The 71,114-nt window shown below is 37.3% G+C and overlaps 6 protein-coding genes and 1 non-coding gene across 12 annotated transcripts in view; 1 reads left to right on the top strand and 6 right to left on the bottom strand.

Moving 5' to 3' along the window:
- Positions 1-38,688: 38,688 nt before the first annotated feature.
- LOC147538653 (chaperone protein dnaJ 11, chloroplastic-like) lies at positions 38,689-39,210 on the bottom strand. The gene has a single exon (XM_086642988.1). It carries the CDS (start codon positions 39,208-39,210, stop codon positions 38,689-38,691), a length of 522 nt encoding a protein of 173 aa, XP_086499114.1.
- A 7,955-nt stretch (positions 39,211-47,165) lies between these two features.
- On the top strand, positions 47,166-51,328 carry FIO1 (methyltransferase). Of its 3 annotated transcripts, none has more exons than XR_015225541.1 (9): positions 47,166-47,475; positions 47,800-48,011; positions 48,142-48,598; positions 48,711-48,918; positions 49,070-49,177; positions 49,265-49,405; positions 49,509-49,578; positions 49,763-49,945; positions 50,976-51,328. XR_015225541.1 is itself a non-coding variant. In XM_086641522.1 (8 exons), exons 1-8 carry the CDS (start codon positions 47,246-47,248, stop codon positions 49,846-49,848), a joined length of 1,512 nt encoding a protein of 503 aa, XP_086497648.1. In that variant the 5' UTR covers positions 47,166-47,245; the 3' UTR covers positions 49,849-51,328. The 3 variants fall into 3 exon arrangements, 1 of the variants encoding a protein (XP_086497648.1); XR_015225542.1 differs by having other exon boundaries at positions 47,202-47,475; positions 50,931-51,328; XM_086641522.1 differs by having other exon boundaries at positions 49,763-51,328.
- Positions 49,915-51,117, bottom strand: LOC147538652 (uncharacterized). The gene has a single exon (XM_086641523.1). The coding sequence runs from the start codon at positions 51,115-51,117 to the stop codon at positions 50,161-50,163; it is 957 nt and encodes a 318-aa protein (XP_086497649.1). The 3' UTR covers positions 49,915-50,160.
- Positions 51,329-52,402: 1,074 nt separating the features above from the next.
- On the bottom strand, positions 52,403-53,254 carry LOC147538650 (dirigent protein 23-like). Its single transcript, XM_086641521.1, has one exon. It carries the CDS (start codon positions 53,114-53,116, stop codon positions 52,514-52,516), a length of 603 nt encoding a protein of 200 aa, XP_086497647.1. The 5' UTR covers positions 53,117-53,254; the 3' UTR covers positions 52,403-52,513.
- Positions 53,255-53,812: 558 nt separating this feature from the next.
- On the bottom strand, positions 53,813-59,583 carry LOC147538649 (DUF21 domain-containing protein At4g14240-like). 2 transcript variants are annotated; one of them, XM_086641517.1, is made up of 13 exons: positions 59,170-59,583; positions 58,741-58,817; positions 58,349-58,432; positions 58,136-58,249; positions 57,660-57,743; positions 57,438-57,509; positions 56,363-56,430; positions 55,577-55,664; positions 55,379-55,452; positions 54,902-55,274; positions 54,718-54,764; positions 54,550-54,637; positions 53,813-54,165 (listed from the first exon to the last, which is right to left on the bottom strand). In XM_086641517.1, the coding sequence occupies exons 1-13, from the start codon at positions 59,402-59,404 to the stop codon at positions 54,058-54,060; spliced, it is 1,512 nt and encodes a 503-aa protein (XP_086497643.1). In that variant the 5' UTR covers positions 59,405-59,583; the 3' UTR covers positions 53,813-54,057. The 2 variants fall into 2 exon arrangements, with proteins under 2 accessions (XP_086497643.1, XP_086497644.1); XM_086641518.1 differs by having other exon boundaries at positions 53,813-54,156.
- A 6,188-nt stretch (positions 59,584-65,771) lies between these two features.
- On the bottom strand, positions 65,772-65,853 carry TRNAS-CGA (transfer RNA serine (anticodon CGA)). Its single transcript has one exon. It is a non-coding gene; the product is annotated as a tRNA-Ser (tRNA).
- A 717-nt stretch (positions 65,854-66,570) lies between these two features.
- The window catches only part of LOC147538647 (protein PSK SIMULATOR 2-like), a 5,231-nt gene continuing 687 nt past the window's right edge, over positions 66,571-71,114 (bottom strand). The window contains exons 2-13 of one of the 3 annotated variants that reach the window (XM_086641514.1): positions 70,952-71,114; positions 69,787-70,109; positions 69,625-69,717; positions 69,443-69,536; positions 69,215-69,308; positions 69,022-69,119; positions 68,766-68,835; positions 68,479-68,591; positions 68,259-68,372; positions 67,644-67,720; positions 67,482-67,526; positions 66,571-67,395 (exon numbers count right to left, since the gene is read on the bottom strand). The exon at positions 70,952-71,114 is cut by the window's right edge and continues 91 nt beyond it. In XM_086641514.1, the coding sequence (XP_086497640.1) occupies positions 66,885-67,395; positions 67,482-67,526; positions 67,644-67,720; positions 68,259-68,372; positions 68,479-68,591; positions 68,766-68,835; positions 69,022-69,119; positions 69,215-69,308; positions 69,443-69,536; positions 69,625-69,717; positions 69,787-70,109; positions 70,952-71,114 (1,795 nt within the window). In that variant the 3' untranslated portion in view covers positions 66,571-66,884. The remainder of the gene's footprint in view (positions 67,396-67,481; positions 67,527-67,643; positions 67,721-68,258; positions 68,373-68,478; positions 68,592-68,765; positions 68,836-69,021; positions 69,120-69,214; positions 69,309-69,442; positions 69,537-69,624; positions 69,718-69,786; positions 70,110-70,951) is intronic. The other 2 variants (XM_086641516.1, XM_086641515.1) reach the window with 2 other exon arrangements.

Below are 71,114 nucleotides of genomic sequence, written 5' to 3'. Positions count from 1 at the left end.
AGCTCCTCGGATTACTACCGAGGCTAGAAGCTTTTCTACTTGCTTTTCCATTGCAAAAGTTCTCTTCTTTTGGTTAACAACCTTATAATGTTCTTTGTGACTTAGCTTATGCGAAAGAATGTCGAGATCTATCCCGGGCATTTCGTTAGTACCAAAGGAAAATATATGTCTATGATTTCTTTTGAACATGGTTAGTTTCTGCTTTTCGGTTTCAGATAAGGTGTTCCCCACATACGTGACCTCTGAAGACGAATTTGCAATTTGAACTGGTAAAGTTATATTGCCAGTTATGCTTGCTCCCTATAAGGAATCCTGTTCCGCTTCCTCCATGACTACATCGTTTTTCTGATCTGCTCCCTTGACTGGCTGGACTTGCTTCCTTTGCATGCTCTTCACCCTCTTCCTCCATCATGTGACCCTGCGGTTCTGGGATTGCTGCTTCTTCTATCGAGTAAGTCCCTAATGAGTCTTTGTTTCCCGCTTAGAGGACGATTTCCATGATATCTGAGACCTTTTTTCAGAATATACGGATTCCGCCTTTGAATCTTCTTTGAAAGACATTGATAGTTTTGAAGCAGTTTTCGAATGTTTAAGTAAAAGTAGCTTCTGTTTGAAATCGAGTTTGTGATTCCGGTTACTGAATGACTATTTTTTTTTTTTGGAGTCTACCTTCCTTATACCGCAAACCTGATGATGTCTAAAATTGTTGTAGATTATGATTCAGGATAAATAGACTGCTTCGTTGAATCTCAAACTGTTCCTTCCAAACAGGGGGTGAAACCTGCATTGAACTCAGAACCCTCTCTGACGCTTAAATCACTAATTGTGTTCTTGCAGTTAAATTATTAAGTATGAATTTCCATATTTGGGAATTGAACTTTTGATTCTTTGAGCTGGTGATTGTGATTCTGCGTTTTTCAAGACGAGTTTGTTGCTTCAAATATGCTTGTTTCACTGACTCTTAATAGGTGGTTGCGATGAGGCGACTTAGATACACCGTCATACAACTGCTAGTTCTCAGTCGAAAGATATTGAGATTCCTCTCTAGTCTTATCCCAAATATTGATAGATGTAAGCTCCCCCATCAAGATATTCAATATTTTGGGTAGCTCGTATTGCCGATCTTGTTCATTTTGTCGGGAAATTTTCCTCCCACGGAACTCTTGTATCTCAAGTTATTTAAATACTTAAAATCTTTGCCGCCAAGGATTTGGTTCAGATTCAGGCATAAGTCGAGAAAGCATTAGGCACGCTTCCACTCCCCTATCCCGCCCTCATATTTCGGGATTAAGGTATCGACCCCACTTGCGCAAACTCCAATCTCTTTACGAAAGTCTAGGGCAGACATGATTGAATTTAGAGCCAGATGACTTAGGCGCCTACACTCGTACCGACCTCCCATTTTTTGGGTTGAGTGGCAAAGTTCTTTCGGATTCACCTCCATGGTAACTTAACCCGGGTTGACCCATTGGGCTCTTACTCTTTCTTGACTTATTGACCTTAATCAACTTATGATCTAAAAACTCTTAATTTTTTATTGACTTATTGACCGCAATAACATGATGACCAATTTTTGGATCATCAGTCATTATTATTGTTAAAAAAAATGGTATTAGTATTATTAATTTTTTTATTAATTTATTATTAATTTATTATTAATATTATTATTTATTTATTTTTAATATTATTATTAATTTATTATTATTATTATTATTATTATTATTATTATTATTATTATTATTATTATTAAATTTAATACATTTTTATAATAATTATCATAAATTAATATGATATTATTAATATTAACACTAATATTATTATTATTGTTATTAAAACAATATATAATACTATTATTATATTTCTAAACAAAAAAATATATTTACGAATATTCAAAAATATATTTACGAATATTCAAAAATATATTTTAGATTTTCGTGGCCATTTGTTATCAATGGACAGTTAGTGGATATTTATTATTATAATATTTATAATAATTATTATTAAAATATTTATTATTAAAATTATTATTATCTTATTGTATGAAACAATATATTTTTGTGATATTTTAAAAAGTATGTTTTTGGATGGTTGTGGACATCTGCATCGGTGATGCATAAAATGTTCAGACGTTGATTGATGTCAAGAAGTCAAGATCAAACCTGAAGTCTAACGGGTAAACCCGGCTTAAGGTAGCAGGACAGCTGAATCATCGACAATCCATCGCACACTCCCCTAACTGGGAGGTCGGCTAGAGGAACCAGCCATGTTTCGCCGTCGGCAGAGACATATCAGCCTGGATCTTCAAAGGAATGAGGGAGGTCAGCGTAAGTGAGGCTGATGCCTTACGCCCTAAACTGGGAAGGAAGAAGCGCGTCAAACTTACGACTCAATCCCGGAATCTCTTTTGAGATCTTAGTCGGTTACGGATCTTAAGTGTTTAAGCAACTGGCTTCAAGAGTCCCACAGGAGGAAACAGCTCCCTCAAGATCTATCACCTCGGTAAGATATCTACGAAGGATCCTTAAAACTATGAACTTCTATTTATCTTGGATACGAGATAACTATAAGGGAAACCTTAACCACAAATAGTGGAAAACTTCCCTAAACGGTAGATCATCACCGCCCAATCTAGACCGTCCAAGCACAGACGGTCAAATTAAGCCTATAAAAGGGCCCCCATCGTCCTCTACAGGACAAGAGCTTTCTCCCAACAAAAGAAGCTTCTCAACTCACGCTCTCTCAAACAAAGAGATTTCCATTACGGAGTTCCCATAACTCGCCCTCAAAAGGATCAATCGATATTCATTATTTTATTACAAAGAGCACCCTGCCTGTCTTGAGCGTCGGAGCGTCTTCGAATCCTTTGCAACTCCCTTCCCCCAAGAATCGAGGAGCAGGAGCAAAGAACCAGAGCAGGAGCGAGGAGCCGGAGTAGGAGCCGAAGCTAAGCAAGGAGTCAAAACAGGAATCCAGAACCCTAATCAATCTAACATAACTTTTAACCTTAACGGCCGTTGTCAGGCATTCAAGTCCCTTATTTTCATGTTGATAACAGAAAGGTCATTTTTTGACTCAGCATGCGTATCTTGATGGACATTTATTATTGTTATATTATTATTAATATTGTTATCTTATCATATGAAATAAAAATTTTTACATATTTTAAATACGTGTCTTGGACTTCCGTGGCCTTTTATATATCGTTGGGTATTGGCCTTAAACGGATTGATATTTATTATTATAATACTAATATTACTTCCTCACGATACGAAAGCGGTCACACATTTAAAGTATCCCACATAAATAATAGAGATATTGGTGGACATTTGAAATATTCCAAATGAGTAGTAGATACATCTGTGGACATTTGAAATATTCTAAATGAATAACGTAAACATTTGAAATGTCTCTAACTAATAACACAACCACTGATGGACAATATGCTCACCGTGTCCAGAAGACCACAACCACGACACCTGTAACTCAGTCAAATTTGACTTCTCTTAATCTAACCCATATTTCGATCTAAATCAGTTCTGACCGGTCACTTAACGTGTCCGCTACACAAAAATCAAATAAAAAATAAACATCTTGGGTTGTAACTTATTTGAGTTCACTATGTGGTCTAATGGGGTTATAAGTTCCATATTAAGAGTAAGAATCTCCAGTATGGAAAGAGTGGTTATGAGATAATTATTGTAGCTATCCATTGAAAATGGAGAGAACCACGGATACAGGTACGTGGTATCCTACCAGAGGTACTTCTTTTATAGAGATGTCTGGATTAAAAACTCTTATATATGCATTTTAATTACCTTCTCTTGTCTTATAGTTTGGGGCGGTTCGGATCCAAAGCAATCAAAGCGGCCGCTTTAGACCCCAACTTAATAAAAAGTTTCTTGATTTAGATTTTTTATTTGACTTTTGTATGTGAGTTTTAAAATAATAATTATGTTTTAACTAAATTTTCAATATGATTTAAGTTGTAGCTCAGTGAATAAGAGTCTAGATCACATCCAAGACGTCAAAGATTCAATTTTAACTCCACGAATCTCCCAAATACTTGGGTCAGGCCTGCTTATATGCTAGTCTTCCACTCCCCCATTAGCCTATAATCATTTTCATCTATATTTCATTGTTTTTACAGGATAAGTGACATAATATATATTCTTATACATTTTTTCCGTGAATATCTCTCTAGCCTTTTCATTTTCATGTGAAACTTTTAGAAATTTCACTAAGACCACGTCTGATAGAGAGAGTCCAACCTACGGGTCCTAATGTTTTTGCTATCTTTATAAATTTTAGAGTTGCACATGATGCACATGGACCTACTTCGTGATTAACTTTAGATGTATCTATCAACAACACGATATTTGTTGAATAAAATTTTAGTGATAAGCTAGAAAATTTGTTTTCATATTTGTCCAATATTTCAATTTAGTTTCCAAAATAATATTCTTGATTATTCATTTTAACCATCAGATTTTTTTTTTGTTTTGTTACTCAATGTCAAAAGTATTTCTCTATCTAATTTACTCGTCAAATTTGACTAAGAGAGACTAACGAAAATATATTTTTAGGGCCCAAACAGTAATGTTGCACTAATTGGAGAGCCACATTTCTCAATCATCATAAATCGGGAGCCAAGTTGAAATTAACCAAAATTCGATAATGGAATTAAATTTTTTATGTGAAAATATCTTGATTTCAAATTAAATTCTCTCTCACTGCAACAGAAATTAGATTTTTGAGTGTGGAATTCAAATTTTGATGTTTTATAAGGTTGAAATGAAATTTGATTCTAACATTCTCATATTCTAATGATGTAGTCCTTAGCAAAAGCTTCACATGTCCGCTTCCCCATCTCCCTTTTTTTCACATTAAAACAATATTCGAATATGAGAGAGGGAGAGATAAAGGGCGGTTAGTGAGAGGTGGGATCTGAGAGGAAGGAAAATCTCGAGAGAAAGATTTACAGTGTTTTTGTTTCGATTTAAATGGGGATTCAGTTTAGGATTTTCTAGAGATCTAGGGTTTTTTTTCTTGTTCGATTTCAAGGGGGTTTGGTTGATGGGGATCTAGTGATTTTTTGTTCGATTTAAAGGGGTGTCTGATTTCAAAGGGGATTTAGGATTTCAGCCCCCAAATTAGAGTGTTCTTCTTGTCTGAGCTAATATTTGGTCAGCTTCGACCAAGTCAAGATGTCAAGTATTGACCAGAGTGACACGCGCCAGCTTCACCCGCACGTACAAGAAAATAGCTTGTGATAGAGCTAATAGGGAGGTGGCCTCAACCAACTCTGCCCCCTGAAACTTACTATACGAGCCCAATTGACACCTAGAACTTTGCTAAGCATAAAGGCAAGTAGAGACGTGAATATGAGCAAGCTCTGAACCAAAATCATTCTCTGATCAAAGAGACAAAGCATTGAGACTTGGAAAAATAAGCTCGACGCACCACACGCTAAAGTGCCCATTACTGCAGCTATTTTCGTCACTATCGCTGAAACTTCATCATCTCTTAAGCTTCTTGGGGTTGATCATTTTGTTCATCGTCATCATCGTGCGAGAAATCGGAATACGAGAGAAGATTCAGAGAGAAGGCGGAAATTGGAGATATATAATGTGATGAGAGATGAGCATGAGAATTTGTAATAACAGGGGAGAAGGTGAGTCCTATTCGGTCGTCACTGCAGGGGCGAGCCCACATAGGGGCCCGCGGGGGCGCGTGCCCCCACGACCCTAATGTGACTCGTATGTGTTAAATCGCACTTGTCACTATATTATCTATCTCTAGTTCTACATTTTAAACAAAATTCTTCTCTAGCTCAAGTGGTGAGACGCTTGGATTACATTGTAGAGGTCTTGGGATCGATTGACCCACGCACAACACCTTTTTTTTCTTGAATTTTCACTACTTATACTTTTTTCTTAGAATGTCTAATATTTACATTAGTTGAAAGTATTGTTTGGTTTAAGATGACTACTTATTGAAAATACTTTATAAAGTGCATGTTTGGTCTAAAATTGGTTCTTATTAATTGAACTAGTTCAAATTTAGCCTCCTCAAAAGTGACCAACTTAATAAAACGACTTCGTAGAAATGATGAATTTTCTAAATAACTCCCTTAGTTTTTATTCTGTCTGATTTTTTAGTGACTTGTATTTTGGACTTCAAGATTTTGTTTTACACGTTTGTTATATTAAACATGTTATTAGAAAGAAAAGTTTATCTTTATTTTCTTTCTATTACGATCACTTGCTCTTCATCATCTCCACCGTCGTTTTCTTAATCTTCACCACTATCTCTTCATCCCTTCCTTTGTTTTTTATTTTAATATTTTTTGGGAATGCAGTTGGGGGAAAAATCCCCAAACCATATTGATTAGAAAATTATTACTTGTTGTACATCAAAATTACCAAGGAATATCTAAACTATAAATAAAATTTTGTTGAAATTTTGTTTTTTGATTCTAGCCTGATCGTGTACTATGTAATTCTTTCACTAACTATGACAAAAAAGTGCCCCCACTCATAAAATTTTCTGGCCTCGTCACTGTGTTAGATTAGGATCTCAAAAGTCTATAGCACCCCAGCAATCGGCTCAACCTAGGGCAAAGATTTTCACAGAATTTTGCCAAATACCACGTAGCAAACATAGCCTAAGTTTGAGTCCCTTTACAAAAAGTTGAAAGTTGAGGCTTATTTGTTTGTAGAAATATGGACATCACGTTAAAAAGCTATGCTTTGTTTGTTTTCATTCGCATGAAGAGTACCAGCTCACATTAGATTCATATATGTATAAGAAGAATAAAATATAAATTCAACGGTTGGCTTTATCTACTGATACATTTGGCCGACATCCTAAAAGAATATCATCTTTATTTGTTCGGGTTGATATTTGTTCTCGATTACACTTAGAAACTGAAATGAATATGATTCACCCTAATAGCCTAATTCCATTGGTGGTACACTATGCTTAAAGAAAGAAAAAAATAATTAGGGTATCCAATATTGAATTACTTTATTAGTAACAACCTGGCTGTTTCCTTGAAGAAAGGGCCAATGTATTTGGGGTGCCTCTAATGAGGCGCGGTCTTTTTACTCTTAGCCCACCCGACACCCCTCTCTTAGCACTCGAATTGGGCCTAATCCGAGTTGTTAAAGCCCAAAACAGATTAAACCCAGGGCGAGTGACCTCAGACTATCTCAATTGTGTGGTGTAAAGAGAGGGAGGTCCAAGAATTAAAAAAAAAAAAAGGCGCCTATATATGCACCCATGTCTTTGTCGTAACCTGGGTTTACCAAGCCATTGACAAAACCATTGCCAATGCATTACAGGAAAGATTCCCCCATATCGAAATTTGAGTTGGAACTGTTGTAAATTGTCGGTCTATTTGCTTCAATGTGTATCGATATTTGCATGCAACTTAATGAAATTAAGAGAAGGGGAAGAGATAGAGGGAATGAGCTAAAATAAAAGAGATAAACTTGAACCAAACTTTATTAGATGAATTCTTTCCAAACCTTTTCCATCTCTTACCAATTCATCTCTTACAAACTCATACAAACAATACACCAAGTACATCTATTTATAGGATGGGAGAAGTAAATAGGAAGTTGACACATAACCCATGTGTTGTCACTTGCATGGTGTGTTGTCACCACCAAGATGACACTTTGCATATGGAGTTGTAGAATGGTGACACATAACCTCATGTGTTTTCACTTGCATGATGTGTTGTCACTACCAAGATGACACATTGCGTATGGAGCTCCCATGCAATGACACTTCTCATATGGAACTACCACAAGATGACACCACATCAAGGTGGCATTATAGGAATGGTGGGCTGCAATAGATATGAATTTGGCAAGAGAAAGATAATCTTAAAGGCACCCAAAATATATACTAAACCAATAATCTTATGGGCATCCACATCCCTTTGCATAGCCAATGATTATATGGGCAACCACATACCATATAACACTCCCACTTGGATGACCATCACTTGGAATAATTGTCTCGTTAAAAACCTTGTCAGAAAAACCCAGTGGGACAAAATCTGATGAAGGAAAAGAGTACAAACAATAGATCCCGAGTGACGTTGGATACGCTAAATACTGCCTCGTTAAAACCTTGCCAGAAAAATCCATTGGAACAAAAACTGGACGAAGGAAAAAGAGTACAGAGCGTAGATAGCGATACATGAACCTGCACATGATAATAGACTCCCCCTGATGAATATCATATCTTGGAACGATGTAGTCTTACATCATCAGGTTATCCAAGCGGCTCATTCCGATGCCTTCTGCTAGTTTTCTGAACGTTTTAGTAGGCAGAGACTTGGTGAACAAGTCAGCATAATTCTCACATGATTGTATCTTATGGATATCAATCTCATTATTCTTCTGGAGGTGATGTGAGTAAAACAATTTAGGGGATATGTGCTTAGTCCTATCGCCTTTGATGTATCCTTCTCTGATCTGAGTGATGCAAGCTGAATTATCTTCGTGAATGACTGTGGGAGAATTTGTGATTGAATCAAGACCACTTGAGCTTCTAATGTGTTCAATAATGGATCTAAGCCATACGCACTCTCTTATTGCTTCATCGAGGGCAATAATTTCTGCATGGTTAGATAAGGTAGCGGACATACTTTGTTTACTAGATCGCCATGAGAAAGCTGTACCCCTGCTTGTGAATACATAACCTGTCTGAGAAATCCCTTTATCCGGATCAGAAATATAACCGGCATCTGTGTACCCTTTTACTTGAAAATCACCGGATAAGTTTTTTGAATAAAACAATCCCATGTCAATTGTTCCTCTCAGATATCTTAGAATTTGCTTTACTCCAACCCAATGCCTCTTAGTTGGTGCAGAGCTATATCTGGCCAATAGATTTACTGCAAAAGCAATGTCCGGTCTAGTGCATTGAGCTAAGTATGACAATGCACCAATAGCACTCATATATGGTACTTCTGGACCAAGGAGTGTTTCGTCTTCTTCTTTAGGTCGAAATGGATCTTTAAGAGCATCGAGAGACCTAACAACCATGGAAGTACTAAGCGAATAAGAATTCTGCATGTTAAAGCGCTTCAAGACTTTTTCAGTGTATAATGTTTGATGAACAAGTATGCCACTTGTGCTTCTTTCAATTTGTAAGCCAAGACAGAATTTTGTTTTTCCGAGATCTTTCATCTCGAATTCTTTCTTCAAATATTCTGCTTCTTTAGAGAGCTCTTCTGGAGTTCCTGTAAGGTTGATATCATCAACATATACTGCAAGAATAGCGAATCCAACATCTCCTTTCTTGATAAATAAACATGGGCAAACGAGATCATTAACATAACCTTCTTTGATCAGATATTCACTAAGACGATTGTACCACATTCGTCCAGCTTGTTTCAATCCGTATAAAGCCCGATTAAGCTTTAATGAATACATGGTACGTGGGTTACCTCCAGGCAATTTAAATTCTTCAGGGACTTTCATATAAATGTCGGTATCGAACTTTCCATATAGATACGCAGTGACCACGTCCATTAAGTTCATTTCGAGTTCTTCCAGAACTGCTAAACTGATCAAGTCTTGCTTTATAGCGAATGACTTCATTATTCTCATTCCTTTTTCTAACGAATACCCATTTGAAACCTATAGGGTTTACATCATTAGGTGTCAGGACTACAGGTCCAAAAACGTTACGTTTTGACAGTGAATTCAGCTCTGTCTGGATTGCTTCTTTCCATTTTATCCAATCAGCCCTTTTCCGACATTCCTTAATAGAATGTGGTTCATACTCATCATTTTCAGTGATAATATCAATGGCTACTGAAAGCGCAAATATATCATCGATGATTATGTTATCTCGATTCATCACTTTACCATTACAAGCATAATTTATAGATATCTCTTCGTTTGGAGATAACTCATGTTCTTCAAGAGCTTTTGCCTCTTTTGGGGCTTCACCTACTTCTAGGGGTGTATTTGTCGTCTCTTCTGGAACATTACTTGCTTGTGGTAGGTTTATCCTCTTCCGGGGAACTATATCTTTAGAACCCATTGGTCGTCCACGTTTCAGACGTGTTTTGGACGAGCTGCAATATTTTTATCTTGTCCTTCAGGGACATCTATCCTTGCTGCAACATTTGCAGTAGGTATATGTGACTTTGTCACTCTCGCTGCGTCATTAAATGCGTCAGGCATTTTATTAGCAATCTCTTGTAGATGTATTATCCTTTGTACTTCAACTTCAGATTGATTAGTACGAGGATCAAAATGAGACAAATTTGGTGTAACCCAAGAAAGTTCCCTTTTGGTAACATTTGCTTCAGGCAAATTTACTCCCCCTAATGGCGGGAAAACTGTCTCATCAAAGTGACAATCGACGAAGCGTGTAGTGAAAGTCTCACCCGTCAGGGGTTCAAGATATCGAATAATAGATGGTGTATTAAAACCAATATATATTCCTAGTCGGCGCTGAGGCCCAAACTTTGTGCGTTGTGGGGCTGTAATAGGAACATATACAGCACATCCAAAAATACGCAAATGAGATATGTTTGGTTGCTGGCCTTGAACATATTGCAAAGGTGAGAATTGATTATTTGAAGTAGGACGTAACCTTATCAAAGTTGCAGCATGAAGGACTGCAGGTCCCCATGCAGTAACCGGTAATTTAGTCCTCATCAACATTGGTCTCGCAATCAGTTGGATATGTTTTATGAATGATTCAGCTAGACCATTCTGAGTATGAACATGAGCTACAGGATGTTCAACATTAATTCCAACTGAGAGACAATAGGAATCAAAAGTACTTGATATAAATTCTCTTGCTCCATCTAGACGAATAGACTTAATCGGATAATCAGGAAAGTGAGCTCGTAAACGAATTATCTGAGCTAATAACTTTGCAAACGCCTGATTCCGCGTCGAGAGCAGATTTACATGAGACCATCTAGTTGATGCATCTATTAATACCATAAAATATTTAAATGGTCCACACTGCGGGTGTATAGGACCACATATATCACCTTGAATCCTTTTCAAAAATTTGGGAGATTCGGTATGTACTTTCGTCAGGGATGGGCGAGTAATAAACTTCCTCAGTAAGCAACCGGTGCAAGTAAAATCCCTATCTATCAGAAACTTCTGGTTCTGAAGAGGGTGTCCCTGAGAGTTTTGTATTATTCTACTCATCTTGGAGATCCTGGGTGTCCTGGTCGATCATGCCAAATTTTATAAGTATTTGGGTCGTGCAACTTCGGTTGACAACGACATATGATTCAAATGTTTTAATCTCTGTAAGATATAACCCAGAAGAAAGAGCTTCAAGTCTTTCCAAAACACGCTTCTGGCATGATATACTCGAGGTGATATATAAATATTTTTTATCATTCTCAGACCCAGTCTCGACGTGATACCCATTCAGACGAATGTCTTTGAAACTCAGTAGATTCTTCAGGGATCTAGTCGAGTACAAAGCATCCTCAATAATTATTTTCGTACCACGGGGCAATATTATAGTAGCTCCTCCGGAGCCTTCTATAATGTTTGATGAGCCAGCGATAGTAATCGCATTTGCCTCACATAATTTGAAGGTCGAGAAATATTTTGTATTTCGAAGTATCGAATTTGTGGTCCCACTGTCTGCTAGACAGCTATCTTCATCACCTTTAGATATGTTTCTTCTGGAATCCATACCTTTCATAATATAATATAAGATTCAAACCATAACAATTTATATTTATAACATAAACAAAACTCTTACAGGTACATATAATATACTATCTAATATCTAATAGATAAAAGTTATTTTACATTATTGAAGGAGTTGAAGGAGATGTCCTTCGACCAAGATGGCAATGCGAGCAATATGTCGGATAGGATAATTGATGTGGAAGATCATCAAGTCCGATTGATTTAGGGATCGTAGAGTTGTAGCTAGAGACCAACTACGATCGTCGAATTACGAAGTAATTCGCGGCTAACTTCGATCGGATCCTACAACGGGTTACACATAAGAGTGACAAATTGATCTAGGATATGATTAGTGGGAGTGAGATATAATCATGGGAGTGTCCCATAAACATATCTCATAGGCCTAAAAAGGAATTAGGCAAAGATAGTACAAAAAGGCCAAAAACAGGGTTTTTGGGCCTTAGCCGATTCGGGCACTTTTAGGGCTCGGATTGGGATGATTTTTGGAGGGACGTTTCCTTATGTTATGAACATTAAATCTGCCAATTTTGGCTGGGTTTGGACGTCAGCTCCTTAGGGAATTGAGAAAATACCAATAGTTGCTATTTTCGTCTATTTCCCTAAATCTTATTCTAAAGGGTGTTTTGGGAAACCTAAAAGGAGGTGGATTCTTATTAGGGTTCTATATAAACACTCTTAGGGCAGAGAATAAGGTGTGGAATTTCTCTCTAAGCTTTCTTACTCTACCACATCAAGTAGAGAGGAGAAAGTGAGCTAATTCCCATTAACTATCTATCTAGTCAAAGAAGAAGGTGTTCTTCTATCCAACCACCATTGGTGTGCTAGCTATACAACAAGGTGGGAGATCAAGTTGATTGCTCGTGTCCCAAGTAGAGGAGCTACACTTGAAGCTCTTGGTCTTCTTCAATCAATTCAACTAGTTCGAGGGAAAAGCGATTAAGGTAATCTACTATCTCCATTAGATTAATTACTAGTTTTGCATGTGATCCTGGGAATACTAGTGTAGACATTAGATGTCTTATTTCCGCTATAAACACTAGTAGAAGGGTGTAAATCCCTACAATTATAATATAGCAGTATAATAGTTAGAAGAGTTAATACACTAAATATTAAACATATCATCAGTTTGATTTTCTCCTTTAGGGAGATAATCTCCAACACACAATGGTGGATCAAGTTCCATGTGGTTCATCTCTGGTGCAGCTTTAGATTTCAGAGATGCTTGGTATAGGTCCACCAAATGTCTCGCCGTAGGACAGGTACGGGACCAATGACCTTCCATACCACAACGGTAACAAGTGTAGACGGTGAGAAGTCTACGGGTCGGAAGTCAGAAGGTCGGTAGCGGAAACGTCTTCTGGAATTCCAAACGTCGAGTTCTTGATTGATGGGCACCAGCAACGTGTGAAGGAAACCTGCAAAAGAAGGTGAACAGACACAAACAAACCCGTGAAGGCTTGGGGGGACACCGGGATGGTGCCTGCCAAGGGCCCTCCGACGGTCAAGTCAGCAAAGTATCACAATGAATAATAAAGGAATAGCCGAGGGTATAACCGTTGATGCGTAATCGGAGAGTGGCTAGGCTCGTAGAATGACCGGAGTTCGAATCTACGGGAGTGAAATGATCAGAAGTATGAGAGTAGATGTTACCAGTAGCGTCGAGCAAGAAGAAGGTTGTGATCTCCTCGAAGACGTCTGGAAGCGTCGAGCAGGAAGCGTCGAGCCGGAAGCGTCGAGCAGGAAGCGTCGAGCAGGAAGCGTCGAGCAGGAAGCGTCGAGCCGGAAGCGTCGAGCAGGAAGCGTCGAGCAAAGATAAGTTTTAACACCTTTGAGGAGTCTAGTAGTGTCCACGACCAGAACCAGGTGAACTTGTATGCAAACGTCTCGAGAATAATCGAAGAACAGAGGGCGAGTGGAGGAGAAGAAGTAGTATGGGTTGCTTTTCTCTGTATTCGATGTCTCCTCTTCTCCCCTTTGAAGTGGAAGAGCTCCTCTTTATATATGCGTGAGGAATGATCCGTTGGGAGGAGTAAAGGCTAACCGTTACGGAGTAAGTGCATGGCAAGATACCTGGGATATGGTGACGTGTACACTAGCTGCACATGCACAACGGTTGTGCATGTTCTCTGGCAACTACTCTAATTGTGCATGCGCATGGTCTTACATTTATGTGAGACGTTACCATGTTATGCATGTCATTGATGGGGGATAATTGTCTCTGGAGTTACGTTGACCAAGTTTGAGATCTATGTCATTATGGGCATATGTGACATGTCGAGGATCTCATCGTCAAATGATCTTTAACACGTGGTGCATGGAGATCTAGACGTGTCAAGCGCCAGGCGTGTGGAGACTCAGGCGTGTGGAGACTCATGTGTGTGGAGTTCTGTGCACGTGGAGACTCTTTGCACGTGGTTGGGCTCGACACGAGTTTTAGGGTCTAGGCGACGATGGCCCATTAAGAGACTTCTGGGCTGGGCCCGAGAGTGTTGCGCTGGGCTTGACGTCTTAATGGGCGCTTTTAGTGCCGAGGGCCCTGGTGTGGATTTTGGTCAACACAGTTTGTCCCCCACTCTCTAAGTAATTATTTTATTTTCTTAGAGAGTAGATGCGTATCCGAAGAGGTGGCCTCGTAAGTCGAATAGATCCCGTGTTAGTCGCATGGGCTCAGATAACAATATGGAACTGCTTTGTGCGGGTCAGTCAGGAACTTTGCCCGGAGTTAGCGAACGCGGTGTGGGTCCTCTGTGCGACGAACTGGGATTGAAGACTTCTCCATACTGTTGGGTAGTGTGGAGGGTATTTTTGCGCTGCCGGACAGCGTGGGGGACGTCTCCACGCTGCATGGCGGCGTGGAGGATACGCCCACGCTTTCTGGCAGCATGGAGGACTTTACTTCGTCGGTGGCACGGGGCCGAACCTCGTTGTCTCATGGCGCGGCGTCGTCCGCGCCGAGTGGCATCGTCTGCGCCGAGTGGCATCTGAGCCGATCGCGTCCGGATGCATGGGAGATTGTTTTCTGCTATGGCGTAGAAATTGTAATTGTTATAGCACGCAGGGTGTCTCCGCTGTTATCCCTTGGCGCAGAAAGTTCTTTGAATTTGGCGAATTGTAAAGTTGCGACATGTGGATGCCCATGAACCTGTTATTTCGTGTTTGTCTTTCCGCTTAATATGTTTGTTGATACTAAGACTTGTAGATCTTAACATGTATACTACTTTTCTTATGCATGTGAACATGTAAACTTGTAGTACACGTAGGTGCACACGTGAACTTAGAGTACGTGTAGGTGTACAAGTAGACTGGTAATGCGCGTACATGTACACGTAGACTTGGAGTACACGTAGGTGTACGCGTAAACTTGGAGTACACGTAAGTGTACGCATATACTTGTAATGCGCGTAGATGTACACGTAGACTTGAAGTACACGTAAGTGTATGTGTAGACTTTGTAATGCGCATAGAGGTGTACACGTACTCGTAAGGAGGATGCGTGTATGATGCCTGGCGTATATCTGTTCATAAATGAGAAAAAATTATTCAACCTTTAAGTAGTATAGAAAATACCTCAAGTTAATGTGGTTCGTCTGTACGTGCTCATGTTTTGTAAAGAGGGATGGTGTGTTTACTCCACGCGAGTACGGGAATGTTTCGTTCAAATGGCGGGATGCTAGTGAGTGTTGTTTGTATGATCAGTTCGTCTTCACATGTTTCACATGTTTGTATGATCAGTTCGTCTTCACATGTTTGTATGATCAGTTCGTCTTCACATGTTTCATATGTTTGTATGATCAGTTCGTCTCCACATGTTTCACATGTTCGTCTCCACATGTTTCACATGTTCGTCTCCACATGTTTTGTTCCACATGTTCGTCTCCACATGTTTCACACGTTCGTCTCCACATGTTTCGTCTCCACATGTTTCGTCTCCACGTGTTTCGTCTCCACGTGTTTTGTTTCACGTGTTTTGTTCCACGTGTTTTGTTTCACGTGTTCACATGTTTTGCTCCACGTGTTTTGTTTCACATGTTTTGCTCTACGTGTTTTGCTCCACGTGTTTTGTTTCACGTGTTTTGTTCCACGTGTTTTGCTCCACGTGTTTTGTTTCACATGTTTTGTTTCACCTGTTTTGCTCCACGTGTTTTGTTTCACCTGTTTTGCTCCACGTGTTTTGTTTCACCTGTTTTGCTCCACGTGTTTTGTTTCACGTGTTTTGCTCCACATGTTTTGTTTCACGTGTTTTGTTTCACATGTTTTGCTCCACGTGTTTTGTTTCACATGTTTAGTTTCACGTGTTTTGTTTCACATGTTTTGCTCCACGTGTTTTGTTTCACGTGTTTTGTTCCACGTGTTTTATTCTGACATCTGCTCTGTGTAATGTAGAATTAGCAGACGGGAATTTGCACGGATTTTCTCGTGACGATCAGATAGTCAGGCTCCAGAAATTCTGGGAGGAGCCCGCATTGAGGAGGAGTTGGAAAAGGTTGGTTTTCGGAGAGACTGAGTCTGCAGCTCCTAGACGTGCACAGGGTACGTGTTCTGCTTTTTGCGTTCATCAGCTTTCTCCATGCGTTTTACTTTTACCTGTTTCCTCCGTGTGTGTAGATGTTTTCTTCAGCTGTTTCCTTTGTTTCTTACAGGTGGAAACATGGCTCCAAGACAGAGTTTTAAGGTACCATCAGCTAAGGAGGTGGCCTCCAAGAAGAAAATTCCAACGAAGAAGCCGAGAGTCGAAACGTCTCCCGAGTGTGTGTTCGTTCATCCCCCTACTTCCGGTATTGGGCCCTCTTCCTCGAGAGTCAATACGCATGAGCCAGACTCTGGAGCGATGCATGTGGATTTTTCCCCCTCGATGTCGGTGTTCGAAGACCCATCCTCCCTCCAACGTGTTTCTAGCTCCTTAACTTCTGAGAGTGATAGAGCTTATCTTAAGAAGATAGGTGTTCAGAAGGCGTTGGAGCAGACTGCGCTTAGTGGTTACCAGGTTTGTAGTTCAGAAAATGTTAGAGCAGACGTCTGTTACATCATCGGTTTCCCGACTTGTATGTGTTAACGTCCATATTCTTTGTTGTAGGCGATGATGAGTGCGAACTACGCCCAGGAACATATTAGTTCTTTGAACGCGCAGATCGAAGCGGAGAGTAGTCGCCGCGCAGAGTCGGAGAGATCCATGCAAGGGCGCTATGAGGAGTTAGAGGCCAAGTACTCCAAGCTGAAGATCTCGCATAAGAAGTGTGCGGGAGTGCTTAAAGAGATGACTTACAATACTGTGGCAGTAGCTCGAGGCGAGATGATGAAGCAGTACGTCGCAAACGAGCATGCAGGATGGGACCTCGAAGGAGAGATTGAGCGTTATGAGGCCCTGAAGGATATTGATTACAGCTTGGATCCTTGCTCTGATTAGAGATGTCTTTCGAGTCGTGGACTCTATTTCCTTCTTTGCTTGTTTGTTTTTGTTTCAGTACTAGTTTGATAAACGTCGTGAATGGGCGCGTTTTTGCCCCATTCTTTTTAAGTATTTCAACTCGAACTTGGTGAGGCGTTGATTCTCACTTGTTATGTTATGAATGAAGTATTTTGTTTACGTTTATACTGTGCACACAAGGTGTGAACGTTCTTTGTATGGGCAAACGGGTTGCCTTTTATGAGTCATATTGACTTATGTTTTATAGATGTGGAGCATGCCGAATCTTGTGCAAGTATTTTGTGCATGTAAAAAGACAAGCAGAAGTAAGAGACTTAGATTTTAAGTGAATAATACCTCAGGAAATTCTTTATTGATACATGTGAAAATTTCGTGCGTTAGTACGAGTACAAGACAATCGGGTTGTCGTATGTAACCCTTTTATAGGAAGGGTGGCAATCGGGTTGCCGAGTACATGTAAAACAGATGAGCAATCGGGTTGCTAAGTACATGTAAAGAAAATGAGCAATCGGGTTGCCACTTTGTCGATGCTTGCGAATGTAGACAAACGGATTGTCTTGAGTTTGTTGTACATTCACACCTGGTTTGTGTCGTCTTTTCATGCGTTTTATTGGTTCTTCATCTGTTGCTTCTTCATATGTCTTTACGTGCAATGTTGCTTCTTCACATGTCTGTGTGTGAATTTTATTGCTTCTTCAACTGTTGCTTCTTCATACGTCTTTACGTGCAATGTTGCTTCTTCTCATGTCTGTATGTGTATTTTATTGCTTCTTCGTTCATGCTTGTTTTTTCCTACATTACATCATGAGCGTGCTCCCCCAGCCTAAGTGTAGTACTGAACTTTGTGCTGGACTTAGGCTGTGTTAACCTTCGGCGAGAGGTGTCTTCGATTTCCTGTGGGGGAAGAAACAAGTAGTCAATGGCATAGCCATTGACCCTCCGACGCTTAAGTTAGTCAAGTACTAAAAGAGAAGCGAAAGATGGAATATTTGAGTTTAGAGTGCGAAAACTACTTCCCATTTCCTCTCGACATGTTCTTGTGAGCGTGAAAACGTGTACTGGTGTGAAGATGTTTTTACCTGCACAATTTCCGTTGAGGGGCTATAGTCGGTGGAAATCCCACCGACTCTCCGATGCCTAAGTCAGTACATGTACAAGTAGGAGAGAAAACAAAGAAGTAACAATAGAGTTTAGAAATGATACAGTTTGAGATGCACGGCATTCCAACTGTTGTTTATGTCACGTCCATCTTGTGCTTGAATTTTATACGCGCCTTGTCCTACCACTTTAGTGATCTGATACGGGCCTTCCCAAGTAGGTGCAAGTTTTCCAGCGCCGCTTTCTTTGGTGTTCTGGAACACCTTTCGAAGTACCCAATCTCCTACCTTAAATGTTCGAGCTCGTATGTTTCTGTTGTAATGACGTGCCACTTTCTGTTGGTAAGCTGCATTTCTAATGGCTGCCATATCACGAATTTCATCGAGCGTGTCGAGATTGTGATTGAGTTGTTGCCAGTTACTTTCTTCTTCTGTCCATTGGTAACGGGTAGAAGGAAGTCCTGCTTCTGCTGGTATGACGGCTTCTGAGCCATAAGCGAGTGAGAAAGGAGTTTCTCCTGTCGGAGTTCGAATAGTGGTTCTGTACGCCCATAAGACTCCTGGTAGTTCATCTGCCCAGGCGCCTTTGGCTTTCTTCAATCGTTTCTTTATTGTGTTCATGATTGTTTTGTTGGAGGATTCAGCTTGTCCATTTGCTTGGGGGTATCTCGGAGTTGAGAAGTTTAGTTTGATCCCCCATTCTTTGCAAAAATCTTGAAAGTCGAAACTAATGAATTGCGAACCGTTGTCGGTCACAATTTCTTTTGGAACGCCAAACCTGCAAATGACATTCTTCCAAATAAAACTTTTTACCTCTCTATCACGGACTTGGTGGAATGCTTCTGCTTCAATCCATTTGGTGAAGTAGTCCGTCACAGCTAACATGTACACCCGTTGTCCAGGTGCTGTAGGAAGTTTTCCTACTATGTCCATCCCCCATTTCATGAATGTCCAGGGAGATAGTATTGAGTTGAGGCGTTCTGGGGGGAGATGAGATGTGGGTGCGAAGCGCTGACAACTATCACATTTTTTTACGAAGTCAATGCAATCTGACCTCATAGTTGGCCAATAGTACCCGGCAGTGAGTACTCTAGCTGTTAGACTGCGTCCTCCGGAATGATTCCCACATTCTCCTGCATGTAATTCAGTGAGGACGTACCTGGCTTCTTGTGGGGTGATACACTTGAGATAAGGTCCTGAGTATGACCTCTTGAGTAGTTGTCCATCTAGGATGGTGTATCGGGCAGCTTTAGCACGAATCTTTCTTGCTTCTCCTTTGTCTTCTGGTAACTCGTCATTCTCCAAGTATCGAATCAAAGGATTCATCCAGCTGTCGGTTTGATCCGTAGCGGCTACCTCGGAAGTAGGATTTTTCCATATTGCTGGCCACTCAAGCAAAACTAGAGGAATATTTTGAGTTACCTTTGTTTGAATTGAAGAACCGAGGTTAGCGAGCGCATCAGCGTGTCCATTCTCTAGACGAGGTATCTGTGTTATGTTCATTTCTTTGAAGGAAGTTTGTAATTCTTTTACATGAGCAAGGTATGCAGTCATTTTGGCATCACGTGCTTGATATGTTCCCTGTAATTGGTTGACAATGAGTTGGGAGTCTGACTTAACGTCTACTCTCTGGACTCCCATTTCTTTTGCAAGTGTAAGTCCAGCTATAAGTGCCTCGTACTCAGCTTCATTGTTTGTTGCTTTGAACGCACAACGGATAGCTCGTTGTATTAGATCTCCTTCGGGAGAAGTCAGAGCTATGCCCAACCCTACACCATTCATGTTGCTTGAACCATCTACTGAGAGGTTCCACTTCTGTTCGCTTTTGTCGGTTAAACACAACAACTCTTTCTCTGCCTGCATTAGCATGTTAGGTGAAAAATCAACAAGGAAATCCGCTAATACCTGTGATTTGATGGCGGTCCTTGGTTGGTATGAAATGTCATACTCACTCAGCTCCACTGCCCATTTGGTAAGGCGTCCAGAGAGTTCTGGTTTATGGAGAATGTTCTTCAGCGGGAATTCTGTAACCACTACCATCGAGTGACATTGGAAGTAAGGTCTGAGTTTACGAGCAGCGTGGACCAGTGCAAGTGCAAGCTTCTCCAACTGGCTATAACGCGTCTCTGCGTCTAGAAGTGACTTGCTCACATAGTAAACTGGAAGTTGTTTTTTATCTTCCTCTCGTACTAGCACGGCGCTTACTGCCGTTTCTGCAACAGCCAAGTAAATATAAAGTTTCTCACCTTCTTTGGGTTTTGAGAGTAGAGGTGGAGAGGTCAGGTACGCTTTGAGTTGTTGAAGTGCGTCTTCGCATGCTGGCGTCCACTCAAAGTTTTTTGACTTGCGTAGGGTGGCGAAGAAAAGGTAGCATTTTTCAGAAGATTTTGATATGAAGCGACTAAGTGCGGCGACTCTCCCTGCTAACTTCTGTACGTCCTTTATGCAAGTGGGAGATGGAATGTTCATGACTGCTTGTATCTGTTCTGGATTGGCTTCGATTCCTCTTTGTGTCACCATGTAACCTAAGAATTTTCCAGAGGAAACACCAAATGAACATTTAGCAGGATTTAGTTTCATGTTATACCTTTTAAGGACGTCGAAGGCCTGGCGGAGATGATCCAAATGTTGTTCAGCCTCCAAAGATTTGACTAACATGTCGTCAATATATACTTCCATGGTATCACCTAGCATTTCGGCAAACATTCTGTTGACGAGTCTTTGATAAGTGGCTCCTGCATTCTTTAACCCAAAGGGCATCACCTTATAACAGAAGATACCTCGTTCCGTCACAAAAGCCGTCTTCTCTTGATCTTCAGGATGCATCAAGATTTGGTTGTATCCGGAGAAGGCGTCCATAAAACTCAAAAGTTCATGGCCAGAGGTAGCGTCGACCAGCATGTCAATATGTGGCAATGGAAAAGAATCTTTCGGACATGCTTTGTTGAGGTCGGTGAAATCGATGCAGACTCTCCACTTACCATTCTTCTTTCTTACCACTACTACATTAGCGAGCCAGTCAGGATAGTTGACTTCGCGTACTGATCCGATATCGATCAATTTCTGAACTTCTTCATTGATAACTCTATTTCTCTCTGGAGCAAACTTCCTCCTTTTTTGCCTGACAGGAGAAAAACTTGGGTCGACCAGCAATTTGTGAACTATGATTTGAGGATCAATACCTGTCATGTCAGCGTGTGACCATGCGAAGCAGTCATGGTGAAGCGTGAGGAATTCTACTAGCTTTTCTCTGAGCGTAGGATTTAGTCTTGAACCGATCTGTATTTTATGATCCGGTAGCTCTGGGTGAATCTGTACTTCATCCAACTCCTCCATAGTTGGCTTGTCTGGGTCACTATGGAGTAGTTGTTCTGTCTGTAATTGCTATAAAGGAGCTTTGGGCGTCTTCAAGGTGTTTTTGTAGCAGTTTCGAGACGTGCTCTGTTCGCCTTTAACTTCACGCACCCCCCACGGAGTAGGGAACCTTATAACTTGGTGGAAGGTTGATGGGACTGCCCTCATGTTGTGGATCCAAGGACGTCCAAGTATGATGTTGTAGGCAGAGGGACTGTCGAGTACTACGAAAGTTGTACTCATATCGATTCCACCTGCAAAAACAGGTAAAGAAATTTCGCCGAGCGTGTACTTTTGCTCGCCGCTGAAACCGATGAGAATGGTGGGTCGGCGACATATACTCGTTTCTTCCAGTCCCATTCCTCGCAATGCATGTAAAAACAACACGTTAGTAGACGAACCATTATCGACAAGTATTCTTTTAACAAGAACATTAGAAATAGTAAGTGAGATAACGAGAGCGTCATGATGAGGGTTGACGAGCCCTGATGCTTCATTGTCTGGGAAGCTGAGAACTTGGTCTGTGAAGACAGGTGAAGATGTTTTAGATGAGTGAGCGTCTGGGTTGGCTGCTACACGTGCACTTCTTTTGGCGGCTGAATGACTGACTCCGCTTACTTCTGATCCTCCTGTGATAACCAAACATGTTTTTGTTGGAGTTGGTTCCTCTGGTTCCTTTGGATGAACATCTCTTTGGGCTATAGTATTTTTCCCTTTATTTGTCAATAGGTCAGTGAGGTGACCTCTCTTCAAGAGTTCAGCTACTTCTAGTCGAAGGGCTATGCAATCAGCGGTCATGTGCCCGTGGTCAGCGTGGAACTCACACCACTTGGTATTGTCTCTCTTATCACTAGGAGTTTTTGTCTTGGCGGGCCATCTTACTACATTGCCCATTCCTTTCATTACAGCGACTACTTCGACAGGTTCAATGTTGAGATTGTATTCCGGAAGTTTGGAGCGAACAGGCGCTTGATTCTTATCACTTGGACGTCCAGAGGGGGTGTTGAATGGTTTCCTGTTCTCTCGGGACAAGGGTCCTCTGGATGTTGGATATGGTTCTGCATGTCGACGATCGGTCCTTCTGTCGGACTGTCTAGCGCGTCGATCACTGCTTCTTCCTTCATACGAGTACGACCTGTTTCGGTGAGCTTCGTCTTCTTCCCAACGAATCTCTACCCACGCCCTTGCTAACACGTCTTCCATTGTAGTGCAGTTGAACTTTGTGAGTTCTTTGTAAAGCTCTCCATCTGGTAAAAGACCTTTTCTGAAGGCGTCTACAGCAGTTTCCTGGTTACAATAAGGGATAGATACTTTCTCCCTGTTAAATCTTCCCACGTAGTCACGTAATGGTTCTCCTCTTCTTTGGTGGACTCGGTACAAGTCACCAGAAAGTTTTTCCAACTTTTTGCTGCTGGCGAATTGTTCGACAAAGGTGTCCGTCAACTGGGCAAATGATGCAATTGAGTTATTTGGGAGGTTTGTGTACCACTATAATGCTGGTCCGATGAGACTAGACCCAAAACTTTTGCACATGCATGCCTCACGCAGGTCTCTTGGAATAGCTGCTGTGAACATCCTCTGCTTATAAGAGGCAATGTGGTCATCTGGGTCAGACGTACCATCATACATCTTCATGTTTGGGAAAGAAAACTTCTTTGGCATCTCCACCAACGCGATAGCATCGACAAAGGGCGAGTCAGCGTAACTGTGAGGAAGACTCTTTTTGAAAGGAGTGGGCATTCCTGGAATACGTGTAATCAACGCTTCCATCTCTGCCAATTTCTTTGCCATTGCCTGTTCTAAAGGAGTACAAGGGGGTAGTAGTTGGAAGAGTTTGATGCGTGTGCTGGGTGACACGTAATGGTGTGACAGGAGTAGCGGTAGGGACTGGAGTCGATCCTCCAGCTGTTACAGGAACTTCTTGACTCGAGGGGCCTGCTTCTTCTGTACTTATAGGAACTGGTCGGGCATTTCTCGAGGTATGAATTCTGGAACCTCCTGGAGTCATCATAGAAATTTCCGTAATTTTTTCTTGGAGTAACTGGTTCTCTGCTCTGACCAGTTGGTTTTCTTCCTCTAACGCCTTGACACGTTCAGCGTTCTCTCGCATTTGGGCGTTAAGTAGAGCAAGTTGAGCAGAAACGTCAAGAGGAGCAGATGTCATGTTCTCTTCCATTTGGCTGATTGTCTTCGTTGTTAGTTGCTGAGGCCCCACGGTGGGCGCCAAAATGTAGACGGTGAGAAGTCTACGGGTCGGAAGTCAGAAGGTCGGTAGCGGAAACGTCTTCTGGAATTCCAAACGTCGAGTTCTTGATTGATGGGCACCAGCAACGTGTGAAGGAAACCTGCAAAAGAAGGTGAACAGACACAAACAAACCCGTGAAGGCTTGGGGGGACACCGGGATGGTGCCTGCCAAGGGCCCTCCGACGGTCAAGTCAGCAAAGTATCACAATGAATAATAAAGGAATAGCCGAGGGTATAACCGTTGATGCGTAATCGGAGAGTGGCTAGGCTCGTAGAATGACCGGAGTTCGAATCTACGGGAGTGAAATGATCAGAAGTATGAGAGTAGATGTTACCAGTAGCGTCGAGCAAGAAGAAGGTTGTGATCTCCTCGAAGACGTCTGGAAGCGTCGAGCAGGAAGCGTCGAGCCGGAAGCGTCGAGCAGGAAGCGTCGAGCAGGAAGCGTCGAGCAGGAAGCGTCGACCCGGAAGCGTCGAGCAGGAAGCGTCGAGCAGGAAGCGTCGAGCCGGAAGCGTCGAGCAGGAAGCGTCGAGCAAAGATAAGTTTTAACACCTTTGAGGAGTCTAGTAGTGTCCACGACCAGAACCAGGTGAACTTGTATGCAAACGTCTCGAGAATAATCGAAGAACAGAGGGCGAGTGGAGGAGAAGAAGTAGTATGGGTTGCTTTTCTCTGTATTCGATGTCTCCTCTTCTCCCCTTTGAAGTGGAAGAGCTCCTCTTTATATATGCGTGAGGAATGATCCGTTGGGAGGAGTAAAGGCTAACCGTTACGGAGTAAGTGCATGGCAAGATACCTGGGATATGGTGACGTGTACACTAGCTGCACATGCACAACGGTTGTGCATGTTCTCTGGCAACTACTCTAATTGTGCATGCGCATGGTCTTACATTTATGTGAGACGTTACCATGTTATGCATGTCATTGATGGGGGACAATTGTCTCTGGAGTTACGTTGACCAAGTTTGAGATCTATGTCATTATGGGCATATGTGACATGTCGAGGATCTCATCGTCAAATGATCTTTAACACGTGGTGCATGGAGATCTAGACGTGTCAAGCGCCAGGCGTGTGGAGACTCAGGCGTGTGGAGACTCATGCGTGTGGAGTTCTGTGCACGTGGAGACTCTTTGCATGTGGTTGGGCTCGACACGAGTTTTAGGGTCTAGGCGACGATGGCCCATTAAGAGACTTCTGGGCTGGGCCCGAGAGTGTTGCGCTGGGCTTGACGTCTTAATGGCGCTTTTAGTGCCGAGGGCCCTGGTGTGGATTTTGGTCAACACAACAAGCTTCTTCACGAGCTTTGGGAGGGGTATTATTTTTATTCTTTACCTTATCAGGCTTTCTCGCTGCATAATTCTTTGAATTTTCTCCCTTTTCCCATTTCCGGTGGTAAGGGGTTTTCTTGTTTCTCTCCCATTTGTTCGTGCGGGATCCACGTTGGTGGTTTCTTCCGGAACCACGTTTCCCTTTGTAATTTTATTTCCTACCATGATCATTTGACAATATCGCATGTGCTTCAGGCACAGGTACGGACCCAGTGGGTCGAGATTCATGGTTATGCAATAACAACTGGTTATTCTGTTCATTGACCAAAAGACAACTCAGTAAGTGGGAGAATTTAGAGAAACGTCGCTCTCGGTATTGTGACTGCAGGACAATATCCAAGGCATGGAACGTACTCAATGTTTTATCTATCATCTGTTCATCAGTGATAATATCTCCTCCCACTTTTAGTCTGGAAACAATTTTACAAAGGCTAGAATTATAAGCAGAAATGGAAGAAAAATCTTGTAGTCGAAGATTTATAAAATCATTTCGAGCTTCTGGAAGGATGACCATCTTCAGGTGATCATATCTATCTTTTAAGATATTCCATAAAGCCAAGGGATCTTCCACATACAAATACTCTGACTTCAGGTCATCATGTATGTGACGTCTCAAAAAGCTTAAAGCATGAGCCCGTAATATTTCATCTGCATTATTCCCTTCTTCAATAGTGTTCAGGAGATTTTTGTATTTTAGATTCAGTCTAGTTTCGACTGCCCACTCCATGTAATTCTTACCTGTTATATCTAAAGCTGCAAATTCAAGTTTAGCAAGGTTAGACATTATGAAAATATGAATGAAAATATTATACCTTTCACCAGACGGAGTAGCGGCTTAGTTTGTTCGATATTTCACCGATGTTGACTTCGGCAAATGAGCAGAGTAACGGTTTCTTTCAGCTGGCTAGAGACTCATGCTGATAACGTGTTGTAAATTGTCGGTCTATTTGCTTCAATGTGTATCGATATTTGCATGTAACTTAATGGAATTAAGAGAAGGGGAAGAGATAGAGGGAATGAGCTAAAATAAAAGAGATAAACTTGAACCAAACTTTATTAGATGAATTCTTTCCAAACCTTTTCCATCTCTTACCAATTCATCTCTTACAAACTCATACAAACAATACACCTAGTACATCTATTTATAGAATGGGAGAAGTAATAGGAAGTTGACACATAACCCATGTGTTGTCACTTGCATAGTGTGTTGTCACCACCAAGATGACACTTTGCATATGGAGTTGTAGAATGGTGACACATAACCTCATGTGTTGTCACTTGCACGATGTGTTGTCACTACCAAGATGACACATTGCGTATGGAGCTCCCATGCAATGACACTTCTCATATGGAACTACCAAAAGATGACACCACATCAAGGTGGCATTATAGGAATGGTGGGCTGCAATAGATATGAATTTGGCAAGAGGAAGATAATCTTAAAGGCACCCCAAACATATACTAAACCAATAATCTTATGGGCATCCACATCCCTTTGCATAGCAAATGATTATATGGGCAACCACATACCATATAACAGGAACTTATTTTTCGTCTATTTTCATGAAGAATATGATAGAAGTTTTTCATGTACAACATGTTTTATGTGCAAAGCTATATAAAAATGAAGTACCACAGGTGGTTTATAGTTTCTCCAAAGATATACGTATGACAACGGGTTCAATGAGGTTGTTCTCTAACATTGGTCCAGATTCGAATTCCGACTAGTCTTCCATAAATTTTCATAGGAAATATAATTGAATGTGAATCACCACTGGAGTTGTTTTCAGGGTCTCAATTATTAGGTAGAGGGTGGACATGGGTTGATCCATATTTTTATACTAGTCGGATAAAAATTAAACTAATTTCACTCTAATATTAATATAGGATTTTAATCCAAAAAAAAATCTAGTCCTCTGAGTGAAATCCCTATGCAAATTCCTACATTACTTATTTCATTTTAATATCTAAACGAACTTTTTATATAAAGATTTCAAAAGAAAGGTCGAATGCAAAACCCAAAAGGTGGGACCAATTAGGAAAAACACACTCAGGAAAATATATAAATATTAATGTAAAAAAGGACTCAATTTTTAACCCTTTTTTAACGGTTGACAACATACATAATTGTGTCGTCAACAAGACAGCCTTATTTTTCTATAATTCCCTTTTTACCCTTCTATGCTGACAACATATATAAATATGGTGTTATAAGTTGTTGACAGCATATGTGTTGTGTTGTTGTTGACAACATATACCATAATGTCATGACTTGTTGTAAAACGTTGACAACATATACAATTGTGGTGACTTGTTATAAAATGTTTACGACATATATATATATATATTATGTTCTTAACAACATATATAATGTCTTAGCCAAAATATTATTTTTCCGTTAACGCGGTTGTCAAATAAAATGGATAATTTGCATAATATTTTAATTTTCGCAAAAGACAAATTAAAAAATGAATTAGTCTAAGAGCTTATGTCGAAAGCATAACAAAAAGAAGTACGGAACCATTTCTTTCTTCACAAAACAAATCGAGAAATGTTTTAGCCAAAATGTTAATGTCAGTTAATGTGTTTGTCAAATAAAAAAGAAGGCAAAACATTTTTGCAAAACAATTTTTGAGTAAAACTAAATTTGAAATTTACAAAATCGTTGAGAGCAATGTGAGATTTGTTTAGAAATTTTCGAAAATGTCTTTCACATTGATTTGGGCGGGAAATTTCATTTCAGATGCAAAGTTGTACTTTTACGAAATGAGTTTTTTTATAATATTATTCAGGCTTGGGCCTAATTTCCTATTATCCTCCAAATTTTACGTTGTATAATTATCCTCTCATTTTAAAAGAAAAACCAATTTTCACTCTTAGTCCCCATAACTATGTTTTTAGACAATTTCTCTCCTACCTTCATCATCTTCAACTTAAAAACTTTTGGTTAGACTACACTTTCATCATCTTCCATTACTTTTTGGGTTTCATATTCGTTTGTTTGATTATCATCTTAATCCATTTTGTTTGTTTGTTTTGTACATCATTGTTCCAGTAATTTTGGTCGGTTTCTTTTTTATTTTGGCCATGTTTTAGTTTTGATTGTTAATAGATCTAGTTTTAATGGGTCTCAAAAAAATTTCAGAAAAGAAAAAAGTACAAGTTTGATCTATTTTTTCGTTTTCTCTCTCATCAACTATTGGTTTTGCAGCAGTCATTATTGTTTACAAATCAAATTGTATTCTGATGAGAGCAATATGTATTTTGTTTGTTCTAATTGATATTTTGCTTTTAGAAAAATGTTGTTTACTTTTGTAACAAATACAATTCCAAATTTCAAAATTCAAAATGGCGTCATGTCTTTATCACACAATTGATTGAATTTTGGAGCAAAATACATTTTGTAACGCAAATTCACTATTATGGCCCGTCATAAGTTAGTTTTGTTCATTGCAAAATGTGTTTTGTTTGGATTACAATTGATGAGACATGAAAATGTCCCATCTGAATCTCTTAACTCGGGTTAGTTAGTCCAATTCGAGCGGTTACTCCGATGATTTGTTTGATTTTCTTTCTCAGGTCTCATTTACGGAGTTCGATGCGAAAACATCGTGATAAAGACATACTTGAGGGGCATTTTGGTCATTTTAATGACAAGGGTATTCTGGTCAATACTAATGCTCATGTGAAGGTAGGGTCCAAGACGAGTCCAACGGCAAAAACGGGAGTCGAATCGGAGTTCGAAAGAGAAAGTTAGCTCAGGTCAAACTTGTGGTAAGAAATAGTTGACCAGAACTCGAGGATGACACGTGGTGAGTAACAGCACATCAGATGGACGATGGTAGGAGCGTGCAATACTATTTCGAGACACACGGGTGTGTACCGAGGTTTGCTCGGTCGACCAAAACAGATTTAACGGTTATTGCTGCTTCCATGCACGTGGCGTCCTCCGAGTGTGTGTTGCTGCTTCTCAAACTACTCCGAGATACACTGAATCGCCCCCAATAACTGCCAGCAAACCAACCCGAGAGCTGCCTTCCTCTTTCTCTCCTATCCTCTCAAATCTTTCCAAGATTTGGGAAAGAGTTGAACGTTTAAAAACCGAAAGAAAACACAATATGGAGAGAGTTATAGAAAGTTTTAGAAATCGAGAGAGAGAAGGAAAGAATGAGAAGAGATGGCAAAAAATTTTAGAACCGAATGGAAGAGATTATATGTAAGCTGGAGTTTCCTTTTTGTAGAGAGATCCCGAAAGACAGAGATGGTAAGAGAAGATTTGGCTGAAGATGAAAGTTAGAGAGAGAGGAGATTTCGAATTCTCTATATAACAGTAACAATAAAGGAGAAAAGGTATCTTCCCACGGCTAGAAAAAGATAAGAGCACGGTTTAGAGAGAGAGAAGGAGATCACGGGTTAGAGAGAGAAAGAAATAGACAGAAACCATTTCATCATCATCACCTGTTTTTCTTATTTTTCTTTTTTGTAATCTTTGTTCTTAGTGAGAGAGAGAGAGATTACAGAGAGAGATAGAAACAGGGAGTTGTAGAGAGATTGTGTAGAGAGAGAAATTACAAAAGAAAGAAAAAAATGAAGTTTTCGGATTTGCTTATTGTTTGTTATTTGATTTACTGTGTTCTTAATAAGAAAGAGAATACAGAGAGTTCTAATAGAAAGAGAGAGAGAAACAGAAATAGTAGAGTGAGGAAGGTTAAAGAAATTAATTGGAGAAGACGAGAAAATAGGTGAGAAAATAATTTCCCCACAGGGAATCCATTTCCGGGAAGACGAGAAAATCGTTTTCCCTGAGGGTGCGTTTGGCAGAATTCTGAGAAAACAGAAGGAAATCATTTCCCTAAGGTCCTGTTTGGTATGGAAATAGCGAAAAAAAGTTCTTCATAAATTTAAATGTTTATCTCTTCGAGCATGATTAACTAATCTTTTATCTAGGGTTTTAGATGAAGTTCTTCATAATTAATTTTATCGATATGATTTGTTAATAATTTTTATTGTTTTTCATGATAAAATCTTCCGGATTTTTAGACCATTCATGGACCAAAAATCTGAGTTATATAAAGAATTTGCCAATTAAATCATAATAAATCGTTGTTAGAATTGTTAGAAGGACGGATTCGACAACCCTAGGTTCCTCCATCTCTTGAATTTTATATCATTTAAGTTTATTTGTTATCTTTATCTGAATTATATCATCAAAACCAAGTTAGATTCCAAGTTAGAATTTTAAGTTTGACTAAGTCTCTGAGGAACGAACCGGACTTACCGGAATTTATTACAACTTGACACCCGTGCACTTGCGGGTGTAGATCTATTTAAGAAATTTTTTAGGTCCAAATTTCAAACTTTAAAACGGCGCCATGTCTTTATCACACACTTGATATGTAACACCAATTCGTTGTTATTGTCTGTCATGAGTTGGTTTTCATCATCGCAAAATGTGTTTTTTACGCCAATAAACTCATCAACACGGGGACTCCTAACTTTCTTCAAGGGAACATAAATACGTCGTTTGTAAACGAAAATCCGAAATCTGTGAAAGTGAATGTGTCGTCTTTAAGCGAAAAGAATCCATTTCTAATTTTTAAAGGTTTACACTTTTTTACCTACACTTTTGTTTTGTTTTGTTTTGTTTTGATTTGTTTTTCACATTGCTATCGGTTTTCCATCGACATGATTAGAGCATCTCCAATGGGACACTCTAACAAACACTCTAAAAGTCCTAGTTGTCAAGGGCCAATAGAGATTCTCATTCCAAAATTTCAATATAGAGACACTCTAATTTTTGTTGGTCTCCAATGGAGATCTCTAAAGTGTCTATACTTAATACACATGTCCTTCTTCAATTCAATTGATAAAAAGTAGTTGAAAAGCAAGATTTTTTATTGGTTGAAATTTAAAAGTAACACTTAGAGTGTCTCAAGTAGACACTCTCATTTTAGAGTTTCTCTCTCTAGACACTCTACAATAAATGTGTCCACCTCATATTAGAGTGTCTAATAAAGTGTTCCATTGGAGATGATTTTTTAACAAAAACTCCAAAAAGTCTATGTGGCACTCTAAGTGCTAGAGATTGAGTGTCCCATTGGAGATGCTCTTAGTACCATCCAAGAAAAAGAGAACTTCCTTCAACAAAAAAAAAGAAAAAAAAAAAAAAAAAAAAGAGTGGAGGCATCTTTTCAATTTAATTCTTATAGAGCAGGTAACCGTCTTATCAAGAGCAACTCAAAACTGCATATTACTGTCATTTTTCGACCGTAGGATGAGTTTTGATGTCCAAACATCACACCATATGCATCCTTTTGATTTAGTATAAATGACGTCGGTAATTATCTTATTGATGGAAAACCGAGATCTACCATTAGAAAATATTATTTTCTTGCCAACAGCCCTTAGTTGGAGTGGTAAGAGGTATAATCTTCCACCTAAAGATCAACGGTTCGAGACACACGCTGAACAATTTAAAAAAAAATATTTTTCTTTGTTTTTAATTGGCAGGATGACTACTGACATCAAACATCTAAGTCAAAAGTATCTTTCCCATTTAGTTCAAATGAGTGCAAAAAGGAGTTTGGGTGGTTAGAAGGAGTAATTGTGGGCATAGTAGGTAGAAACAATAAGTGTACATAAAATTTCCCATATAACTTCCCTCGTAGGACTCCTTTTTCTTCATTACATACTTTTGGTATAAAGGCACCTCCAACGGAACTACAGAGTTTTGAAAAAAGCAAGAGATACCTATGAAACTAAATCAACCATCATTTTAAGAAGTTAAAAATAGGACGATGACATCAATCTCGATGAAATATAAATGTATCGTCATTATATATTTAACACCATAGAAGACGTTTCCGCTTAGGTGGGAGGAAAATAAAAGAAAATTCTTGGAAATTATCCTATTGAAAAATAAATAAGATTGCATTGTAGCTTAGTCATGTATTGTTTCAACAAAAAAAAAAAGCTTAGTCATGTATTACTCTTTCTTATGTAAATGCTCAATCCACTGATCCACTGCTCCACCACTCTTTCCTGGCAACTTGGAAACTAGTTTTATTAGCACCAACAAATTCACCAATGTTCTAGAAGCTTAATATAGTATGGTGACTCACACACCCATGGATTATTAACCTAGTGGATTTCTTCATCCCCAAGTTTGTAGCTTTAATCTATGTCAACTTTAAAAAGTCTTGTTCTTATCTCCTTAGTTGAATTTTGACCATAAAAGGTCCATCAATATAAGAATTAAGAACTGAGAAGTAAACCTTTACAATTATAATGGTAATGGTAATATAAACAGACTGATGATCTTTACTTATGATGTCGTGGTTGATGACCACTTCTATAAAATCAGACCTTGGACCCAAATTTGAATAGTTTTCATTCAACCCCTCTTGAGATAACCTTTAAGTATGGAAGATTGAATATCTCACGATTTTTTGGGTGGATTAGTTTAATCCTTGCTAATGTAATATTACATCAACATTACCCCACAAAATGTTGATTTGTTGACCAATAAACTTATTTAGTTTAATTCCTTGCTTTTCAACCAATTAAAAAAATTTGTTGTGTTTAAGTTTCCCAACTTTGTATTTTGTACACCGTTACGATTTATGAGTGTTTTGGAACTGATAAGTTGTTATAATAATTATATCAGTTTCTATGACCTTTAGGATTTATGAGTGTTTTTAAGACGATTTTTTGACTAGTCATGTATTCCTTTAACAAAAATTTGTGGTTGATCAAGTTCACCGGACACCCTATGACCTAAGTAGTTGAAATTTGAACTAAGTGTTGGAATCGGTACCTAGCTCAAAAGTAGCTGGACCGGTTTTTGGTTAATTTGATGTACCTATATTCGTTATAATCTCGAGCAAGACGTCTTGTTGGATTCGTCTCGTCGAGCTCTTGAATTTAGACTCAAATTTTGTCCAAATCCGATTCCGTATGAGTGAGTTATTACAAAATTCGTTTGGTATGGGTACCATTAACTCAAAACCGGGATTTTGAGTTATTTCCACATTTATGAAAAAGGAAATGGTTTATTTCCTTTTATAGAACCTTCCATATATTTATGGTATGTTCTTTAGAATAGAAAGGTGACTCACGTGGTTTGCACGTACGCATCGTCGCGAGGAGCCTTGGATTTTACGATCATAGATATGATCTGACGGTCAGGATATTTGGCGCTCTTAAGATAGATCCGTTGATGATCTAACGGGTGGGCGTTCAATGCGCGAGATCTTAATAGATCCGTTAAGATCTGACGGTCAATATGGCACCCGAAAACCAACAGACAAATATGACTGTTGGGAAGCATCCATTCGTCTATAGGCACCTGTCTGAAGTGTCACCAATACTTCTATAAATACCAAACAAAATACGAAAAATTTTAGCATTCAAAGTTAAGAGCATTTAGAGTTTAAGAAGTCAATTCATCTGTCGCTCTTACTGCTTGTTCTAAGTTCGCACGCTTTTAGAGAAACGAAGTACTCTCGTCGTCATACTGAAAGGTACATCCGCTGTATCCTGGGAGACAAACATCTTACTGGTTTTAGTACTAATACCAGGGTGTTCACTGTCTTAAGGAAAGAGACAACTCGACTCGGCTTTCTCTCTCTAATCTTTTATTTAATCCTTGTTTTTTAAAAAAAATATTGTTTTCCTTTTAATCTGTTTAGGATACAATATTAATTTTTTTTTTTTAGAAATAAAATTATCTCTGAATCTATTTCAGAAAGACACTCTAAAGTGTATCCCTGTTTTAATACTGAAAAAAGACGGGAAGATCAGATTCTTGGTTTTTCATAATACCAGAAAAACAACACTAAGAGGATTAAAACATCTTAAATTGTATTACTTGTGCACATCACAAGTGTTCATGGGTTCCTTCTCATTTCCATTAGTATGACTATAAAAACAAAAATTTGAATTGTGATAGCAGTTAGGAACGAAGTTTGTCAACTCATGCTTTGGCCACTAGGTGGTGCAATAGCATTTGTTTTTAACGAAGATGAAATTTACCAAGGAAATAGACCTTTGTGTTTGTGTTCTTCACGAAAAAGAAATTGACCGGTCCTCATTATGTTTTTCAGAAAAGGAAATTGAGCAACTAGAATCAATTTTCATTTATGACTACCAAGTAATACGATTATAAACATTTCTTTGTCGGTACTACTCATAATGGGTCATATTTTCTTTCACACAACTTCCTTTTTGTAAGTCTTAGGAAAGCATGAAAAATGTACATGTGACCTAATAACTAGTTGGATAGAGAGAAAGGAGAGGAGAGGAGAGGATAGAGATGAGAGAGATGGTGGAGGTTGGAGGTGGTGTTAATAGTTGGAGGAGAAGAAGAATATCTATATTTGTAAGAGTCGTTGGTGACTGTAGTCGCCGGCAACTGTTGTCGACGTGAAGAGAATAAATGGTAATGGGAGTTTACTGGAAACAAAAAGGGAAACCAAACATTTTTTCCACCCAAGTCTTTGTACCCGAAATAAATACTCCGGAAAAAAAAAATTGTTTCCTTAAAGCAGCGACCAGTAATTATTACTCCCTCCGTCCCATTTTGTTTGTAGTTTTGGGGTATCCAACTTATTAAGGAATGTTATTTATTGTTGACAAATATAAAGACATTTCCTAAATTACCCTCATTTAATATAGAGTATTTCATTAAATACAACATTGGTAGAAGCGTAGAACCAATTAAAATATTTGAATGGTATTCAAACTAAAGGGTAGTCTTGGAAGTTTCATCAAGATGAATGTTATAAAAGGAAAGTGACCAAACATTTTGGGACATCCATAAAAGGAATAACAACCAAACAAAATGGGACGGAGGGAGTACTAGGTATTGATGATCCAAATGATGGTCGTCTTTGACTAAGTTAGTAAGTCAATAAAAGACTAAGAAATGTACGGGTTAACCCATATCCAAGTAATAAGAGAGATGAATCTGAAATTGCTCTATCACCTAAGCACAAAACTGGGAAGTCAGTATGAGTTTCTTAGGCTCTTGGTGAAAACTATACTCTGGGACTTGGAGCAGTTGGGAAGTCTGTGGAAGTCGGCTCGATCCTTAAGCTTGTCTTGTCATAAGGCACGAAAAGGCGAATCTTAGTCAAGGTTTTCTCAACCTAAGTCGTGACCTGATCTAAGATCTAGAAAAGAGAAAATAACAATAGACCAAACAATTGAGGTCCTTCCGAGCTTCAAACATAGCCTGATAATAGTTAGGTTAGGTGAAAGCCTAAAACATGTCAAAAAACCAACTTGTTATATACAATTCGTAAATCACCAAAGAAGGTCTACCAAATCCGAAAGATACGCAAACAAGGAAAGATATCCGTCAGGGCCATCAAATCATGGTTTCGTCTAAGCTGGTGGATCTTCACTGCATCATCTCAACCGATCACCACAGTTCATTACTCGAGCCTATATAAACCTACCGGGTTTGCACTAATCAATCATGAAAGGTTCACCTTCTAAACACAGACTTTGAATTCAAATCTTTAACTGCAAAACGCTCCATTGACTTGAGCGTCACAGAGGATTTGGAGTTTTTGCAGGTTTTGTCCCCAGATTACAAGGAAAAATTCATTGTTTGGTTCGTTGATTCTTCATTACCTGAGTGACCAGTTAAATTCAATTTTAGACGTCATTGTTTAGCGCTAGAAGAAGGGCTGATCCCAGCAAAAATCTTCAACATTCAATACCTCAAACCTTACAACTCAGACTCTTCACAGAATCTATTGTTTACGCACTAATTATTCCAAACCCCACCACTTCTTTGACATATTTTGTCTCAAAATGTTCGGTCGGCCTGGCAGATCTCAGGGCAGAGGTGAACTAGAAATTAATAGACGAAGTTTTCAGCAAAGCGCAAAAAGGGGTGGGAGCAGCATTGATCTTGCCAGAAGGAGAGCGGGTGTATCAAGTCCTAGAGTTTAAATTTTCGGTAACAAACAACGAAGCTAAATTTAAAGCCCTACTAGCTGGGCTGAAACTGATTCTTAAGGTAGAGGCCACAAGGTTACAAGTCTTTTGCGATTTTCAACTCGTCCTAAACCATGTTTTGGGGGAGTATGAAGTCAAGGAATACATCTCACAAAATATCTAGAAATAGTAAAGGAGTTAACAAAGCAGTTCGAAAGATTTGAAATTACCATAATTCCAAGACAAGAATACTCGGTAGTTGACGCACTATCTAAGATGATACAAGGAAAGGAGATCCTCTACCTGGAGTTTTTTTTGAAACACTAGAAAAAAAAGAGCGAAAGAACAAAGTGTTAGTCGTTCATCTAACAACAGAGGGCAGTTGAATAACTCCCCTGGCCAGATACTTGAAGTATGGGGAAATGTCAACTGATGTATACGAAGCGAGAAAGTTGCCGAGGAACGACGCCTCATACGTTTTAATCGATGACTTACTATACCGGAGGCCTTTGTCATGAAGGTGTTTGACAAAGGACAAACAAAAATATGTTATTAAAGAAATGCACATAGGTCATAGGAGTAACCACGCGGGACCCAGAGTATCGGCTAGACAATTGATGATGTCGGGATATTACAGGCCTAGAATGTTGGAAGACTTTGTGAAGTTCGTGAGATACTTTGTGGAGAAAGAACGGTGATGAGTGTTAGGAAAAAGTGAGAAACAAAAAACAAATTGACAAAGTTCTACTAAAAAATTTTGCATCCTCGAAAAGTTTATTTTTTCCTTCCAAGCAAAGCAGTGGTAGTTCAACAAAAAAAAAAGCAAAGCAGTGGTATATGTCCTATCTACTCTTTTTTGTTGAAACTATGTCCTATCTGTTCAAATACTATTTGAAACTTTTACCTATTAGAAATTTTTTTTTTTTCAATAGGTTTACACTAATGGTGTGTTTGGTTGCAGGATTCCTAAGTAGGATTCCTATCAAAAGTGGGATTTGGTAGGAATCATGAATTCTTGGTCTGTTTGGCTACCAAGAATCCTAGGACTCTTGAATCCTAAGGATTCCTAATTCCAAAATTTGTATTGGACCAAAATCCCACCCTACCCCCTAGGATTTGCTAGGATTTTGGATTAATAAACCTAAATTTCAAACTTAAAATCAACAAAAATTTATTTCTCTTCTAAAAAATCATTATTTTGGTTCAAAAATCATTATTTTTTTTTTCAAAAATCAATATTTTTTTCAAAAATCATTATTTTGGTTCAAAAATCATTATTTTGGTTCAAAAATCATTATTTTTTTTTCAAAAATCAATATTTTCAAAAATCATTATTTTTTTCAAAATTATTATTTTTTTCAAAAATTATTATTTTTTTCAAAAATTATTATTTTTTTTCAAAAATTATTATTTTTTTCAAAAATCATTATTTTTTTTAAAAATCATTATTTTTTCAAATATCATTATTTTTTTTCAAAAATCAATATTATTTTTAAAAATAAATATATTTTTTTAAAATCATTATTTTTGAAAAAATAATGATTTTTGACTTTGTAGAAGGAATAACTATTTTTTGAAAAAAATAATGTTTTTTGAAGAATAATGTTTTTTGAAAAATATAATGATTTTTGAAAAAGTATAATAATTTTTGAAAAAAATAATGATTTTGAAAAAAATAATGATTTTTGCAAAAAATAATGATTTTTGCAAAAAAATAATAATTTTTGAAAAAATAATGATTTTGAAAAAAATAATATTTTTAAAATAATTATTTTGTAGAAAGAAATATCTATTTTTGAAATTTTCGTGAAAAAAATAGGTTTAATGAAATTTCAGTTACCTAGAGACAATATTTGAATGAGATTTGTTTTTGGGATATTATTCATGAATTTGAAGGATATTATTTTAATTAGAATCTTATTTTATAAGAATCCAAATATAAAAGACAAACAAACCAAAAGATTTTAAATGAAGGAATCAAGAATCCTAGAATTTTTATTGGTTACCAAACAAACCAAAAGAAATCATTTGGATTCATGAATTCGTGGAATCATGAATCCCAAGGACTCATGAATCCGTGGATTCATGAATCCTGCAACCAAACACACCATAAACTTATTTTTAGCCCACAATTGTGTAGGAAACGAAGGTACTAAAATATGTTAGTGTGAAGTACATGGTCAGTAAGAATAGATTTTAGAACTATTTTCATAACAAAGAACCTAATAGAAAGAATATTCACAGTTTCCCTTTCTTCTTTTTTTTAATCACTTTTGTGCTCTTTAAACTTCTAAAACAACTAATAACAACAATATACATCATAAATATCTACAATTCTGAGAAATCTGATCTTCAAATTGAAGATCCAACACTGGCATTTCTCATAGAATTTGATCTTCATTATCTCCTCTTTAATCACTGATTCTGAATTTTTGATTGTTCTTCTTCCATTATTAAGCTTCAAATGATGAAACTCTCTGTAATTCTGATCTGTTTTTTTTTTTTTCTAACCATCTAATCTTTGATCAAACGTGAAAACAAAGTAAAGAACTAAAAAGACCTAATCACTACCAGCACTGATCAGTTTCCCAATTTCTACTTGTATACATAGAAGATTGTTTATAAGTGGAGGAATTAGAAACAGAAAATGAAAATTGTTGCCTGAATAATTTCCGATCATAATCAGCTCGTTTATCAGGATCTGATAAAGTTGAATAAGCAGAATGAATCTTAATAAAATCATTAGCACAACTATCTTTCCGATCTATTGTAACAACATCTGGATGATAAGATCTAGCTAATTTCCGATAAGCAGATTTGATCTCATTTCCAGTTGCTCCCATCGGAATTCCAAGAACTTCGTATAATGATAATGAAGAAGAAGAGATGTTTGATTTTAGATATGGTAACCTTGATGATGTCGTCTCTGCCGCGGCGGTGGTGGATGTGGCAGAGGAACTAGCGACGGTGAAACGGCGTGATCGGAATCTGACGAACGACGGTGGAGATGAAGAATTGATTAATTTTCCGGTGGTGAATTCAGGGGAAGAGGGAATATTTGAAGGAGAAGAGGATTGAACAGCAAACATTATAACTATATGAAATTGATGAAATAAAAAGGGAAAGATGATAATGGTATTTATAGGTCTTGTTTGGACTCTTTTGTAAATAAATTCGAAAGAGGAGGTAGAAACAAAATATGTAAGAGTTAGAGGGGTTAAATTAAGAATATTGATTACTCTATCCACTTTGCTGAGTCATCGTTCCAAGAATCCGTGTTTGCCATTTCCTGTTATTCTGTTTATACCTATTTTTCTTTCACTCGTGATTTGACATTGGAATTGGGATCCTAAACTCCTATATAGAATGTTGAAAGAAACCCTAAAAATTTTAATTTCTAAGAATTTGTAGATTCGGATTGAGAAGAAGGACGTGCGTATATCAATATTATAAAATGTATTTATCCGGATTTGGATATATATGTATGTATATATTAATGTTTAGCAATTCGAAAATCTAACGAGGATGGATCTATTAGACCATCGTAGTTGTGGCTAACATATCTGAATAAGGCAAACAAATTGAGTTGGCGGATTTAGCGGGTTTAAAAAATAACATGTTGAAAAGTTGGGGGATTTTCTTCATGCACGATTTTCTTGATATTAAAGGCTTAAAATTAAATTCTTTTTCGATTGAGAGAAGTGCTCACGGTCTTAATACCATATAAGAAGAAAAAAAAAACGTTACAGATCTTGCTTTCGTAAAAGTTCATGAATGGTTTGTTGCTTATGTCGAAGAAAAATAAAAATTAGAGTTATTTTATGCATTGTGAAAATTGAATATAGAATATCTAATTGTGTTCTAAATCAATTTAAATCTCTTAGGCCATGTTTGGCGCGCGGGAATCGCGTGGGAATGGAATGTGATTCCTGGGAATCACAATCCTGATATTGTTTGGCTCGCGGGAATGCAGTGGGAATCTTATTTCCGGGGGAATAGAATTCCCTCAAAATGGGGTAATAGCAAACCCAGGGAGGGGGGTGGGTTTGTGATTCCCATTCCCGGGAATGCTTTGTTTTAATATTTATAGACCAAATTATCCTTAATAAAATATTAGAATGACTATTATTAAAATCGTCCTCCACACAATATCACAACTAAAAAAATTAAAAACCTATGGTTAGCCACCACCATAGCAATACTTTCTCTCGCTCAAATGTAACTTTTTCTCCCTCTCTAGTTTTTTCTCTCTTCTCTTTTTCTTTTTTCATTACAATCGATTTCATAATGTTTAAAAAGAAAAAAATTTAGCCATGACCTTTATTTATTTTAAATAATTTTTTTTAAATGGTCAGCGTCCCTCGAACCTTTGACCTCCGAAGTGGAAGATTATACCTTTTACGACTCCAACCAAAGGTTGTTGGCATTTAAGATACTATTTAATTGGTGTGTCATGTTACTATTTCATATCTGCAATTTTGAATAAATAATACTGATTAAAGTACATAATAAAATTGACGTTTTATTTATGTAGTTTAAGGATATAATAAGAATTTTACAAAAAATTATATTCCGATTCCTACACGAACCAAACACCAAGTTAGGAATCTATCAGGAATCGAATTCCTATTCCTGGCCAAACCAAACATCAAACTGAATAATCTGATTCCCGGGAATCGTGTTACGAGAATGTGATTCCTGGGAATCACATTCCATTCCCGTCCGCCAAACATGGCCTTACGGTTTGCACATAAACCACATTTTAATCACTAAACTATAACTTGAGTTATATCCTTGTTTATGTTAAAGATTCAAGCCTAGAATTAATACCATAACTTTTCACGTTTCTATCTTTGGTTCTTTGTATTTTTGTCATTAATGCGTTGAAGGACGATCCTCCTTGCCTTATGAGGATCATTGAGTTTTGTTTATGTACTTCGTGTTAAAAATGAAATTCATAAAAGAAATATTATCAATGTAACTGTGTTAATTCTAAAAAATAACGATAGAAGAGACTGCAAATTGTATCTTATTCCAAATCTAAATAGAAATTAATTGTCTGCCGAGCGTGAAAAAATTCATTAAGAGAGAGATAATTGATTCAGAAAAAAAAAAGCCGTTAAATTCGTGTAGATTTGAGTTAACATCACTCAAATTCCAAATCTATCAACGAAAAATCATAAGTTCATTGCACATATCTATCTTATGATCTTCCCTTGATGTACCCTTTAAACTTATCCAACTTGATATTTGACTACACGGTCTGACTTATAGTCCCCACCCCAATTAAAATCCACAATAAAGGAAGAAATAAGAACATCAAACAAACGGATAAGAATGTCCTTCTAGCCAACCGGGCCCCTCCCTAGCTAACACTCAACATCTCCCATATGAACTTAATAAATTAGGATAGATATGTGTTTATAGAACATCACACGGTTCTTACTTGCATTTTTGGGTCCATCTCTTTTGTTACTAAAACAACCTATTTATTCGAAGTTGAATCTAAAGATGCGATGTCGGTATCTACAATATGTACAATCGAAGTTAGACAACTGTCCCAACAATAGTGACAGAACAGTTGTCTGGTTCGTGTCTGCAATTAGACTACTTCACGTATTTACATTCAGAACAAGTGAAATTACAGAAAAATGATATAACAATATCTTTTCCAAAACGTTGTGAAATCTAGTGAAACTAAGATAGAGGGAGAGTCTAAAGCAGTTAATATTTGTTGAAGGAAATATGGTTTAAGAGACATCTCGTGAGGATCTCTCATTATTTCCGAACAAAAATGTGAACCTTACCTATCTAAGATGGAATGACGAAGATTAGACATTATTTGAACCTCCTTCGAGGGAGACTGGTCATTTTTTCGCGCACACTCCTAGACCCTCCCTCTCAAATGAGACATTAGTGAGACACTAATGTTGCATTGTATGATTTTAACGATTATTACCTTGAATTGAGGCCAATGGTGGGTAAGGTAGAGTTTACTATCAATATGGGGAAACCATGGTAAATTCACATCACTAAAAACCATGGGTAACAAAAAGGGATCCATGAAAAGAACCATGGATATGTTTATGGCACAGGGATGCATGGATTTGTTTATGGTTAGACCAAATGAGCCGACCATCTCATCCATAAACATAGATGAATATACCAAAGTGAGAGTACCAAAAGAAGAGAATACTGGGGAGCTCATGCTACAAAAGAGTTTAAAAACTACATTACTGAAATTGGTATCACAATATTTTCTGAGAGTACTGATATCTTATCTACTGTGAGCCTCGCATTAATTGAGTGGTAATATTTCTATTGAAGAAATCAGAATTGGAGTTTTAGGATTTAAAAGTGTGGGGAGGGTTAACCTTACCACTTCTATGAATTACTTATCACGTGGTTTGCCACTTTACTTTTGAGTAGTTCTTTATTGTAATTAGTGTTAGAGCATCTCTAATGGGACACTCAAACTCTAAAATTTAGAGTGCCAGTTAGGACTTATAGAGATTTTGTTAAATTTTTTTTTTTCGATGGGACACTCTATTAAACACTCTATGATGATGTGGAGCATTTATTAGTAGAGACTCTCAAGAGAGATACTCTAAAATTAAAGTGTCTCATTGAGACTCTTGTCATTTTAAAATTCTAACCAATAGAAACCCTTGCTTTTTCACTTTTTCTCTATTGAATTAAAGAGTGACATGCGCATTAAGTAGAGGTATTTTAGAGATCTCCATTGGAGACAAACAAAAATTAGAGTGTCTCTATATTGACACGTAGGAAAAAAAAAATCTTCATTGATACTTGACAACTAGGACTTTTAGAGTGCTTGTTAGAGTGTCCCATTGGAGAATGTCATGGAAACAAAATGTATATATTTTTTGTCACGTGCTAAAGTGCCAAGACAAACCTTCAACTCGGGTCTTAATTATATTGTTTTTTTTTTTGGAGAATTCGACTACAAAGAGGCCTAAAGTCCGACAACAAAGAGGTCTAAAGTCCGACAAATTATTACATTATTTATAGCCTAAATAACATAGGATAAATCTTGATGGCAAACTGCTTCCAATAAAACTCGATCCCACGACTTCATGGACTTAAGAGGGGTGTCCAACCATTACACTAAAAGATGGTGGACTTAATTATATTGTTGTTACTTTAGGTAATGGGTGAGGGTTTCGTGAAGATTCTAATTACTATAGTCTAATTAAGCATTCAAGGTCAAACTAGGATTAACCCGTCAATTTCAAATTAGAATCATATTTAGCAGTCAATGTCAAAATAGAATGTGATTAAGAAAAAATGACAAAATAGAATGAGATCCATCTAAGGTCAAAGTTTGCCAATAAACTGTGTACTAGAAAGGAAGAACATAACAAAGACATTCAGATAACTAAGATCGAAGTTTGTATTAATCAATCTTCCGTTCGTCCCTGATAGTCATTGATTCTAATCCGTATTATTATTTAAATATACTTTTGTTACCAAATTTGGAAGTAGTTGTAAGAAAAGATTCAGATATTGTTTCACACTGGAAAACTTATTATCTATTTTGATTATCTTCTGCGCTACCTCTTTTCCTTTCTATAATAATTTTCTATTAATTTCTTATTTCATGTCGTTTTCCTTAACATTCTTCTAATATTTTAATATAAACAAAAAAAAGAGCAAAAGACTTTGAACAAAAAAAAAAAGCAAAAGAGAGAAAGGTATCCTTCACTTACAACAAAAGATATGGCCTCAAAATTTTGAATTCACGTTTTCCTCATGGTACATAATCTTGATTACATAGTTGATCAAAATATACCTACTAATTACCTTTTTAATGGAGAAAAAATAATTACAAGAGGGACACACAAAACGTTAATGCTTCGATTAAGTATCATTAGTGCAATAGTTAACAATGATAATTAGTATTATGTCCGGCTTCCTACAATGGAAGAAAAAAGGAAAAGGTCATGAAGGAATTCCCTATTATAGTCTACTTTCTCGTTTGTGCATATATTGGTCAAAATTGGTCCACTGGTTATGTATATATTATTCTCCATACTCCTTTTCTCCCTTTCTTAATACACTATTTTTCTAGTTGGAAAACTACATTTTTAGTTAAAAAATATCAACTAATATGGACTTCAATGTTGTTTTTAGCAAAAAAATATTTATTTTTCAAAATCAAATTTATCTTAAACAAAATCAAATTTGATAGTCTTTTGCAAAGTGTTACAGATTATATACAAAGGGAATTATAGCAAATGTACTGCGCTCGACTAAAAAAACATTTTCATGTTCCTTTGGACTAAAGCCTCATAAAGCTCTACTTAGAGCATCTCCAATCTCAGCATGTCTTAGGCCGAAAAAATCACTTTTCACCCAAAATTTTCAACTTAAGCTCAGTCTTAAAAATTCAGCTCCAACCTTAAAAATTCAGCTCCAGCCCCAGCCTCAGCCTCTCTTGAGGCCGAAAATTTGAATTTGAATTTCTCTCTTTTCTAACCATCCAACAACCATATTAAATTTCTCATATTTCTCTATAAATACATCTCTCTTTCTCTACAAACTTCATCTTCTTCTTTCTCTACAACTCATCAAACTTCATCTTTTTTTTTTCTAAATGAATCTCGATTTTACGTTATTATCTTGCTGATGGGATATAACCTCAGTCGGGTACTTTAGTTAAAACTATTTCTAATCCATATGGCCCAAAAGAAGCATACTTTGCCAAAATACAAGAGTCGGTTCGAAAAGACGTTGAACGAGCCTTTGGTGTACTGCAAGCTTGTTGGGGAATTATTCGAATGTCACGTTGGTGGGATGTAAAGACCCATAAGTAATATTATGAAGGCATGTATCATAATGCATAACATGATTATTGAAGACGAAGGTCCAAATGCTACAACCAATGTTGAGGGATGTGAAATGGGTCTGATACATCGTGGAGAAAATTTACCAGACGAAATGGTTGAACGTATTGGTCGAGTTAGAAGCCAGGAAATTCATACTTGGTTGAAGACAGATTTTGTTGAACACTTATGAAATACGAGATCTAACGACGACAATGAATAGATTTTGGTCATTAGATTGTTAGTAATGTATTTTGGATCATTGGATTATAGTAATGTGTTTTGATCATTGGATTATTAATGCAAAAGTCGGTTTGATTTAATGTATTTTTTATTATTAATGTATTTTTTTAAGTTAAGATAATTTACATTTACAAAAAAAAATAGGAGGAGGATATGGCCGTTGAATAATCCAACGGCCAAGATGATCCCAACGGTCATGTTGGTGACACTTCAGTTGCCCCTAATGTTAGGGGCGACTGAAGCAGTCGGTTGGGGCTCCGCCTCAGCCTGGCTGAGATTGGAGATGCTCTTAGGAGGAGTTAATCCTCGTCTGTTCGTTCTATATTTTAATCACAAGGGCCACAACTATAAAAAAAAAAAGATGTGATAGAGAAAGGGTGATAAGTAGAGAAATCTTGATGCCACAAAATGCTCCATAAATAGGTGGAGAAAAATAGAACTTTGGACTTGCATGGAATAATGCAATTGATTTTATGTGCATACAACTTAGAATCCTAGGTTGTGTTTGTTTTTCTATATTTAAATTTGAATTGGTTGAACTGAATTGGTTGAAGTATTTTAGAAGTAAGATGTTTGTTTTTCAAATCTGAAAAATTGGGTCTAAATTACTACTTTTACATTTATACCCTCATTGATATTCTTAAGAGAAAATAGAAGAAATCCTACCTTTAACTTTTTCACTTTCTCCTCTCTCCTCCCCTCTTTTTCTCCAAACGGAATCGCCATGATTTTACATAGAGAAGGTCAAATCACAAGGTGAAAGATGATCAATGAGAGAGAGGGAAAGAGATTTAACAAAAATAATTGGGGACCTCCTGGTGTACTCCCTGACACACTCCAACTTTCACCCCCAATTTTATGGTTAGACTTTTTCCCCTCCATCTTTTTTTAATTTAAAATTGGCGTTTTTTTTAGTAATTTTAAAGTAGAACATCCTAACTTAAAATCTTGCTTTTTTAACAAAAAAAAACTTAAAATCTTGCCTTCACTCTTCGCCCTAAGAACAATTATACATCTTAAAGACCATAGAACAACTCTAAAGGCTATAATGGACTAATCTACTTTTAATTATATCCTTAATGACACGGTTCAATACTTGATTGATTTCTACAACCCCAATTGTCGAATTTGTGACCTCTGAATTTTCGAAGTTAATGGAGCAAGACCCTGTTTCTCTTGTACCACCTGCAAAAGAAAAGTAGGAGATGAATTGGATGGAGATGTCGAGGGATAATTGGATAGGAATCTAGGATTTGAGGTAGAGAGGGTTCGCAAGAAAAAAAAATTCAGCAAAAAGCAAGCAAGAAAATTTGGAGAACAGATGGGAAAAGGGGGGGGTGAAAGTAACGAAGGGAAATACGAAGGTAGCGAAGAAGAGGGGCATAGGTATACAAAGGAGAGAGAAGGAAGATTGAGAAAGAAAAAAGAGCACAGAAAAATAGTTGCGAGCCTCCCTTACCATCGACAGTGGAAACCAACAGTTGGATCCAGATCCAACCATCTTTCTCCCTCGACCTTCATGTGGGCAACAATTTTAACTTCTTCTTCACACTCTCTCTTATTTCGTGGTGGTTGGTTTAACAAACACTTGGTTCAAATCAGTGGACCAAGTCAAAGAATAAGATTGAGGCTGGGTGGTAACAATAGTGGTGCTTATAGCCAACAACTGGTAGCCCAGTTGGTAAGTGCATATACTCCGTAATGTGGAGGTCCAAGGCTCCATCCTGTGGAAGTGCAAATCCAGGAATATTGAATTTGAGTATAAATAAAGTAGTTTATGTAGGCCTTAGGCCATTTCATTCCGTCAGGCTTTAGGCCCGTTCATTCCGTTGGGTTTTAGGCCAGTAGTATTTCAGTAGTTATCGTGCTTATCACATCGTATCGATGTATTAAAAAAAGAAAAAAAATTAGTGGTGCCTATATAACTTCCCTAGATAGGGTGAGTCAATGAGGTAAAGTTACATGGGTTTTAAGTGCCTATACATACAGGAGAGAGAGAGAGAGAGTTTGTGTGTGTGTGGATTTGAAGTGTAAAATGGGTGGGAGCAAGAAAAGGAGGAGAGTGGAAGAACGTCAAACGATACACCCCCGGAACAAGTACTCTGAAAATCCACCGGACTTTGGATTATTGGCGTCCAAGTATCCATCTTTCCACCAATTCGTCTTCTACTCTAACAATGGACGCCCAAGGATTGATTGGACCGATTTCAATGCCACCCGTGAACTCACTCGAGTTCTACTCCTTCATGACCATGGTCTCACCTGGTACTACTACTAACTCTTTCCTTTTCTGTAAGATGTAGTTTTTAGACAACTTAGGGTTTACTTCTAATTGAATTAGTTGTATGAAATCCAAGTTGATGAACTTGGGTATTTGTTATTATTAAATTTTAAATTCTGGGTTTTCTGAAATAACAATCAAATTACTTGATTTTGTACATTCTCCTCCAAATTGGGATTTTCTGATTTAGGTAGTTTTATCTGAGATGTGTATAAAAGTGGTTAATTTTAGGGTTAATTAGTTAATAGTTTCCACAATCTAGACTTTATAATTGTATGGTTCTGAGATGAAGATCATAATCTTCTCAGGTGGATTCCTGATGGGCAGCTCTGCCCTACAGTACCTAACAGGTCAAATTACATCCACTGGATAGAAGATTTGCTCTCTTCGGATATTATTGCGAAAATGAACACTCTTGGTGGTGGAGATAAAGTGAGGGGTTTTGATATTGGAACTGGAGCAAACTGCATTTACCCTCTTCTGGGTGCATCCCTTTTAGGTTGGAGTTTTGTTGGATCAGGTCAGCTTCTTCTGTTTTTCAATTCATGTTTCCTCTACTGTAGAAGATGCAACGTTAATAATATTAGGAATCGAAAATATAATATGAGGCCAAGTAGGTAAATATCATCTTGGTGAGGTTTGTTTTGCAGATGTAACTGACATAGCCCTAGAATGGGCGGAAAGAAATGTCAAGAGCAATCCACATCTTTCGGAACTAATAGAAATTAGAAAGGCTTGCAACGCTGAGGAAAACCTCCCTCGGGATGAAACTGCTCATGGTCATTCGGACTCTACTGGAACAAAACCAAGTTTAGACGGGACCATTGGAGACATGACGGGTTCGTTGTGTTTGAAGTCGTCGGATGTGAATTCAGACTCTGAGAAGGACTATAATGGATCAAGTGTACTTCTTGGTGTTGTCAAGGATGGGGAAAAGTTTGACTTCTGTATGTGCAATCCGCCATTTTTTGAGAGCATGGAAGAGGCTGGACTAAACCCCAAAACGTCATGTGGTGGGACACCAGAGGAGATGGTTTGTCCTGGGGGAGAAATGGCTTTCATTTCTCGTATTATTGAAGATAGTGTTGCTCTGCAGCAGTCATTTCGGTAAGCCTTTTTTCGAGGCCTTGGTTCCATCTTTTTCTTAATCAGTAGTAGTTTTTTCTGAAATTATTTTATCATCTCATAATTTATTAGTTTCAACCGTAATTTATTATAGGTGGTACACTTCCATGGTTGGGAGGAAAACAAATCTCAAGTTCCTAGTATCGAAGCTTCGGGAGGTGGGAGTCTCAATTGTGAAGACTACTGAGTTTGTCCAAGGCCACACAAGCCGATGGGGGATTGCATGGTCTTTTGTTCCTCCAGCCAAGAAAATTGTGTCATCTCTCGTACCCGCAAAGAACAATATGTCCTTCATGCTTGAGGTCCATAATTCGCTTTAAAAACATCGATATTCTGTTTCTTAATCATAAATATAGCTGTGCATAGAAATATATTTGGTTTTCTGCTTCATTTTCACCTCACTGTTTGGTACACTTCCCTCCTTTGTATTGAATTGCAACTTACTGCTTTCAGGGTATTCAACGTCAAATAAGTGCCTTACACATTTTAAAATCCGTGGAGTCCTATTTCCTTGCAGTTGGTGCATCTTGCAAAACTAATTTAACATTGTTCGTTGTCGATGTAAGATATACCATCATTGTAACTTCAAACTTTTTGTTTTATATTGCTGTGCCTTATCTAAATGCAGAAACTTTTCATTTTTCAAAGGTCACAGTATCCAATGAATACTGTCATTCAATTCTAAATAATGGGCCGTCAATGGAGCTTAATGGAACCACCAGTAGCGAACTAAGACAGGAATCCTCCAATGGCTCAAGCCAGTCGGATGAACTATGCTTCCGGATCTCGGTATGTTTGCCCTTTGTATTTTTCCCCTCTCGGCTTATTAGTTATGATAAATACTGAAGCTGAATCCAAATTTAGTTATTGATTAAATTATTTCTACATCTAGGTATTTCAGCAGATTCCTGGAACACTTCTAGTGAAGGGTTCTTTACAACATAAAGGAAGTCCTGTGTCTGGTTCGCACCGCTTCACTTGTCATTAGTTATTAGTATTTATTGTCATTCATGTGAATGGATTGGAACTCTTTTCTACATCAATACAAGTTCAGACTTTGTTATCTGATTGCTGGTTGCTCTCTCTCTCTCTCTCTCTCTCTCTCTCTCTCTCTCTCTCTCTCTTTCTCTCTCTCTCTCTCTGCAGGAGCCTTCTCTTTGATGTTTCAACAGCTAGAGGAAGCTCTGAAGAAGGATTTTTGTAGACAAAGCAAGACGTCGGTGGATGGATAATTCCAACCTTGGTGTGCGAAACTCTAGTACAAGTAGACACACTGAATATGCAAACTAAGATCACGATGAACAAAATCAATCTTAACAATTCAATCATGTAAGTTTTAGCGCTACCCTTTACCCTGTTTACTAGTATAACGGACTTAACAATGTTTTAAAAGTTTATGATAAATTGATTTATCATTTTTAACTTCTTTCTAGAACGAGAATAGTATAGAGTTACAATCATTCTTCTGTCCTAATGTTTCTTTATAATGAAAGAAGATAACTTTAATCCTCTTCTAAGATTCCTTTCATAATCCATACCGGCTTTCATGCCTTCCCATCTAGTCTTGCTTGTGTAAGCCCAACACAAGCATCAACGAAATCCTCGTTAATAAAATCAGTAGAATAAACCTGTAATCGATCTGCCAAACCCCGGGAGAAGCATTGAACTATAAAAAGCTTAGCATATGCATGTATCCTATTTGTAACTGGTTTCACACACACCACCGGGTTATCGGGTTGTGGAGTAACAGTGTTCTCTACCCTATAGAAGAATTTCCTAGCTGAAACCGGAGGTTGCTCACTCAAAAACTTTAAGTTGCTCTCGAATTTTGTCGAAGGCAAGTCGGTGTCAATCCAATTGTCCTTCAAATATCCAGAACTCCATAATGCACTACCAGCCTTTGGTGCTGGTGACTTCCTAGGTTTCCATACACATATAACTCTCTTAGGAAGCAATTCAGCTACTGTTTTTTTGAAAACTTGATCATCTTGGTGGATCAAGAACTCGCCTAGTTGCTCCTGTAAGTACTTATCGAACTCGGGTGGATCTTGATGACCAAATTCAGTCCGTACCTCAAGGATTATAATCTCCGATACTGTCTCAGATATAAACTTCTTGATATCGTTGATCACGACGTCAAACCCATAAGTCAGAAGGATTCCGTGACAGACCCGACGATCTTCTTGAACTCGAATATCCAAGACCCGGGTACCCAGAGCTAGCTGTTCGTAGATAGATAGAGATTGACATTGAGCAAATGGACGAGAAATGAATCTAATTCCTATTTTGTTGGTTGCTGAATCATGGGTACCAGGCCAAACAATCTTATTTATGTGAATTTTCTTTGGGTCTAAACCAGACATCCAATTCTTCCGATCTGGAGGGCGATAATCTGATCCAGGGAATTCATAACCAGCATTGTTTTGAAGATCAGACAGAGTCTTCGCTTGGATTGAAATCATTTGTCGTCTTTCCACTTGTTTCGATATTTGGGTACCCATTTCCTTCAATCAAAGAAGAAGAAGAAGAATAAAAGTATTCTTCTTCTTCTTCTAATTGTAGTACTTGTTCTTTTCCTTTCCCTTTCCTTGTTAACTTTATATTAATGGTGTAAACTTTGAAGAAGAAGCTTTGGATTTTGTGGATAATTATATATGACATTGTTAAGGTAAGACAGACAGTTTTAGTGAGAGAAGGAAGAAAGTTAATGTTTATTGGTGTTGGATGTGATTGGTTTTCTTGTTAGTTTTTGTGTTTGGGTTAAACATCATTTCTAGTTTACTTTTATTGGGCCACCTGTTTGGTTTCCCATACTTTTCTCTCTTTTAGTTTGTTATTGTGTACTTTCCATTTCTTGTCCTTTCATTTGATGTTATCTTCAGAGCAAGAACAAAGCATTATCCTCAGATCTACCATCACGGCGATAACTCATCAGTATTTATGAATTCATAAACCATTCCCATGAGAGAAAGACGAACAAGAATGAGGGAAAAGTTAAAAGCGAGAGAAAGAAAGAGACGAGTAGGGCTAGTCCTGGCCCAAAGCAAATAAGCCTCTTCTCGACCAATTCTAGGGTTGTTCAGGCCGAATTCTAGCCCGCATTGGTTTGGCATAGACAAACAAGAGTCTTCCTGCAGTCATGGGTTGTGCTTATGTCTCGCTTCATGTGATAGGAGGTTCGAGTCCGCCCAAATTTCAAGGCCTAGATCATCTCAAATGCAAAAGTACAAAAAAAAAAACTCTATTAATCTTGTGTCAATTGAGATTTTTATTCCTATATGGCAAAATAGAAATTTCCTCATTTTTGTGTGTTTCAAATACAAAACTCTAAAATTGTTATGTTCACTTATGTGGCATGATTTTTTATTTTTTTTTGCAAAGAAACAGTTAGTTATTTGAAAGATATTTAGATTTGATTTTTATTAGTTCAAACTCCAATATTGATGAGATTGACAATATCTCTCGAGGACACTCTATTGACAGTGTCCTCTTGAGATATCTATCTCTATTGACTCACTGCCTCATCAGCTTAGAGATCTAAATTGAGTTTTGCATTCTAAAACACTCTAAAAAGTTTATGTGACCCTCAAAGTTTTTAATATTGTGTTTGGAGATGCTTTCTTAAGTTAAAGCATCTCCAAATTCTCTTCAAAAAAGAAAAAAGAGTTTGGAGATGCTTTTAACTTAAGAAAGCTAATATTCATTCAATCTATATTTTTTTTTTGTAAAAGTGCAGTTTTATTGATCCTTCTTTTTGTCTAAAACAAACCGAAAACAAGCTGGAGATTTATACAAAGCCAATACTCTAGATTAATAAAGCAAATTTCATACAAAACCAGTACCCTAGATTAATAGACGGAGAACCCCCACTCGGTGTTATTTACTGTCCCTATGAAATTAGTTATTTTGCTCATAATGATAAACTGTAACATTATACTCAACTATAGCGTCACCAGTCGTGGCATTGAACCAATAGGTCTTCGCTACTGCAAGACCACGTGCCAATCGAAAAATGCCAGTTCCGCCGACGATGGGCATCTCACGGGTCAAATTCATTACAGGATTTCGACCAAGAACACTGAGAGAGCTACCACTATAAACACCTTCACTGAAGCTGAAAGTCATAACCATGATGAAAGCCAAAGACTCTTGGTCAGCTGAACCATAGAGCCCCTGAGCTTGACCCATAAGCTTCGACGTGGGTTCAGGTCCTTCAGTTAATGGGTCGTCAACCATGACTAGTGCTCCAAAGAGAGTGGGAGACTTGTCTGAATCTCGGGCTTGAGCTACTCGTACTGCACTTGGATTCTTCCCACTCAATATATCATGGAAGTAGAAATGGAGCTTGGTTATCTTCTCTTTGCCAAGCTGAAGAGTACTACTACTCTCTTGTCTGGCATCTAAAATTCGCTTCGCCACCAGAACTGCAATAACCAGCAGTGAGATGACAACTAGAACAATTGTCATCTTTCTCTTCCCTATCTCTCCCATCTTCCCCATCTCTCTTTTTCACTAGAAAACATATGGTTTACGGGCTTTATAAATTTGAGATTGGTTAAAAGATCTCAATCAATATCTTGTTTCTGTGAATGAAGTTTTCAACTTTTATGGAAGTTTGGATTTTAAGCTTGATTGTTTTTTTTATTTGGTCCACCTAGTTTTTGTTAGGTAAGATTGACATACCAGCTAACTAGTCTGTAATTTCTTCGAAGTAATGCTTGGGCGATTTGACATGTTGAGAGTGACATATTGCCTTGTGCCAACCGATGTAGCGAAAGAAAGTACCACTCTTCAAGAACCAAATTATACGTTGGTTAAACCCCTCGAGCATCCAAATAGGGTAAAAGAGTGAATAAAAAGCTTGGCGATTAAAAAGCTTTCCATGTTAGCATCTCAGGCCAATTCGGATGCAGGGCCGGCCCAAGGGTAGTACGAAAAATGAAAACAGAACAGAAAACTTCAATATTATTTACGTTCTGTCTACATTAAACACGTTATAGCCCAGATTGGTCTACCTATAAGACCCAGACTGGAGTTCCAGGGTCCTTGGTGATATTGGGGCATAAGCAGCTGCTTTGGGCCTGGGACGGCCCTCGTTAAGATGTATCTACCTAAATAGGTTTTCCAGAAAAGGTGGCTAATTTCATCTAGTCCAGTGCTTGTTAATCACAGTTAGACTGTCAGGACTCTAGTTAATGCATATGAAATTAATTCTTTTATTCTATTAGCTATTTATAAATACATATCGAATCTCAACTGTCTTCCCTTTTTTTCTGAAAGCAAACCAGCTAGGGAAAAGACCAAAAAAACAAGATACAAAATTTATAACATTAAAATTTGTAGTAATAATAATAATAATGAAGGACCTATAAATGTTTGAATACACAGGGTCTTACCTCTGCTCTAGAGGAGTTTCGATGGCCAAATATTGCACTCAAAGTTTACTTTTTCTTTCCAAGGAGAGGTTCGCCGAGATTCCCTGGTTTTGTCGAAGTTGAATCGTCGTTACCAGATTTCTTCGAAGGTTGTCCTGGTACGCTCTGGCCACCCTAAGATGAAAAAGTATTTAGATCAAACTAGAATCCTGCTTTCTGGTAGATGTCAAGATAGAATATTGAATTTTATCTCATATTTTTAAGTAAATTGATGATCACAATGCCTATATTGCATCGAGTAATTCGATTCACCAATCTTAATTTCTCCGTAAATGGAGATTGAAAGCAAAATTAGACATATGAATCGAGATATATCTATTGGAAGACAAAACAAGAGGCAACACTTGTATCAAATTTGAGAACGTAGGACTTCATTGAGCTTTCTCCTTTTGTTGATTTGTTAAAGATTTTGAGAAAATTGTATTCGAAAAAAAATAGAAAAAAATGGTATTAACGTATTGATCTAATGAGAGAGAGAAAGAGAGGAGAGAGACTTACTGTTCCCTTCTGTTGTGCAGTAATTAACTTCCGGATTGATGGGATTCGAGCTACTGATGAAGCAGCAGCTGCTGCTGCCACGCGTATTCTGCATAAAAACAATAGACATGTGTTAAATCAATGGAATTACCTGCACATTTCCATAGTTTTATTCCATCTTGTTCTTACCTTTTGTGGACATCAACATATTCATCTGTCTCGTCTACAATCTCCTCCTGGCATTTGTCAAAAAAAGAAACACAGTTACAAATTAATTAACTAGGAACTTGGAGACCACTGAAATTAAAACAGAAAAAAAGGAAGAGAGAGCATCGGAGAAAAGAACAAGGTAGTAAGAGAATAAGTGGATTACTTGTAGAAGCTCTTCAAATACATCCTCCAAGGTGATGATTCCAATGACTTCCCCATCTTCAATATCCTCAGATGAACAAGGCAATCCATTGCTCATGATATCATTCCTTGAGGAAGAGTTCTGCTGATTTATATTAACTGAACTTGACTCGATGTCAACAATTGTGCTTTCTGGTTCTTCATCTTGTTTGGGAAGCAAAGGAGTAGTTAGCTTTGCATCCCTACCAAATCCTTTTCCTTCATTTTGTTTCTCTTCGACAACACTCAGTGAAGGATTTTTGGATGTTCCTTTGGTCCTTACTACAGCTGCCATATGACTGCTTCCCTTTTGAAATTCATTTAGTATGTCATACAGAGGCATGTCTGCTGGAACCCTAGATAAATTCAAGGTCCAATCTTAACATAGTAATATAAAAAATATACGCATGAAAAAGTAGAAGAATAAAAGGGAAAGGAAAGAAGTTTACTGAGAGCACACCTAGGGACTCTTCGAATGGAAATAGCACTGACTGGGGTCTCTGTTTCAGCCCGCACGGTGAGAAGACTTTTCACCTAATTCAGGAACATGAAGAGAAGAAAGAACAGTGAGGACCAGTCTTATTCAACCAATATCTTATACTAGGAAATATTTGTAACATGAAAAATTGAGTGAATATTATCAAATTCTTGCACATACCAATAGAAGTCCAATAATGTTTCTTGGATTTCCAGAATAGACAGGAACCCGACTATGTCCCCTTGCAAGAATCTTTCCAAGTACTTCCCTGTGGTATCAACAAATTTAATATGTTAAACAAAAACCCATTTGATAAGAAACAGGATGTCTCGAGTTCCAAAATTACTAGTCAGTTATTCAAAATTTTGGTTCCTGAATTTCTGTTTCTTAACAAACTCCGATAGTCAGACCGAGACTTGAAAAGTCATGGTGGTAAAAAAGGAATCAAATGTCGACATATTTCGGTCGAAAAGACCGAAATTTTTCGTTTTCTCCAGATACCGAAACGAAATCCCACTTACAAATGTTTCGTGTAAGATTTCGACCGAAATTGTCGAAATTTTCAAGATTTTGTCGGAACCTATATCTCTTTTGATTTTTCTTCATTTTCAGATAGGTTTTTTCTAGATTTCTTCTGATCTTGTCTTGGTTTATCTTCCATTTCACTATATTCTTCTTTACCATTGAATTCCTAAGAAGATTTGATACTAGAACAGATCTGAAACTGGAAAATCTAGAGAGAGAAAGAGATGCTACAGAGAAGAAGGTGAAGAAGAAAAAAATGTATTAGGATATCTGGGGAAGAAGGAGGTGCGGCTGAAGAAGAATAAAAGGGCTTAGGGTTTTAAAAGTATAATTCCACACAGACCGAAACGTTTCCACGAAACGTTTCCACTTTTGGACCGACCGAAATTTCCACCGAAACCGAAATTTCATTCCTTGGTGGTAAATGTGAGAGAAACTTGCCAATCCAATTTCGCGTTCACATCCAGTGAAAATGTTGACTCGATTGGTGTCATAGCCTCCTCGGCAGTCTGTTCATAGGCACAACGAGAAAATATTCATATTCCACAATCCAATAACAGCACAGACAATATCAAGAAATTGGTGCACATTAACAGTCAGTCATATGATTAAATCTTATGATTGTAAAAATAGGATTAGCAAGAAATGTTACTTGGTAAAACATTTTAGATGACGATAAACTTTTCTTCTACTAAGATATCAAGCACATCTTAAACAAACTAAACTTTATAACCTGTAGGAAGAAAATTAAAGGAAAATAGAAGAAGCTGTATCTGTTACCCTATCACAGCAAAAGGTTTTGGTGCATCTAAATGTTTCACATTCCTGGAACAAATTTATATAAATGGGGAAGTTCAAATCAAGCTCGGAACCGTTAATAACTGTTTCATTTTGGTATAGGTGGTGATCAGCATGCAACTGTCTTGTCCGCAATACACATTAGAATTAGCATTGCGAATGATTCTTTATTTATTTCTTTTAGAAAATAGATGTATCAATTTCTTGAAACATTTGGTCAAACAAAAATTCTGGCCTCGAACATAACTTAGTTTACGTACTCTCATTCAATTATCATATGGATCATGTAGATCAACCGACTAAGAAGATACCAAAGGAAATGCGCCAATATGAAACTAGGGTAAAAACCAATCAAATATTTTTACTTCTTGGAGCAACAGAATAAAAATTAAATTATTACAGCAATTATCCTTTTTTAACCCTGTATGAAAGCCCATTTCCTTGGATCACTAATGTACTTGTAGAGGAAAATGGTTCTCTTGTTTTTTGTTGTAAATGACTGAAACTTTCTGAGACTTATTAGAGCAACACAGGGTCGTAATATAAGGTTTTCCTACTACATTATTGACACTGCAGTAAAATATATAGCATACTTCACAATTACTTGCTATTAACCAGATTCTTTAGCTTCTGAAAACAAGTTTTCTAAATTATAATTTCGACTACAGAGAAAACAGAGGAAAATACCCAGCCTACAAAATGTCTAGTATACACATACCTTTTCAGTTAAATCCAGAGCTCCACTAATAATTGTTGTTTCATCATGGGTTAACTCACCCCCTTTCCCAGCCTAAAATAAAAATCAACAAAATACTTAGGGTTAAAGAAACATTAATAAAACTGACAAGTAGTTCTCCAATTAATTCTGTTGTAACCTTAAGTCAGCGATATAATACAGGTATCGTACACGATCATAGGTTCCAAACTTAAGAAGACTTACATCTTTACCATGAATAGAGACGAGAGCCTTTAACTGAGCCCGTCGAAATAGTGCATCATTATGTCCAAGTACGCAATCTAGAACCTGAAAAAGCATTGAAAATAAAAAATTAATACTCATCTGAATCTGATTTTCTTAAGCTGGAACAGCACTTCAATATTCACACGGTATTGGGTTTACTCTATGAATAATGACACAGCAGTCAATAAAATACTCCCCAAATCCTCCACTTAGACACACACACACACACACACACATATATATATGTTAAGACACAGAACACTGCTGGACTAGATAACCTCCAAATTGGCTCCAGTATTTGAATTTGTATATCTTCTCTAATTTGAACCTTTTGAATTACATGTTAGTGATAACTTCTATATCTTCAATTTATCTCATATCATATATCAATTGTGATTTATTGTATCTTAGGTTCTTTATAAACCACGAGAACATGAACTACCTAAAGACATTACCTTTCCAACAGGATAAGATATTGGATAGCAAATTATCATAAGAACACGCACAAGCCATACACAACTTGCACCTACAGCCAATCCATATCTTGTACATATTGCTTGTGGAATAACCTGACGCAATATAAATAGAAAAAATCAGATGCACTTCGATCAACGTAAGATACTTCACAACTTAAAATCGAGAGATGATGGCTTTAAGAAAAATTTTACCTCTCCAAATGCTAGAACAAAAGTTACAGACATCACAATAGCAAGAACAGGATTGAAAATTTTATCCAGAAAAATAGGAAGAGCCTGCACATGGGAAGTAAGAAAAATACTAAAATCAGGTGAAGAACTACATCATAGACTCATAAGCGATAAGTGTATGAATATATATATAGTATCTGCAAGACAAAAACATGTGAATCATCGTTTGAAGGAGATTAAACGAATCACAGGACCGTTACGGCGTTACCTATAGATAACTACATAATAAAAATCATGCTCATATACGGCATACCAGTTATTGTCTTTAGGATTTGGGTTTCTCTTCTTGCTACTAGATGTTCCGTCCCTCCTAAAAGAAAACAATTTCTAAGCATTAGAATGAATTAATTTACCTCCATGGCGCAAGCATTACAAAGAAGCAGAGTGACTAAAAGCTGATGTTGCTTTTGAACAACTGGAAAGATAGTAGCTGCAACAAGAGATACATTTCAAATCAGCATCATATAAAACTATGAACTTTATAGAAGATTACAGACATAGATTATCCCAAATGATTCAAACCCTAACTTCAATCCATTGAATCCAACGAGAAAGCTATGTTTTCATAATCGATTATAAGTTTGAAATAATCATCCATGACCACGGCGCTTCAATGAGCCGATTAGAGTAATTCAAATTAATTTCACTTCAGTTCTAGAACATTAAACCCTAAAACTGGTAATTACGAGGTTTTTTATCTAATTTCTCACTGATCGAGCTAAAAGAACCAACTTTTTGGGCATAATTCGGTAAACGAAGAAGAGAAAAAAGAAAAAACAGACCTGCTTGTTTCTTCTCCGTGGGGGTTCCACTTCTCTGGAGGATTTCAAGCTCAACGAGACCAAGAGACATCAAACCTAGAGTTAAACCAGACATAATTCCACCAAAAACAACCAAAAAACATGAAATCCCTGCGTAGGTAAACCATATGAATGATCCGAATTCAATTTCTTCGGTTTGAAGATAGAAATCTCTGGTTGCTAAACCAGCTATCGTTAGGGCATTCATCAGTAACATCTCCACACTTCGAGATGGAATTACAGTAGAGAGAGAAAGAGATGATTACTGCTCAGACAAACAGAGAGAGTCCTCAACAAAAAAAAAAAAAAGACAAAGAGAGAGAGAGAGAAGCTACTGTATTATGGATCTCATTTTTTAATTATCCGCATGAAGACAGAAGACATCTTGAAATTATTGAATCGGTCATGATTATTCGGATTTAAGTTTAATCAATTGAATCGATCTAACGGTGTGTATCAATCAATCCAACGCTCAATTTTTTATAATATGACATGCGGGCAACTCGGATGAGGATTTTGTTGGTACGAGTGGGAAGGCACCAGTACAGTTTATTGGGCTGGCCCGACCCGTACTATAGACGGGTCAAGCCAGTCCGAGTTATCTCTGGTTTTTGGTTAGGATTGAGTTTGAGCCCGGTGGGCAGCCTGGTCCAGACTCCAGACCGGCAAGAAGCCTTGGTTGGAGCAAAGTACACTGGGCTTCCCCGACCCACCGGTGCGGTTGCCCATAACATGGGCTTGACCTGGGCAAGCCACATTAAAGGGGAATCTCAGAAGGGATAAAGTCTCATCTGAGAATCTCACTCAGAGTTAGACTCTGAGTCATTTCTGTTATGTGGTTCAAATTGAATCTTGACTTGCATGAGATTCTAACTTTTGGAATTTTATATGAGGACCTCATTAGAACATAAACAGGTGTGGATTTCTCAAGAAGATTTCTCACATTGAGCAGAAGGAAGAAATTGAGAAAAAGATCTCAGCTATCTATCTAGTCTAAAGAAGAATGAGTTCTTCGTCTGACAGCTTAATAAAGTTCTAGCTGACTTGAAAGGCAAGAGATCAAGTCGATTGCTCGAGTGTCTCAAGTAGAGTAGCTACAAATTGTATCTCTTGGTCTTCGGGATAAAGGCGATCAACTTAGTCTGTGGAAAATTGATTCAGGTATATCTCTACCCTGAACTGGTTCATTGTTAGTTTTTCCATGAGATCATGTGAACCTAATGTTAGACGTTTATACGTCTGAGATTCCGCTTAGAATATCAGGAGACTCCATACTTTAACAGAAGGAACAACAGTGGAAGAACTCTCAACTAGAGTGGTTTAAGATGATGTGGAATTAGAAATTGAGGCTATTTTCTGGGTATACGACCTGAAACATGAGAGTGAAGGGTTAACAGACAACTTAAAATGACCCATTCATCAACTAAAACGTGCATATGTGAGGGAATGAGGCACTTTCAACATTCATATGAGGCACCTTTAAAACATCCCGACATGGTGAAAGAAAAAAACCAGAAAAAAGAAAAAGGACGCCTGATGAGACACGAACTAATAATCTGTTAAGCGGACAAGACAATACTGGACCAACTAAGCTAATCAAATCTTTGTGAATTTTTCACCAGCTCTTTACATACACAAGAGAAACTACTGTTAGTCTCCATGTAGCTCCGCCCCCCACTCCCTCTCCACTCCGACAAGGGGCAAAGTGCCATTGCCTGCAATCGTAAAAAAAACAAATCTTTTCTCTCTCCCCTCCCTTTTTCCCTATCTAAAACTTTTTTTCCCTCTTCCTCTCTTTGTCACTCAGACGAAGGGGAGGGGAACCCATTCACGGAAATCTCGTTGAGCGAAGGGGTTTCTCTCCCCTTCGACGGACAAAGAGTGAAGATGAAGAGAGAAAAAGGAGAGGAGAGAGAGACAACTAACGAGAGATGAAGGACGAGAGAGAGAAAGTAAGAAATTGTGGTAGTTGTCGATCTGAAGTGGTGGGCTGGTCGTAGGTAGTGGTTTGATTTGTAAGTTTAATTAATAATATCTCTTCTAATATTTTGATTGTTCGTTTAGTTCGTTATTTTAATTTTTATTTGCATTCTTTGTGTACAAGATTTATAATTAATTAATTGAATGAGCAATAGATATCAAAAGGTCTTTTTCGGAATTGGTTACACTTGAAAACATCAATATTAAATGAAAACAAATAACAATTGAGAAGTTAAAACTTTTTATTAGAATTTTACGATTTTTATTGGTCGAATTGTTGTGGTTTATTAATTTTAAATGGGAGATTTTGACATTGACCCCCACTTCTATATCAATATTAGGACTACACACCCGTTTTTTTAAAACTTTTGATTTACACCCCCATGTGGACGGAAACCGTCAACTCATAGTTAAGTTGAGCATGTGTGAATCCCACATGTGAAGCAAGACAGAATTACCCTTATTTAAATTTTGATTTCTAATTTTGTACCATCTTCTTCTTTCTTCCATAATTCCATTAATCTACTTCAGCCACTAATCAACTCAAAACCACACAAACTTGTTGAAAGAAAGCTATAATTTTAACCATGACTATGATTCTATGACGTTTCCAGCAATACCAGTTTAGTATTTTAAAGCTTTGAATCTTGTTTTGCTTGCACCTTGACCTTGATACACCATAACTTCTTGAAACCAGGCTCATCACCACCACCATCACACCTTGTATTCATCCTCATCACCTTCATATTCACCCCTCCTTCTTCTTCATGGGATTCTTCACTAACAGACCACTACCTCCACGCTACACCACCCTAGCAGCCACCATCTTCATCATCCCTCTTCATCTTCATCACCTTCCTATTAAAAAAGTCTGATGCACTTGCAAGATTGCAGATTATGGTTGAAATTCTCTCTCTATAATCCATATCTGCCACCACCATATGGATTATAGAGGATTTAAAAAGAGCTCAGGTGGGAAGACAACTATTATTTGAGGTATTATTAGATTGAGTTCTTATTGAGATGAATTTGGTTTACCTTTTAATCAGATAAAGATCCGATCATCAGTATCTTCTTCTTCTTCACTCTTCAGTTGTTTCAAATCATGAAACGGGTATACAATCTTTCATAGATCATGATGATCCTTCTACTTCAGCTGGTCCTGTTGGTCTTGATTGTTTATGGAATTATTGAATTATAGAAGCAAAACTTCATGAAGTCTTGAGAGAGAAAGAGAATTGATGTAGAGAGAGAAAGAGTGAAGATAGAGACATCAATGGAGAAGAGAAAGAAAGATAAGAGAAAAGTATATCAAGATAAGAGTTATGATTGATGAAATTGAGAGTTTGATAAGGTTTAATTTTAAAATAAAGTGATGAGAGGATTAGTGAATAGAGAATGAGTAAGAACGGCAAGGGAAAGAGGGAAAAGTAGGATTAGGTTAAGGAAAAAGGGGCAAAATGGTCCTGGCTGGCGCCTGTGTGAAACACACTCTCAACTTAACTATGAATTAACGGTTTCCATTCATGTGGGGGTGTAAATCAAAAGTTTTAGAAAAACGAGGGTATAGTCCTAATATCGATATAAAATTGGGGGTCAATGTCAAAATCTCCCATTTTAAATCTTAGATAAACGTTGTTGGTAAAGTAGAAAAAATGGAAATGAGAGCAAAAGTTAGATATGAGAGAAAAAGATAGGGTGGCCAATACGCGGACAACTAATTCTCTTATATGGACAACTATTTTCAGGTCCAGTACCAATCAACTATATTTGACTTCATTGACTTTGATTTAGTAAAAGGACAATTTTATAAGGACTTCAACACTAAAACTACTTAATGTGAGGACCAATTAAGAAAACCTAAAAAAAATGAAGAGAGAGAAACAAATAATGTTTCCTTCACAAATTTTCTCTCTCTAATTATCTGTTAATCAGGACCAGTTAAGAAAACCTAGCAACTTCATCTTCTATCCTTCTCTATTTCTCTCTCTAAAAAAATAAAAAACAGAGAAACCCTAAAGGCAACAAAGTACCCCATCTGTCAAGCAATCCGTTCCCTTAATGTGATGCATACACACACAAGTCTCTCTAATGATGATAGAAAACTTGTAAATCGTCCCTAGATTAATTGGTGGAAAACTTTTGTAATACATAGCCAATGTTATTAGTTTTAAAGTTTCACTTTTCTTGCTAAGTATGGGCATAAGAAAAATTGTATCGTATGGGCTTTGTATAAGACACAGATAGTAGTAAGATCTAAAAGGAGTAGTATGATACAGATCTTCGGACACAACAAAGATATCAACAATCACTGCGACCATGTTTTCGGATTATTGGTAATTACTTCATTATCGAATTTACAGTATTAGAGATACCCATTATCAAAATCCTAATCAATAATGTCTCTCTAAATTTTTTCTCTCTCTAAAAACTTGTTGGGTAATGCCGGGACGGATCCAGGATTTTCACTTAGGGGGTGCGGATTTACATACTTAAATTTTTTTTTTGCAAACACGCTAATTAATCAAATACTTATATTTATTAAGTATATTAATACATCGACGATTACAAACGCAATTGACCTCTACGAGAGTTCATATTTTGAAATGTTCGCATAATCGAGTCGAGTCTAGAACTACTGGCGTTGAACTAAATGAACGTGAAGAAATTTTTTTTTTAAATATATTTCCCTGGTAAGAGTAGGGTTCTGAAGAGATAGAAAAACTTTCTAGGGTTTAAGCCTTTACTTTTACATAAAGGGTAAAACAGACAACAAGAATCCCAAGCTCTTAAGGTCCAGCTCAACAATGAAGACGACTCTAGAGGCATTCCTTATACTTGAACAACAAGAAACAAAGTTAGTTAGTTTAACTAACTTTGGTAATTTTGTTAGTAGGTAGTTTAGTTAGTTGTTAGTTGTACTCTTTTACCGAACTTTAACTAACTATCTTTCTCTCTCTCTAAACTCTATATAAACCAATTGTAATTGAAGTTTATGATTGATTGAAATAAAAACTGAAGTTCAAAGAAAACTCACACCCTAGTTGCTAGTTGAGCTTGAATACTTGGTAAGATGAAGAAGAAGTGATGAGAATTAAGTTGATTTATGGTAGATGAATTGAAGTTTATAGGAGTTAGGGTAGATGAGTTGAATTTTATAAGATTTATTGTATATGAATTGAAGTTTGAAGGGTTTACGGTAGATGAATTGTAATTTATAGGGTTTAGAGTTGTTGAATTGAATTTTATAGAAATTTAGGATAGTTGAAATATTAAAAAGCTTATAAATCAAATTGTTTATAACCGGACTCGAACTCAGAACCTCATGCTCCCACTCACACAAAAAATAAATGCCTCAACCATTGAGCTAACTTCTACTTGATGTTATATATACACAATACACACAATATATAGTATATATAGGTCTAAAAATAAAGTAAAAAAATAGTGAAAATACTATTATGTGATTCCGAACTCAGGACCTCATGATCTCAAAACTACTTTCACACGCGCTCTAACCACTCAGCCAAAGACTCCTCTGTGTCCCTTTGTCATACCAGAAAGTATATATTATATATACCTCTCTATGTATTAAAAAATACTACTACTACTACTACTACTATATCTTTTTCTCGGGAGGATCCAGGGGGTGCGGCCTCGCACCCCCATGGATCCGCCCCTGGAGTGATGAAGAAGAAGTAGAAGAAGACTAAAGTCTAGGGTTTATGGAAAAAAATTGGGAGGAGTTAAAATAAAAAATTCTAATTCTTGAAAGACTTAAGTGAAAAATAATAGTGTGTTATCCTCTTAAAGACGGTTGCCCGCATAAATTTTGTAATTTTCTTGGTTGTCCATATAAAATAGTTGTCCATATAAGAAAATTGGTTGTCCACGTATTGGTCACCAAAGATAGATATAAGACAAAGAAAAGATAGGTATAAGAAATGACGTTGGCGGAACATCGACGACGGTAGCATTATAACGAAGAGATATGAGAGATCAAAGAAAAGATAATAGAAGAGCAATAAGGATGGGGCTATTTTCATGCTTTTAAGTAAAAAAAAACCAACAACTGGTAGCTTAGTTGGTTAGTGCATTTCTTTGCAATGCAAAGATCCAGGTTCGATCCACTGAAAGTGTAATTAATCCAGGAATATTGAACTTGGGTTATTGTAAGTATACATTATGTAATAAATTTGTCGGGCTTTAGGCCTCTTTCGTCTTATTGGGTTTTAGGTCTCTTTCATTTCTTGATTTGACTTAGGCAGTTATCGTCTTATCACATCTTCGTGATGTATCAATGCCTTGTAATACATAAAATATTAAGGTAAAAGTCCACACAAGAATCCAACATTTATATGAACGTCTTATTATTTGGCTGGTTTGGGTGAATTCCATAGATTTCTACAAAAAAAATTTATAGAAAATTGACTACCATTCAAAATGGAGAAGAGTCCCAAATTTTGGTCAATGTTAGTTCTATTCCTCCTGCTGCAAATTTTCAGAAAATCAATTCAAAGATCTACCAATTTAACTTGGGATTGTAATATTTCAACAAAAAGAAAAACTGCAGTTGGAGTTTGTAAAATTAATTGAAAAAAATACGTCGACAGCAGGATTCGAACCTGCGCAGGCAAAGCCCAACAGATTTCGAGTCTGTCTCCTTAACCACTCGGACATATCGACTCTTCATGTCCTTTCCTCACAAGGCCTTCTTATGACCTATAGAAATATGCTTAAATCTACAATCAAAGCTGATTTTCAAACTTTATGACCAATTTATCTTCAGCAAGATCATTGGTATTCAAAATGGGTGGATAATTTTGTTGGGATTAAGATCTTAGGTTTTTGAGTTTAGTTGAAATCTAGTCCAAAATGTTTATGGTACAAGTTACTCGATTAAATTTTTTTACGTTAAAGATAAAAATTAAATTCTTTTGGTTATATTTATAAAATTTTTTGTTAAACATTCAAATATTTGTATTCTGTTTGACTAAAAACTAAATATTGAAGGTGTTGCAAAGTTGTCGAAATGTGTTGAAAGGCATTGCAAAGCTATCGCAATGTGTTGTAAAGTTGTCGTAAGGTTTTGCAAATTAAAAAAATATTTATGAAGCTGAAGACTACAAAAGATTGAATGATTATTTTTTCCTAAAAAAAAAATTTGTAGGGAATTTTAACCAAATTTCTTTTTCTAATTCTCGTCTATACACTTATTTTGTTTTTCTAATATGGGCTTTAATGATGCAGATAGAAAACAAATTGTAGGTAAGACTGTAAGAGTGAAGAATTTATGTTTTCAATGTGCTAAACAAAATCGTACACAATTTCTTCTTTGGGAGGAAAGACAAAAATTTCAGAATCATGCTAAACAAAGCTAAAAAAAAGAAACATGAACCATTACTATAGAAAGAATTCTTTTTGCAAAAACTGAAATTTTCTTACATTTCTTTTCCCCAAAACAAACCCTAAAAGACTTGGTTTCTTCAATAAAGTATTATTTTCATGAATAGACATACCTATTAAACCAACTCCACCCATCAATGTCAAGCTTACTAACAACACTCTTCCTAGAATTGTTTGTGATGAAAAAAAGAGTCACCCATTATATGTTAACATATACACATAAACACAAACACTCACACATATATATAGGGGAGAGGAGAAAGAGAAGAAAAGATGAAACAAAATTGAAGATATGAAACTTAATAATAGCCTTAATGTGTTGTTGTTTCGTCAAATTGGTTATTTGTAGTCCTTGTGTTCTCCAACTTTGGGCTACTTATACTCAACTCCTCCCTAGTTGAAATACTACTACCAACCCTTTTGCCCAAAGTCAATTGTTCGATTGTGTCTTTCTTTTTCTTGCCCGACGATAACTCCTGAGTTTCACTACTAACCGGGTTTGATCTTCTCGAGGAAACTTCGTCAACCATGTCAATATCCATTTCAGGAAGCTGAGCTATATTATTCTTGGTTCCACTTGGTTGGGGTTTGAATGGTTCTTGATGGATTTCTAAATCTAAAACCAAGTTTTTCTTGCGTTTTAGAGGTCGAATAGGCACCGATGTCTTTAACCCATAGTATTTTTGTCTGACTTGACTCATTAGACAATGAAGCCACGCCACCAATTCGAGAATGTAAGACTCGGTTTTGTTCTTGTCGGCGTGATAGAGAGTTTGGAGACGAATGTAGTTACTTTGTGAAGATGTCACGTTGAGTGTTTTACTGTTAACAAAGAGATTGAACATGAGATTTTGGTTCAAAGTTTAAAAAGCAAAACAAGAAGAACTCGAATGGAAGTATGAAGTTACCAAGCATTTGCCCATTCTCCCACCGTTCCGAAACCTTGATGAGCTCTGAGCATAACAGAGAAAATGGTAACATGTCAATGAAAGGCTAAAGTTCATGATAAAGAAAATGGTTTTAATGTTTCTTAATTCACGGCAGAAAATGGGCAGAAATATTCGACTTACTTAGCTGTGTTTGCAGCTAGAGGAACGAGCCACTGAAGGGTCTTTTCCATCTCCGCTCTGATTTGAAGTTCTGTGAGCTGCACGAGTTCAAATTTGACATAGAAACATAAAAACACAATACAGCACAAGGAAGGGAAAATAACATTACAACGTGATTTCTTTGTATTGTTGGGACGATCCACGCCCAAACATTTATCAATACTTGGTCCACTTTTGACGCCCAGGACCTAGCCCAGCAATTACAGGGTTTTGTTTCTGGCAAAGGCTCCACATGCTCACTCAAATGGCCTCTGCACTTACTAAGCTTGAGCTTGCACCTACAGCCAAGGCTCTGGCCTCTCCCCCAAGCGATGTGGAACTATCCACAATCGTCATTTTATCATTGACACAAATAGATACAGTGGGAATTTTTCAGCCAAGTGAATCTTGAGTAGGTAGCTACGCAGAGCTTGGGCCATCCGTACGTAGTGGGGCTCGAGTCCCGAGCTCAACCAGGAAGTCTGTTATAACAAATATTACTCACTGATCTTGACTGTCTTTGTATGATTAGGAAGAAATTAATCCGTTAAGACACCTAAAAAATACATAATCTAATGATTTTTGTGGAAGCATTACCTCCTGGGATTGAGTATTCTGCAGCTGAGAATGAAGACCGGCCTTAACAGAAGATGGTAATCCATGATAGAGTGTGTCCCTTGCATTAGGTTGGAGGGAATATGGCCGAGATACCTAAGGACGTCGTTATCAAACAAATTACGGGTACTAAATTACACAAATACTCATATATATATGTGATTATGTATATTACAAATGAAGACAAAGTTATGATACTCACGACACACATGATCTTCTCTATCTGATTAACAATGTTGGCATAGTGCAATGCTAGACCAGATGTACCAAGTCTTTCGGGGAAGTTATGTGGATCAACTGACTCATTACCTGTCACTATTTGATAGCACATCAATCATTAGACAATTCATTCAAATAGAACATTTTCACTGATAGATGATTCTACAACGAGAAAAAACACTTAATTTTCAGATAGTTCAGTTTGGTAATATATATTTGAAAATGGATTAAATGCGGAGTCATACAAGATTGTTCTTCCTAAAGACATACCATCATTATCGAAGGCTTCTGACAGTTCTTGATGTATTAACTTAACAACTTCAACAAGCTTTTCGACTACCTACAGTTAGAACCAAAATAAGTAATATTATTTTATATCTTTTCGATTTAAAATCGTCCACGTTAGGATATTAAATAACACAATTGAAGAACAAGAGATGTGTTTGAAATCAAAAGCTAAAGAGACTAATAACAAAACGGTAATTTCACAAAGATTTCGGAGATGTTTTAGAGGACAGGCATATACCTCGTCCAAATTTTTGGTCCAGAGAGATCTCTTTTTTAGACTTCTTACAAGCTTTCTTTGGCGATTAAACTCGTGATTAAGAAGCGTAATACTATCTCCTGAAAGCACAAACAACTTGAAATTGTTAAAGAACGATCTAATTCAAGTTCAAGATTAAAAAAAAAGTACAAGAAGAGATACTAGAAAGTTTTACCTTTCCCAAGCAATTGCAAGGACTCTACTTCTTCAAGTTTACGCCAATAATCCCGTTCAAATCTGTCCAATGCATGTAATTCATGGTACAACTCCTACGAGTAAAAGTTAGTTAGTTCTCAAACAACGAACAAAGTTACTCACTTACAGATTCACGATAAGCTAATCGATGATACCCGTTAGATTAGAAATAACATTCGGCAATTTGTTCTCGTGAAATTATACTTACAGAAGTATTTTGGGCCAAAGGTACAAGTTCCTCCATTGTCATTTCTGCATCTTCTTTGGATCCTTTGTATATGAAGTTTACATCTGAACGTAATCTGAAAGACCGAACAAGATGTTCAAGGAATATGTACGATTTAACAACTGAAAATATCAACTTTTACACTGTATAAGTATATACCTTACTTTTGAAAGTAGAGATCTAAGTTATGCCATTGTGAATCTTTACAAAGTTTCCCAAACCGAACTACTTCTCTAGAAAAATGATCGAAGTCCTTCCTGTAAAGACAAGTGATAAGTACAACCTATTGAAGCACCGAGCTTAAGGAAATTAGTCGAATTAACTACCTTTTGTCAGAAGATGCAATTCTTAGCAACTCTTCCATATCAGAGGAAACTAATCGTTGTACTCCATCTGACAGTAAAACCCGTTCTTTTAAGAAATTCAAGTTCTCCGTTGAAAGAGCTCGGAGAATTGTTGCACCTTTTGTTACAGTACTAGCAACCTCAAAAGCGAGAATAGATATCTCGCTACCTCGTGATGATGAACTCCCTGAAACAAATGTGCTACTAGATCTTAAGAGATACATGTTATTTGTTTCTGAAACCCCTGGAGGCTTCTCACGGTCATCTATTCCAATCTTATTTGAGTGCATGCTTGTTTGTGGTACCTATAATAAAACAACGTTCATATGATTATACCAGAAACGTATCTCAGTTAGTAATAGATTGCATGTTTGTCAAGGGTCTTAACTACTAGTAGACTTCCCTTATAACGTTACCCATTTAGGAGCCCAATAGGTTCAATTTCTTTGGCTCTCGACTAATTAGTCCCCGTCAAGTATGAATTCCTAATTTCACCCGTAGCTTGTTCTAGAGATCTGTTTCGACAAATACGTGGTCTACTGTTATTAGTGCTTCCTTTACCAAGAAAACTTTTTCTACTCGTGCTTCAATCGCCAAGAACCATAATCATCCTTCATAGCCCTTAAGCACTCATTGTGTTCTTTATATGAAATTTTTGCACTATTCAACCTCTACAAAGTTCTACAGTTTTGGCAAGGTGGGTTCCTTCATTATATATCGATCTTTCTAGTCCTCTTAGGATTTTTGAACTCGACGATATTCATTAGAACTCTTAACTCGTGATAATCTCTCTGTTGAGAATCTACACCAATAGCTCCTACATTTCATAATCGTATTACGTTTGCATGTTATTATGTTGGAAGTATCCTAATCTACGTTCGAATTTATATTCTTCACCATTGAGTGTCATCTTTTACACCATATTTTTCCTATCTATGTCAATTCATTGCCTCATCGAGCGATAAATACAAAACTTCATTTACCGAAAACATTAGCATGTTTTTTTTCCACCTAAACTAAACTATATTTCGTCAACTAAAAGACTTTCTATCGAAAAATATAAATTCGGGTGGCTAATTATAAACATTAACAATTATAAATTTCGCTTTCAAAACAAAATCGAACCATTGAATCTAAAAACAATTACCTTGTTCTTAACCAATGTCTTGTCTTGCTTAGAAGTTCTTGGTTCGAAAGGTGAGCATAATAACATGTCAACACAATCAAATTTTCTTGGGTTCTTTCCATTAAAGATATCAGAATCAGAATCATCAGAAGATGTTGTAAATGAATGATGATCTTTACTAGGT

The sequence above is a fragment of the Eschscholzia californica genome, unplaced genomic scaffold, assembly GCF_041429995.1.
Source record: "Eschscholzia californica isolate CP2 unplaced genomic scaffold, dmEscCali1.0.p SCAF_5, whole genome shotgun sequence".
Taxonomy (NCBI): domain Eukaryota; kingdom Viridiplantae; phylum Streptophyta; class Magnoliopsida; order Ranunculales; family Papaveraceae; genus Eschscholzia; species Eschscholzia californica.
This window is presented reverse-complemented; position numbering and strand designations above follow the sequence as displayed.

Excerpts from the sequence above, each read along its gene's own strand:
- LOC147538653 (XM_086642988.1), bottom strand. The coding sequence starts at position 39,210 with ATGTTTGCTGTTCAATCCTCTTCTCCTTCAAATATTCCCTCTTCCCCT.
- FIO1 (XM_086641522.1), top strand. The coding sequence starts at position 47,246 with ATGGGTGGGAGCAAGAAAAGGAGGAGAGTGGAAGAACGTCAAACGATA. Across the intron at positions 47,476-47,799 it reads CATGACCATGGTCTCACCTG|GTGGATTCCTGATGGGCAGC; the intron begins GTACTACTACTA and ends TAATCTTCTCAG. Across the intron at positions 49,406-49,508 it reads AACTATGCTTCCGGATCTCG|GTATTTCAGCAGATTCCTGG; the intron begins GTATGTTTGCCC and ends TTCTACATCTAG.
- LOC147538652 (XM_086641523.1), bottom strand. The coding sequence starts at position 51,117 with ATGGGTACCCAAATATCGAAACAAGTGGAAAGACGACAAATGATTTCA.
- LOC147538650 (XM_086641521.1), bottom strand. The coding sequence starts at position 53,116 with ATGGGGAAGATGGGAGAGATAGGGAAGAGAAAGATGACAATTGTTCTA.
- LOC147538649 (XM_086641517.1), bottom strand. The coding sequence starts at position 59,404 with ATGTTACTGATGAATGCCCTAACGATAGCTGGTTTAGCAACCAGAGAT. Across the intron at positions 58,818-59,169 it reads CACGGAGAAGAAACAAGCAG|CTACTATCTTTCCAGTTGTT; the intron begins GTCTGTTTTTTC and ends CTCTTGTTGCAG. Across the intron at positions 55,275-55,378 it reads TCCATTCGAAGAGTCCCTAG|GGTTCCAGCAGACATGCCTC; the intron begins GTGTGCTCTCAG and ends GAATTTATCTAG.